The sequence below is a fragment of the Primulina huaijiensis genome, chromosome 5 (genome assembly GCF_012295235.1).
Source record: "Primulina huaijiensis isolate GDHJ02 chromosome 5, ASM1229523v2, whole genome shotgun sequence".
NCBI lineage: Eukaryota > Viridiplantae > Streptophyta > Magnoliopsida > Lamiales > Gesneriaceae > Primulina > Primulina huaijiensis.
Window position 1 is genome coordinate 5,849,516 of NC_133310.1, and position 72,089 is coordinate 5,921,604.

General features: G+C 33.8%; 3 protein-coding genes across 5 annotated transcripts in view; 2 read left to right on the top strand and 1 right to left on the bottom strand.

Moving 5' to 3' along the window:
* Nucleotides 1-21,132: 21,132 nt before the first annotated feature.
* LOC140976542 (nuclear pore complex protein NUP50A-like) lies at nt 21,133-24,531 on the bottom strand. Of its 3 annotated transcripts, none has more exons than XM_073440770.1 (2): nt 24,395-24,531; nt 21,133-22,876 (listed from the first exon to the last, which is right to left on the bottom strand). In XM_073440770.1, the coding sequence occupies exon 2, from the start codon at nt 22,833-22,835 to the stop codon at nt 21,468-21,470; it is 1,368 nt and encodes a 455-aa protein (XP_073296871.1). In that variant the 5' UTR covers nt 22,836-22,876; nt 24,395-24,531; the 3' UTR covers nt 21,133-21,467. The 3 variants fall into 3 exon arrangements, with proteins under 3 accessions (XP_073296871.1, XP_073296872.1, XP_073296873.1); XM_073440771.1 differs by lacking the exon at nt 24,395-24,531 and adding an exon at nt 23,727-24,097; XM_073440772.1 differs by lacking the exon at nt 24,395-24,531 and adding an exon at nt 22,968-23,681.
* A 9,084-nt stretch (nt 24,532-33,615) lies between these two features.
* LOC140977486 (uncharacterized) lies at nt 33,616-56,295 on the top strand. Its single transcript, XM_073442224.1, has 11 exons — nt 33,616-33,704; nt 34,836-36,982; nt 48,567-48,642; nt 50,551-50,715; nt 50,759-50,934; nt 51,028-51,426; nt 51,569-51,713; nt 53,130-53,392; nt 53,519-53,585; nt 54,099-54,311; nt 55,847-56,295. The coding sequence occupies exons 2-11, from the start codon at nt 34,838-34,840 to the stop codon at nt 56,293-56,295; spliced, it is 4,098 nt and encodes a 1,365-aa protein (XP_073298325.1). The 5' UTR covers nt 33,616-33,704; nt 34,836-34,837.
* Nucleotides 56,296-71,339: 15,044 nt separating this feature from the next.
* LOC140977490 (probable sulfate transporter 3.4) overlaps nt 71,340-72,089 on the top strand; it is a 5,107-nt gene continuing 4,357 nt past the window's right edge. The window contains exon 1 of the mRNA XM_073442226.1: nt 71,340-71,695. Within this exon, the coding sequence (XP_073298327.1) occupies nt 71,348-71,695 (348 nt within the window). The 5' untranslated portion in view covers nt 71,340-71,347. The remainder of the gene's footprint in view (nt 71,696-72,089) is intronic.

Sequence of the window (72,089 nt, forward strand, 5' to 3'; positions counted from 1 at the left end):
GGGTCAACATTTTCGATCACGAAGTTGAGCAACCTTTGTTCGAGAATATCTTGAGGGATGGCTCGAAAATAAATTATGAGATGATTGTGAGTCTTGGTGTGACTTTCTTCATTCATGATAAGGTGTTTATATGGATACTTTAGAGAAGATATATGTTAACTTTTTTTAAGGCCATTAATTCAATTTTAATTGTTATAATTAGTACTTAATTGAGTGCTAAATTTTGGGTCAATGAATGTTTTTACATTTCTAAAATAAGAAGCATTTAATCACATGTCAATTATGAGATGGAATTTTCGAAAATAGGGCTAAGGTGGATTCAAATTTAAATTTGGGTGAATGTGAAGGCTAAATTGTAGTGTTTAAGGTAGTTTTCAAAATTTATAGATCGATAATGACGTTACAAAAATTGAAGGTAGGTAAATGATGATGCTTGATTAAAAGAGAAATCATTGAATGAAGAATTTTCGAACAATATATGAAAAATATTCTAAAATATGGGTATGATTGTATAGGAACAAGCAGATGAAAAAATAAAATTCTGGAAAAAGACACGATATATAATCCACTCAAGAAATGTATTATATATTTAGTTCTTAATAGATAATTGACAGCTTACAAATGAGGACATAAAAAATTTTGACATGTGAATTGTTCCTTTGTTCAAGAAGAATTTAGTTGAATAAAATTAGAGATTGAAGACACAAAGATGAAACGGTCCAATCAATTGCATTAATATTTATTATGTTGTTATGAATTTTATCAAACAAGAATTTAATAATAGTTTAAGACCATTCTTAAACAAGTGAAAATTTTGTTATTTGACATTAAAAATAGAATTGGGAATGATGTTTCAAATCAAGAACATATATTTTCAAGTTAAGAACATATATTTATATGTGTACTTATATTTGCTTAAAATCTTAAATATAATTTGTTAACTCTATTAAAAATTAGTCATGAGTATCATCTTATCACTTAAATGTCAATCTAACTTAAACCCGAAAAATCAGGATTTAAAATTTTCTATCGATAATTTAATACAGATACAAGTCCAAAAATTAATCTAACTTAAATCCGAAAATAAAAATCTCGAATTTTCTATTGACCATTTAATATAAAGACTAGTCTTAAAATCGATTTCATATAAATCTCAAAAATCATATCTTAATTTTTTTTCGACCATGTGATGTAAACACTAATTGTCAATCATTATTATTATTTTGTATTCAGACACTTGCACTAATATAAAATTCTTAAAAGTCAAACTACGACCCAATACTGTTAAACTATCTTAAATCTAAAATATATTATCCTAGAAGGTGGAAATTCGAATCGAGCGATTCACATAAACACTAATTCCCAAATTTTTTATTTTTCAAACTAAATCCTACTTCCCATCAAATACCATGAGAATTTTTTTTTTAAACATGCCTATGCATATGGATAACAAATTTTCGGTGAAAATCAATGGAATATTCAAAAGAAAAGTCAGAATATTTTCATATGAATTAAAAATAATTCATGAGGATCAAGGAACAATTGGCAGAAATGGATTTCGATTTTCTTATGCGGAGTTATAAGTTCTACGAGAATTATTTCCAAAAATGGCAAAAATGAGCGTGGTTACGAAGGACGTATGAAGCCATTTCTCGAAAACAATGAAGGCATACAAAATTATAAGCTCGTGAATAAACATCAAACAGTAATTTTCAGAGTCATCTCAATCGAGATTTGATTCAGAAAGGGTTCAAAGATTGAAAATTCGAGAATTGACTAATAATTTTATGTATTTTGTTTAAAAACAATTAATCAAAATTTTATATACCCTAATAAAACTTGGGATAACATTTTGTTATTTTATATTTTATTTGTGTATGGTGAAAGAAATTATGGAAATAATTTAAATATTAAATTTTTATTTGTTGATGTAAAACATTTTTTCATTTAGATTTTTTAAGATAAATCCAAATTCTACAAATAAGTAAAATTAAGGTAAGGGTAAATTTGTCTAATAATTGACTAATTAGATAAGGTGGAGTGTTATTAACATTTTTTGGAGTGTAAATAATACTCTCTTGAGATTATATCTTTCTTCTCTAGAATTTAACTATTTTTTCTTGTAATATGGGATTTTATACATATATATACTAGGGATGACAATTCCTCCGTACGCGACGGAAAATTCAATACATGACTTGAATAGAGAAAGGAATGAATTATATTTTTTACCTATTAAATGAGTAACCGGATATGGAGATTGTCGGGTATCAGGATGAAGGCATTGTTAAGATATTGTTATTACCCTTAAGTTTTGGTGATTAACAAAATCAAAACAGCACCCAACTGTTTCAGGAAACAGCCGCAATCTATTTTGTACAACAGAAACGCTTCAACCGCTTGATCTCAACCGCTGGCAACATCTCAGCAGCTTGAAGAGTTTCAACCGTTAGAAGTTTTTCAACCGAATACTTAAAGACTTCAACTGCTTCATTTAAAAGAGCTATTTATTGGACTCTTAATGAAGAACATTTTCTGACCGGCTCAGAACATTCAATGGTTTAGCACCGCTACAAGTCAATCATGTCTTGCTCCAGTTCCGATAAAAATCTCTATTTATGTCACTATCCCAAAATGGAAAGATTATGCAAATATCTTAAAAGTTCTGATGGAGCTAACAGATATTTTAAAAACGATATCTAGCAGCAATTCTTCAGAGAAATGGGATTCAAAGTTGCGTAAGCAAAGAGAACATTAAATGTTTACTGAGAACATTAAATGTTTTTGCAGCTAATAGTGACACATCATTTCAACGATACAGGTTTACGTTACACATCCTTTGTCGATCGTTGGAATGATAGCCTATATAAATGAAGAGTTGAAGAATGCAAGTGAAGAGAAGCCCGTTAACTTTTGCATACGACATACAAGTTTTTCAACCGCTACATTGCCACATAATTGAGCTTGCAGATCTGAAGATTTTGAGCGCACTTAAAGTTTCTTTCTTTATCGCTCATTCAAGCACGCACTCATCAGAAATCTATTTGATCATTCAAGGATCAATCTCGTGCTACTCAAACATAATGTTTCTCTACTGTTTGGATTCCATCAAGGCTAGCTAGAATGACTTCTTCATCTGACCTCTTCAAACCAGAGGAAAAATTTGTTGAGGAAGACAGCCAGAAGTTAATTTTGGACTGCCCGGAGCTTAAGGATAAATCGATTATTGCCCTCAACCGGAAGCAATTTAATCTTAAGGAAGTTTTAAAGATTACGAAATCTGACCTCTCCAAGGAATTTCTCGCGATGAATAGCAGTATTTCCCTTCGACAAGAACGAAACAATTCCTCGCATATCAACATGTGCATCGAGCTTTCAGGCTAGATGTCCATATTACAAGCACACGTTGATCAGCGGATGGATGCCCAAGGAGCTCAACTTACTGAAATCATGCAATTTCTTATGCATGGTGATGCCAAAAAGGGGGAATGAGAGAGGCAGAAGGAAGTTCAAAGAGCTAAAGAGGCTATAAGGAAAAGGGTTACAGATCGTATCAAAGCTAATGAAGCTTTGGTACAAAAACAGCTTGAAAAAGAGAAGAAGAGACGAGCAGAAAAAAAAAGGTTAATGCACTGAGTTTATGTAATTGTTTGTACCCTTAATATTCATAATATCTTATAATATGATTGTTTAGTGATTAAAAGTAAGTAATCAGTGATATGGCCAATTTTTCTAAGTGTAAAAATTGTTGGGTTCAGGTTAGATTTTACATAAGGTGAATAAACTCTTCTAAAATTTTTTATTTAAATGTTCTTAACAGTTTTAGGATGTTAACAAAAATAATCTTGAAGGCTAGACTTGTTGAACCACTAAAAAGTATAAGTGCGGAAACCGTCTGTTTTGACTAGTAATATATTATATTTGACAGTTTAAAATAAATTGCTTGAAATGATATTTGCAGGAATGTAACTGCGTAACATAACAACATAGGTTTTTTATGAATGTTGGGAGATAAAACTCTTATGTCACCCCTTCTTCTATGAAAAGACTTTGGTTTTATAACGTTTTGTAACAATTCACTTCAGTTATGACTTATCAATGTCTAACTGAAATTTTCAATTATAACTTTACAATTCTGAATATTTAAGAATCATCGGTCCATCGAACAACAAACACAAAACCCAACGGTCACACCTGGCAGTTTTAGTTGTTGGTGAGACACAAGTTAATTGTTGATGATCTGATATTATTTTGTCAATCACCAAAATGAAGGTAACAAAAATATTCTAACAAAAATATAAAATAATAAATTTTGTTAGATTTAATTTATATTCTATTTTGTATTGCAATCATACTTGCGCCCGGTAGCAGTTAAATAATTCACTATTCTTCTATATGAATAAAAAATAGAGGATTTACACTAATAAAATCTAAAAACAATAAGATAAAATAGATTCTTCTAATTATGAAAAAATATTTTCCTAAATAATAAGTAGTATATCAATATAACTATAATAAATTTTGTTTAATTATTATATATTTTATTTGTTAGTCAAAGAAAAATATTCTAGGTGCCAACTGTAAATAAATTATCCTATATATGATTACTAAAATATAAATAAATAAAAAATATAACCTTTAACAAATTTTATCACACAATTATGTCAATCTTAATCAAATTTATCCGAATCTGTGTTCCTCAACTAAATGCGCACAAAATCTTTGACCATGTTTTAAACTTTTGGAAATGAAATTAAAATAATATGAAATATTGTCGATTGAAATTAAAATAATATGGAATATCATCACTTAGTGCATACTAAATTTAACCTTTTTCTTCACACTCACAATAATCAAACTGACATATAATATGATGAGATTTTTTAAAATTTGTGAACATACTAAGACTTTCATTTAGGAAGTAGTAAGTCCTGGTGAAGTGAAAATTTAAAAATTGTTGTAATTGTCAAAGTCTTTTAGTGAAAATAATTCCACGAAGAAGAAAGAGTGATGTATGAATTATTCAAGTCTTCGAATATCTAAAAACAAACATTAGCATTTACATTTCAGTTACATTGTTTTTAGCTTCAATTTGATAACCAAATTAACTTAACTTTAGTCATTTCTGTGTTCGAACCGTTTTAGTGAGCTTCTTTTCTTGCAGTGCTCAACTATTAGATTATCGATACTCAACTAATGAGAATTTCATTTCAGTGTTGCTAACCCAACTAAAATATTTTAAAAATTTTTTGAGGTTGTTTTTTTACTCCTCATCTAAATCAATCTTCAATCCTATTAAGTGGTATCAGAGCGGGTTAATTATTATCTCTAATCACTAAAATTAAATGGCTTTCTTCTGTAAAATTCTCATGTTATCTAAAGTGAAATTCAACGATTGGAAAATAAGTATGAATGCTCATTTAGCTGCACTGATATGTCTTCACAGTCGGACTGATGAAGATTATGGAGGCCAATACAACTGTGAAGCCCCGAGATCGAGACGTAGATGATATCTGACATTGTTTAACCATTTCATTGAACATTGTCTTTATATATGCGAAATGCGAATAATGCGGAAAATGTTCTTACAATTAAAAGTGCGGAATGTGGAAGCTAGTAAACCATAAACTTTATGGTTTACATCACATGTTCAGTGTATCATCAAATAATCACTTATCTGTATGAGTAGATATCAGCATGTCCTTACCAATGAAACATTGCGTTTACATCACAAATATTAATCTCAAGCTCGAGCGACCTTTATCCTTATTTTAGGATGTTGAATCGACTAGGAACCAGTTTAGGATATACAATTCGCTTTCTAATGAGTTTCATTATCTTATGTTGAAAAGCGAATCTCGTGGTACCTATTATATATTCAAAGATTTTATCTATGCAGTTTGCATAAGTATACAAATAAAATAAATGTCATAATTGGATAAAACCGTAAAATATTTCTAATTATGATATTGTTTTGACATAAAAATCAGTAAAGCTCAAACCACAAGTTAGATCGCTGGACAACTACTCCAACACTTTAACTATAGAATAATTGCAATATTTTGTTCTCTTTCGTTAAGCGAGTTTGTGTAATTCCATAGATAGAATAAATAATATTGGTAACAGAAATATTCATTATTTCGAAAATCACAACATGCATAATGAAATATCGAATGGACATGAATATATTAATTTACGAAAACTCGTCGAGATTATTATTTTAACACAAAATGTGTCCTTCCACCACTTATCAGGCGCAGCCCTCACCGCCGCAGAGGTGGTGCATGCTGGCTGGTTTCGCCGACACCAAAACACTTATTATAGCATGAGTTACGGCATGGTTCATTGGATGAACCCTGAGGACATTTCATACAACACCGGCGAAGGCATTCCATTCGTGGGCGGATAGGATCTTCTATCTTTTCTGCACTTGTTAAACATACAAGCAATATAATCATGGCCACTGTAAATCCCATTCTTGGACCCTTCATTTTCTTGAAATTTTGTGTTAAATTTGCAAGAAAATTCCTAATTTATAGTTTTGAATTGTAGGTATGGAACGATTTACGGGCCTTTAATTTTTCCTCATTTATTAGTTGGATTATTCGAGAGTGATTAGTACATAATGCTCAAGAATTTTAAGATTTTCGGAGAATTACTATACAATTTTTTTGAATTTGTATTGCCTGTTAGAATGTGAGTCCGAAAAGGTTAAATATTTTATGCACTTAATGATAATAATCCTAATTTATTTTCATTAATTACCAATATTTTTTTAAAAAAATAAAGGTCAAGGATTTTGTATACATGCATTTAGTAAGAAATATCACAGATTCAAGCAATATAATTTTGGGTGAAACATTCCATTTATACAAATATTTTTTTGTGATCTTGAGTGGCAAGATAGTGATATTGTGTAATATGATCTATTAATGGTTACTCTTTTGATTTATTTACATTTTAGCATTCATATATGTTAAAGAATTTCAGAAAAATAATATAAAGGATTTTGATTGGCTCCAAGGCACGTTTTGTAAACGCTATCTTTTAAGAGATGTTTCTCGATCTCTTTCAGGATACAATGGAGACAACAAGTTAATTCAAGACCCTTTGAATCTGATGATGCACTTCTATTTATAGATAACGTGTAGACGATTCTGAACAGACATGACTCTTAGCCAAACAACGCTTCTTTTCTGAACTGACACATGCATCCGTTCATGAACCAAAGCGTCCACTTGCGAATAGCCATGAGGTTTCTGAAGATTATGAAAATATGAAAATAAATTTCTGAAAATATTCTAACAATTCCCCCCATTTTCAAAATTTTAGATAGTAAAATAAAGTTAAATAAATAGGATAAAACGTTGAATTGGCTGCACCACCAAAATGATTGCCTACGTACCCATTCAGGATCAAGCCATCGTAGTTCAAAATAATGCATCATCAAGAATAAATAGCACATAAATGAAAGTAGCTTTTGACTTTGAACTTCCACTTAGTGTAAACAACTCAAGGTTTAGTTAAGGTACTATGGTGAACGAGTCTTGAACCAAGGACCCTTATAAAACCAACCGGAGTCATCACACATACTATTATTCATTCAAAATATTTGTCTTATTTTGTTCCAACGCATTACTGGCCATGCGTAATATCCCGATTTCGTGAATGCTCTAGAGATGGTCTATAAGATCTCATAGAAAACGGCCTGATTTCCACACTCATATAGGTAAATTCCCTCAAAGTGATTCTGCGAGTCACTTACTCTCATAGTTGAATTTATTAAGGAACTAAATCCAGCCTCTTACATGCAGAATTTCAACATTAGAGATTTTGAGAAAGGGGTTTAAATGAATACTCTAATGTCTCTTCTAAGTTATTCTCTAACTTGTTAGTACCCTTTGAACTTTGTTTGTATTTTCAAAACATAAGTTGGGTTCCTGTTAAGTAACTATAATCACATAGACCTTAACCCCATTCCTTTTGATGTTTTTGTTATCAAATCTCTAGCGAGTCCTTTCGTCAAAGGAACTGCTAAATTGTTTTTCGACTCTACATAGTCAATTGTAATTACTCCTTGCTTGAGTAAACTACGTATAGACTGATGTCTAAGACTGAGATGTCGCTGCTTACCATTGTAAGTCTTGTTTGCTACCTTATACAAAGTAGCTTTGCTGTCACAATAAATCATCACAGCTGGAGATGGCTTGTCCCAAATGGGAACATCTATCAATAGATTTCTCAACCAGTCAGCCTCTTTGCTTGCATCAGCTAAAGCAATAAATTCTGCCAACATGGTTGAATCTGATATACATGATTGTTTCTTAGAACACCATGATATAGCCGCACCTCCCAATGTAAAAATCCAACCAGTAGTAGATTTTGAATTTGATTCAATGTTATTCCAACTTGCATCACTGTAACCTTCAAGTACAGTTGGATATCCTTGATAATGCAATCCGTAGTTAATAGTTCCCTTCAGATATTTAAGAGTTCTTGAAATTGCATTCCAATGTTCTTTACCTGGATTACTAGTAAAACGACATAACAAACCAACTGCATATGCTATATCCGGTCTTGTGCAGTGCATGGCATACATAAGACTTCCAATCACACTGGCATATTGCATTTGATCATAACATCGACCAGTATTCTTCATCAACTTAATACTAGGATCTATAGGGGTAGAAACTGCATTATGTTCTAAATGACCATATCTTTTAAGGATTTCTTTGATATAGTGAGATTGAGACAATAATACATTTCCATCTTTTCTCATTAGCTTGATTCCTAAAATCACATTAGCTTCTCCCAAATCCTTCATATCAAAATTAGATTCTAGAAATTGTTTCGTTTCATTTACACATTCCATATTAGAACCAAATATGAGCATATCATCAACGTATAAGCAAACCAAAATGCACATGTTATTCGTATATTTTGAATAAATACATTTATCTGCTTCATTAACCTTGAAACCATTAGATAACATTACTCCATTGAACTTTTCATGCTACTGCATGGGTGCTTGTTTTAGTCCATACAACGACTTTACTAATTTACAGACTTTCTTTTCTTGCCCTGGTAAAACAAAACCGTCCGGTTGCTCCATATATATCTCTTCTTCTAAATCACCATTTAGGAAAGCCGTTTTTACGTCCATTTGATGAACAACTAATTTGTGAATTGAAGCAAGAGATAATAACACACGGATAGATGATATCCTTGCCACGGGAGCATATGTGTCAAAGTAGTCTATACCATGGCGTTGTTTGAAACCTTTAGCTACTAATCTAGCTTTGTATTTATTTATAGATCCGTCTGTGTTAAGTTTTCGTTTGAAAATCCATTTGCATCCAATTGGTTTGGAACCACGAGGTAGATCAACCAATTTCCATGTTTGATTTATTATAATGGATCTCATTTCATCATTAACTGCTTCTTTCCAAAAAACAGCATCTCTTGAAGTCATAGCTTCTGAAAAAGTTACAGGCTCACTATCATCATTATGAGAAAACTTAGTTTGGTGTGTAATGTTATTTACATCACCTTCCACTAAGTATGTTACAAAATCAGAACCAAATGATTTTTCTTTCCTTTGCCTTTTATTTTTTCTAACAGCAGTACTATCCAAGGATTCTTCATGAGCTCTCTTGGATGAGTTATGAGTAGGGTTATTTTCAATTTGAGGTAAAGATGAAGACTTGTATAAATGTTCAAAAAATTCAGCATCAACGGATTCAAATATGTCATTTGATTCTAGTTTCAGAAATCTATATGCAGTACTATTTCTAGAGAATCCAATAAAGACACATTTATAGGTTTTATTTCCTAACTTAGTAATCTCAGGGTTTGGTTTTCTAACATATGCAAGACATCCCCATACCTTGAGACGACTGAGATTTGGTTTTCGATTGAACCATGATTCATATGGAGTTTTGCTAATTCTTTTCATAGGAATTCTGTTTAAAATATAGCAGGCACTTAGAAGTGCCTCACCCCACCAATAATCAGGTAATCCGGAACTGATCAACATGCAATTTACCATTTCAATTAAAGTCCTATTTTTTCTTTCAGCAACACCATTCGATTCGGGCGAATATGGTGGTGTGAACTCGTGAATTATACCATTTCTTTCACAAAATTTTGCAAGCTCGGTAACTTGATATTCACCTCCTCTATCGGAACGTAGGACTTTAATTTTACGATTCAATTGATTCTCAACTTCTGCTTTGTATATTAGAAATTTGCTCAGAACTTCATCTTTGTTCTTAAGTAAATAAACATAAGCATATTTCGAATAATCATCTATAAAGGTGACGAAATACTTGTTTCCACCACGAGATACTTTACTATGTAAATCAGACACATCAGAATGTATAAGTCCTAGTAATTCTGTTGTTCTTAATGAAACAGATTTATGTGGTTTGCAAGTGATTTTTCCTTGAACACAAATATCACATTTTTGAATATTATCCATTTTGCATTTCGATAATATTCCTAAGTTATGCATGTTCTTAACAGATTTATAATTTACATGTCCTAATCTAGCATGCCACAAAGATAAAGAATCAACAATATAAGCAGAATTATCTTTTATTATATTCATCTTAAACATGCCATTACAAGAGTAGCCCTTTCCTACAAACACATTATTCTTGGATATTACAAGGCTGTCAGACTCAATGACCAACTTAAATCCTCCTTTGTTAAGACGATCTCCAGAAATCAGATTCTTTGTCATTTCGGGCACATGATACACTTCATTCAATGTCAGTGGTTTGCCTGATGTGAACTTCAGAAGTACTGTTCCAATTCCAGTAACTTTGGCACGAACATTGTTGCCCATTTTCACCTCTCTTCCATCAGTGCATTCTTTGTAAGTTTTGAAAATTGACATATCATAACTTACATGAACAGTGGCCCCTGTGTCCAACCACCATCCTTCTTCAAAACCAATTGAGTTGGCTTCCTCTACTATAGCGGTGAAATTCAAATAATCATTTCCAGCAGTCATATTAATCTGTTTTGCTTTGAAGTTTTCATCCTTGATGCGCTTCCTGCAATCTTTGGCAAAATGACCAGGTTTCTGACAATAGTAACAATTGCCTTTCTGTTTTTTCTTAGGAGGAAATCCATTGGGTTCTTCCTCTTTTTCCAGTTTTTATGGTTTGTAGATGTTTCTCCTTGAACCATATTAGCTTTTCCAGCCTCCTGATCAAAATTCTCTCGCTTACGAGAGTCCTCCTCAATACGCAGATGACGCATGAGGGATTCCAAAGTATGTTTACTTTCGTCATGTTTCAGTTTCTTTTTATAGCCATTCCAGGAATGAGGCAATTTTGTAATTATTGCTCCAACTTGAAAAAGCTCAGGCAGAGTAATCTCAGCATTCTTAAGATTGCTAACAATTAACTGTAACTCATGAACTTGATCAAGAACAGGTTTACTTTCAGACATTTTGAAATCGAAATAGTTACCTATCAGGAACTTCTGATTACTTGCCTCTTCGATACGGTATTTGTTTTCCAGTGCCAACCACAACTCCTTCGCTGTTTCAATTGTTCTGTGCGCGCTGTAAACAGAGTCTGATAATGCATTCAATATATGGCCTCGGCACAAAAAATCATCATCTTTCCGCTTCTGCCTCTGTGCTTGTAGTTCCTCTTTGCGTTTTGCATCATCTTCTGGAGCGTCGTTTGGAATTGGAGCAAGATCATCACTTAGGATGTATGACAGTTTGATTGCTGTCAAGAAGAACAGAACCTTTTCCTGCCAACGCATGAAATTATGACCATTGAAGCGGTCGAGACGAACTAGATCCTGATTCATTACTTGAATGGACTGTGCCACGGAATCATTCAGAGTTAAATCCTTGAATGAAGACATCTCTTAAAACTGTTGAAGAATTTCAGAAAAATAATATAAAGGATTTTGATTGACTCCAAGGCACGTTTTGTAAACGCTATCTTTTAAGAGATGTTTCTCGATCTCTTTCAGGATACAATGGAGAAAACAAGTTAATTCAAGACCCTTTGAATCTGATGATGCACTTCTATTTATAGATAACGTGTAGACGATTCTGAACGGACATGACTCTTAGCCAAACAACACTTCTTTTCTGAACTGACACATGCATTCGTTCATGAACCAAAGCGTCCACTCGCGAATAGCCATGAGGTTTCTGAAGATTATGAAAATATGAAAATAAATTTCTGAAAATATTCTAACAATATATAGCTTAATTTTTTTACGATTGGCGCCTAAATATATTTTATTGACTAAATAAAATTGATTTGATTCACATAAATTTCCTTTTTAACATTTAATTTTTTTTTCTAATTATAAAAGTTTAGTTGAGCTAAAAAATATAATATTTATGATTCGACCCAAGTATTTTTTCCTTATTATGAATATCATTTTGAGATATATTATATTCAATATTTAATAAAAACTAGTATTTCGTTGTAAATTATATTTAATTTGATTTAAATTATATTAATTCTTTTTTATATAAAGGGTGGTGGGCATATTTTTCAGAAAAATTAGGTATAATTTATAGACTAGACTATCATTATTATTCCAGTCTTTCAATTTTAGTATAAACATTCCACGTGATAATAAAAATTATAAAAAAAATATTTAATTAAATAAGTAATCGATCATCCGTATACACAAATTAATTGATAAAAAAAAAAAAAAAAACTTTTATTTTATAACCAAATATTCAGAATACAACAAAGACGAGCATGTCAATTTATTTGTAAAACATTATCAATAAAAAACTCTTTCGTAGGTACCACATATAACTAGATAGATTCACAGGTTACTACATATTTATAACATCTAGATCAATTAGTTCATCAATCAATTGTTCCCGCCTACATGTCTGGTACCCGTCCACGAGCCGCTGCCTTCACCACCACGAAGTTGGTGGTCAGAGTTCGGGGACGCCTGAGGATATTAATTAATTAATTATAATACTGAAACCGTAGGAAGAAAAGAAAGCTTTTGTAGTCAAAGGCAGCCAACAAGTCGGATAATTAAGTAATAAAAAATATTAATAAATAATAATACTTAAAGTGTTGGAATATTAATACTTAATAATACTTAAAGAGTTGGAAGAGAAGAAGGGTTTGAGGTAAAAACACAATTAAAACTGGTATATTTATAAGGAATATAGAATATTAATAATTAATAATACTTAAAGAGTTGGAAGAGAAGAAGGGCGACGAGATAAAAACACAATTAAAACTGTTTTAATTGTTTTAAATTATATTTATAGAGAATATAGATATAGATATAGATATCGATATAGATATATATATTAAATTATATTTTTGACTTCAAATATATGCCAATGAATTTTTGTAAATAATTTTTCCCATTAAACAATAAATGAGAATTGTTGAAAATTAATATTTTAATATTGAATATTTGAATATTGATTATTGAATATTTGAATGTTGAAAATTAGGTAAACTTAGGTGTTGAATATTGAAATTTGTGTGTGATGATGAAGGTAATGATGTAATTTATTTTTGGATTATTTGTAAAGATTTTCTATAAATAGATATCTCATTTGTGAAGAAAATCACAATTGAGTTTAGAGAAAAATATTATAAAGTGTGTAGTGTGATAATTTTGAGATTTTTACTTTTTACCGTAAATTTTTACTTTTTCACAACACGTTATCAGCACGAAGCTCTAAAAGTCTTCCATATTTTTCCAAGCTCCAAAACAGAAGAAAAATGTAACAAAAGTAATAATATTTATTTTATTATTTATTTATTTATTGTGTATATATTTAATATATAATATAATGTTATTATAAATAATAAAAATAAATTTTTCAAAAAACTTGTTATAAATCCTGGGAGGATGTTAAGACGACATCCCACACTCCCGGTAAGGGATACGACAAGTATAAAAGTCTATAAGGTTTTTAAACAAAATATCTTATGACACCTCATTATAATATTGTGATATGATATACATAATTATTTAAAACATTACTAATATTATATACACCATATTATTACCATAAAATTATACAAATACATACATTTATTTTCTTGTACACCAACGGTCATAAACGGTAACAAAACGGCTAGTTTTTGCCCTATAAATATGATCTCACAAACACATTCAATCACTCCAACTTTCTCTTCTTCTCTAAAATTATTCTTCATCAAATTTTTGAAGAAAAAAGAAGATGGCTTTCACAAAGTTATTTTTAATTATTTTGGTTATAATACTCACGAATCTTGTACTTATCGGAGAATATCCTCCTCATGTGTTTTCTTTATTTTTACGAATGCTTGTATTTGTTGTTTATCCATTACTTTGTATTGCAATATTCATTAACTAATAAAATGCATCATAATTTTTTTTAGTACCACCATGTCAAACTTGACAAAGCTCGAATTTGTTGCACTCGACATTACGGGGAAAAATTATATGCCATGGACTCTCGATGTAGAAATGCATCTTGAGTCATTGGGTCTAAGCGAGACCATTAAAGAAAATGGTATATCTTCATCACAAGAAAAAGCAAAAGCTATAATATTTTTGCGTCGACATCTCGATGAAGGTTTAAAATGTGAATATCTCATCGAAAAAGATCTCATGGCTCTGTGGAAAGGATTGAAAGAAAGATTTGAACATATAAGGGAAGTTATACTTCCGACCGCCCGTGATGAATGGAATATGTTAAGATTCCAAGATTTTAAGAAAGTCAGTGATTACAATTCAGCGATGTATCGAATAATCTCGCAGCTAAAATTTTGTGGACATGAGGTCACAGAATCGGAAATGCTTGAAAAAACATTTTCCACGTTTCACGCATCAAATATAACTTTACAGCAACAATATAGAGTGCGTGGATTTGCGAGATATTCTGAGCTCATCGCCTGTCTTCTTGTGGCGGAAAAAAACAACGAGCTACTAATGAGAAATCATCAGTCCCGACCCACTGGATCATCAGCATTTCCAGAAGTAAATGCTGTAAGTAAAAATGAATTTAAACCTGGAAACCAAAATCAAATTCAAAGACAAGGTTTTGGTCGAGGTCGAGGTCGAGGTCGTGGTCGTGGACGTGGACGTGGAATTGGTCGTGGTCGTGGTCGAGGCCGTGGTTTTGAAAACAATAGAGATAGTTATTTTTATAACTCATCTCAAAAGGGCGTCACGAACCACCCACAGAAAAGGCATCATGAGAACATGAGTGTTAATGAAAATCACTCGAAAAGATTTGAAAGTTCTTGTTTCAGATGCGGCACTCCAGGACATTGGTCTCGTATTTGTCGAGCCCCTGAGCACCTTTGCAAGCTCTATAAAGAATCGATAAAGGGGAAAGAAAAAGAGACCAACTTCACTGAGCGAAGTGACCGTTTGAGTGATTCAACTCATTTTGATGCTGCTGATTTTATGAATGATTTCTCTGGAAATGATCAATATGTTGGTGGGATAGAAATGAACAATATTGATGCTGCAGATTTTCTCAATGATTTCTCTGAAAATGAACAATATAGTGGTAGAATATAAATGTACAATAATTTATTTTTCATGTATTTATATGATAATGTTTTATTGTACAATTATGATATGTGTTATATTTAAATATGTATTGTCATTAATTTTTTTTCATTGCATATTTTTTGAAGTTCAAATATGGAAAATGCTATGAGCAAAGCTGAAGTTTGCATACCCGATAGTGGTACAACGCACACTATCCTCCGAGATAAAAGATATTTCTTGGAACTAAAACCAACAAAAACAACGGTGAATACAATATCAGGTCCTGTAGACTTGATTAAAGGATGTGGTAAAGCACAATTTTTGTTACCTAATGGTACAAAATTTTTGATCAATGATGCTTTATATTCACCACAATCGAAAAGAAATTTGTTGAGTTTTAATGATATATATTCCCATGGGTATGATACTCAAACAATGAATGAAGGGAATGAGAAATATATGTGTCTTACCACATATAAATCAGGAAAGAAATATGTGATTGAAAAACTACCAATGCTCCCTACTGGATTGCATTATACACATATACGTCCCATTGAATCAAACATGGTAATTGATAATTCTTCAATATTAACCAATTGGCATGATCGATTAGGACATCCTGGTTCAACAATGATGCGAAGAATTATAGAAAATACACATGGTCATCCATTGAAAGACCAGAAGATCTTTCAGAATAATAAGTTTCAATGTAAAGCATGTTCTCTTGGAAAACTTATTATAAGACCATCACCAGCCAAAATCCAAACTGAATCACCAATGTTTCTTGAACGTATTCAGGGTGATATTTGTGGACCAATCCATCCACCATGTGGACCATTCAGATACTTTATGGTATTGATTGATGCCTCCAGCAGATGGTCACATGTATGTTTATTGTCAACTCGAAATGTTGCATTTGCAAGATTACTTGCTCAAATAATAAAATTGAGGAATCAATTTCCCGATTATACAATCAAGAAAATTAGACTTGATAATGCTGGTGAATTTACTTCCCAGACTTTCAATGATTATTGTATGTCTATGGGAATCATTGTTGAGCATCCTGTTGCTCATGTACATACTCAAAATGGATTGGCTGAATCATTGATTAAACGTCTGCAAATGATTGCTAGACCAATGATTATGAAAACAAAGCTCCCTATTTCTATATGGGGACATGCAATTTTACATGCTGCTTCATTAATTCGCATCAGACCAAGTGCATATCATAAATACTCCCCATTGCAGCTTGCATTTGGTAAAGAACCAGACATTTCTCATCTGAGAATTTTTGGATGTATGGTGTATGTGCCTATTGCACCACCTCAACGAAAGAAAATGGGACCTCAAAGAAAGATTGGAATTTATATTGGTTATGATAGTCCATCGATCATTCGATATCTTGAACCACAGACAGGCGACGTGTTCACAGCACGTTTTGCTGATTGTCATTTTAATGAGGAAATCTTCCCAATGTTAGGGGGAGAACAGAAACATACCGAAAAAGAAATTACATGGTATGTATCATCATTGTTACATCTGGATCCAAGAACAAAACAATGTGAAAAAGATGTACAGCAAATTGTGCACTTGCAAAGAATAGCAAATCAAATACCAGATGCATTTGCAGACACAAAAGGGGTAACTAAATCATATATACATGCTGCAAATGCCCCTGCTCGAATTGAAATTCCGAAGAAACAAATTGAAGATAGTCATGATGTCATTAAACGCCTGAAGCGTGGAAGGCCAGTTGGTTCCAAGGATAAAAATCCTCGAAAAAGAAAATTCATAGAGAAACACAATGATCACAAAATAGAGAATGATGTTCCTGAAGAAACACATAATGATCACAAAATAGAGAATGATGTTCCTGAAGAAACACATGATGATGAAAATGTTTTGTCAGAACCACAAACTGACGAGAATCATGAAATCTCTATCAATTATATTAATACTGGAAAAATATGGAACCGAAAAGATATAGAAGAAATTGATGATATATTTTCTTATAATGTGGCAATCGACATCATAAATGATAATGAAGATCATGAACCAAAATCTTTTGGTGAATGTAAAAATCGGCAGGATTGGATAAAATGGAAAGATGCCATCCAGGTTGAATTGGATTCGCTAAATAAACGTAATGTTTTTGGACCTATAGTCCTTACACCTGAAGGTGTAAAACCTGTTGGATACAAATGGGTTTTTATTCGAAAGCGAAATGAGAAAAATGAAATAGTAAGATATAAAGCTCGACTTGTTGCACAAGGTTTTTCTCAAAGGCCTGGAATTGATTATGAAGAAACGTATTCTCCTGTGATGGATGCAATTACGTTTCGGTATTTGATTAGCTTGGCAGTATCTGAAAATTTAGAAATGCGTCTTATGGATGTTGTTACAGCCTACTTATATGGATCACTTGATAATAATATATATATGAAAATCCCTGAAGGATTTAAGATGCCTGAAGCGCAAAGTTCAAAACCCAGAGAATGTTATTCTGCGAAATTACAAAGGTCATTATATGGGTTAAAGCAATCCGGTCGAATGTGGTATATTAGGCTAAGTGATCACTTGATGAAAAAGGGATATGTAAATAATTCAATATGCCCTTGTGTTTTCATTAAGAAAACAACATCCGGATGCGTAATTATTGCTGTATATGTTGATGATTTAAACATCATTGGAACAAATAAGGAAATTCAAGAAGTTGTGTCATACTTGAAAGAAGAATTTGAAATGAAGGATCTTGGAAAAACCAAGTATTGTCTGGGTTTACAAATTGAACAAAAAGAATGTGGAATATTTGTTCACCAGACAAATTATACAGAAAAGATCCTTAAACGTTTTAATATGGACAAATCAAATCCTTTAAGTACTCCAATGGTTGTTAGATCATTAAACATAGAAAAGGATCCATTCCGTCCATGTGAAGATGATGAAGATATTCTTGGTCCAGAAGTACCATATCTAAGTGCTATCGGTGCCCTTATGTATCTTACAAATTGTACAAGGCCTGATATATCTTTTGCCGTAAATTTATTGGCAAGATTTAGCACATATCCAACAAAGAGACATTGGAACGGAATTAAACATATATTCCGTTATCTACGAGGAACGACAGACTTGGGACTTTTGTATTCAAAAGATGCTAATCCAAGTATAATTGGTTATGCCGATGCTGGATACTTATCTGATCCACACAAAGCACGTTCTCAAACTGGATATGTATTTACTCGTGGAGGCACTGCAATTTCTTGGCGTTCACAGAAACAAACACTCGTAACAACTTCATCAAATCATGCCGAGATTATTGCACTACATGAAGCAAGCCGTGAATGTGTGTGGTTAAAATCAATGACCCAACATATCCAAATCTCATGCGGATTATCATTTGACGAGAAGCCTGTAATACTATATGAAGATAATGCTGCATGTGTTGCTCAAATGAAATAAGGATACATAAAAAGCGACAGAACTAAACATATTCCTCCTAAGTTCTTCGCATTCACCAAGGAGCTTGAGAAGAATAAATGTATTGATGTTCGTCACATTCAATCAAGTGAAAACTCATCAGATCTCTTCACAAAGGCACTTCGTACAACAATATTCAGAAAGCACATATATAATATTGGGATGTGCAATCTACGAAATTTGTGAAGAATTGTTCGTGTCAACATGAGGGGGAGTTTACGTGACTGCACTCTTTTTCCCTTACTATGGTTTTTATCCCCATGGGTTTTTCCTAGTAAGGTTTTTAACGAGGCAGTATAAAAACACGTAATGAAGACAATCATTATGATCATCATCACAAGGGGGAATGTTGAAAATTAATATTTTAATATTGAATATTTGAATATTGAATGTTGAATATTTGAATGTTGAAAATTAGGTAAAATTAGGTGTTGAATATTGAAATTTGTGTGTGATGATGAAGGTAATGATGTAATTTATTTTTAGATTATTTGTAAAGATTTTCTATAAATAGATCTCTCATTTGTGAAGAAAAGCACAATTGAGTTGAGAGAAAAATATTATAAAGTGTGTAGTGTGATAATTTTGAGAGTTTGAGATTTTTACTTTTTACCGTAAATTTTTATTTTTTCACAACAAGAATTATGTTTTACAAAAGATGGAGAATCTATTCTGACTTTTTCTTTACAAAAGTATCCTTTGAAGATATACATGACAATCCAAAAAAAACTATAGGACTAATATAAATAAATCAAGATAAACATACAGAGAGGAAAAATCTAAAATATCTTTAATGGGTAAAAATAGCAAGAATTCAATTTTTTGGAGAAATATCGTGACATTATTGATACTATTTTTGTTCGCAAGGGCTGAAGGTTTCCCAATTTCATGCATAACAAAATGTAATATCGAGTGCAATTTATTTAAGCAGAAAACCACATGTTTGAATGAATGTTTAAAGCATCGCGATGATTCATAAGCCTCACGACGACCCATCTTCAGATGTGAAAATTCACATTGCAAAAAATTTGCCTCCGATAATTTTTGTGTTGTTGGTAAGAGAGCAAGAATTCGATTCCGACTCATATCCGAGACCGAAAATTAAAAAATTTTGAACTTTATTGATTAAATGTATCTCATACATTTGATAAGTTTTTACTTATAGATTATGAAAGGTATTGATGATTTATAAGCTCGAAAAAAAATAGCTAAAGAGAATGAATTTGGATAGGAGGATGAAAATTGATTTTGGTTATCTTTAATAAAGTTTATATGATTTTAGAATTTCTAAGATAATATTTGATTGATGCACATATGATCCTAGTTTAGTGGAATGTGTGGATTTGTGCTCCAAGAAATGCATCAAGAGGCGTGCGTAAGTTTCCGTATGTAGACTCAGGTAAGAGAAACGTGAGTGCGTTTTATCAGGAAAATCCAATTCTACTACTTGAATGAGGATGATTTTAATATGATATCAATATTGTATATAAAAGTTTAGCTATATAGTTGTTCGATTTTATGACACCAATTATTTTTTACGAAATATTTTATGCATTGAAATAAATAATATTTTTAATATAATTTGTTCTTAACTACAATAAATAATTCACTCTAAAAATCCATATATAATTTCATTAATATTATTCAAACAATAATTTAACACTAGAATAAAATTTTACGAATAAGCTCAATCAATTAATTATCATGATTCATATATAATAATCATTATTTTACATATGTGTATGTCATTCATTAGTAAAAAAATATAAGTTTAATGAAATGTCAGAACCAAATTGAATGTAAAAATATTTAATTTTTGGGGAAAAAAAAACATGATCTTATATATGGATTGACGACTACAAAAACTTGTTTAAAGGAAAAATAAATTAAAAGCTTAATACTCGTATATTTTAACCGTAGATTTTCTTTTTTTAAGTAGTTTTGAAAATAAAATTTTTTTAATAAGAAAAAAACCTTAGGATAAGAACCAAGCTGTAAAAAGCTTTTTGAATAAATATCGACAGCACGGGAGCCTCAGAAATTTGAATGCATTCACAACAATAAGAACGACCAAAGATCTCTAAAATAATTAGATCAGATAGAAATTCTTTCGCTCTAGTTGTATCAAAATAAATTACAACAATACAAACATATCACAAACTCATTCATCACATATCCAAGAAAACAAGAGGATCTTTTGTGCCATATCACAAACTAAAGATTTTGTACTAATAAAGATTCAAGTCTCCAAAACAAGATATATTTTGCCCATAGAAAATAAGAGAATTTCACATGGTTAAGGTTTATAAGAGACAACAAAATGGAGATGGTGGCGGTGGTAAGGAGGGGGAGTTTGACAAGTGCTATGACTCAAAACCCCAAACTCTCTTTTCAAAGCTTCCCTCTACAGCAAGAAGAGAATTCAGGCTAAGGCACTGCCCAGAATAAGCATCCAACTAGTTATCCGGCGTCTAGGGAGAATTTTCCGGGGTTTTCGGGGAAACACTTGTGCTATCTTTATGAAATGTGACAGCTGTATGAAAATCTTCGACTGAAGAAGCATCCTTGAACTTCAAGGCAATTGTAGAAAGACCATCTTTCCCTTCACCAGCACTATTCACACAGGTAAAAGTGATGCCTTTTTTGTCCATATTTGTTAGCTTCAAGTCTGGGAAAAGATTAGCATTCAAAATTAATCTGTAATTTCCCCGAGACCGCATAACGAGCCGGGATTTACCAGTCCCTGTTGTTGGAACATTGACCTTTAGATCTCCCTTTCCCCGCTCCTTCCACGCTCCACCAACATACTCAAACAGCACAGAATAAGCCATGAAAACAGTTTTCTCATTCTCTTCTCCTGTCTGGACAGGAACCTCCGGCATGGAAGAGGACTTGCTACTCTCACTCTTGTCCACGGTATTAGAACCAAAAGTACCAAACAAGGAGGAGTTTCCATTGTCAGAAACACCAAAACCAAGAGAAGAGTGATCATTCTTCAGTCCAAAAAGGGAACCAGTGGTTTGACCCAATAGAGAACCATCTGTAGGAGTTGATCCAAATGAGAATGTGGTACTAGCAAACCCTCTTCCGGCGAATCCAGAAAAAGCATTTTGGCCACTTGAAAGTTTTTGAAATGAGCTAAAAGAAGCAGCACCGGAATTCTTTTCAACAATACCCTCCCCATTTGCTTTTTCCTCGTTGTTTATCTCACCTTTTGTATCCTTGTTAACTTCATTCTCAGTATTATGATTTTCAGCAGTGTTTTTGGCTCCATCCCCAGAATTTTCACTTTTTGCCACCTCCGATTGCTGGAAGTTGTTAGCAACATTGACACTGGTTTTCTCCTCCTCTAGATTAGATTCAACCTTCAGCCCATCAGACTCACTTGCATTGTTACCATCAGTCTTGACATTTTCATCGGCTTTCTCACTCGTGATATTACACTCGTCTAGATTAGATTCAACCTTCGGCTCATCAGACTCATTTGCATTGTTACTATCAATCTTGACAATTTTCTCAGCTTTCTCCATCGGAACATTACACTCCTCTACCTCCACTGGTGGAGCAAAAGAAGCAGGAGGAACCAAATGGATTGCAGCGAATGGGTTAGAAGCAAGAGCCGGAGTTGGGTCTGGGTCTGATGGGGTTGAAGATGTTTGATGGCGACGCACTTTCACTATCCTTCTAGTAGCCAATACCTCATTGCTTGCTCGTTTAAATGTTCCTTCCTCATTTTCACAAGTTCCCTCGTAATCATCAAGACCAGGATTCTCTCGAGACAGTTGTACCCCTGCAGCCCTTTTTTTAGTGGGTTGGAAATTGTTTTCAGCATCCCCCATGGTTCATATAGTTTCCTCAGCAAAATGGAAAAGAGTTGTATCTGCATAAAACCAAAACAAAACTCATGGAATCCTAGATCACAGCAAAGAAATGGAATGCAGCCCACATACAGTACAATGGCATAAACTAACCACATCTAAGTCCCGAACTAGGCAAGAACAATGATGTGAAAGCTCTAGAACTTCTCCCTCAGTCGACCAAGCAAAGTGAGTGCAAAATGTAAATGGACTATTTCGCAGAAGAGCAGAAACAAAATGGTTTCAGATACTTTTTAAATGTTTTGGCAACTGCTAATCACATTTCTAATGAGTATACTCATTAATCAAACCCGAAAATCCTTGGATGTCTACATTTATTTGCAACAAAGCTAATAGGCACTCGATGGCAACAGTGTGGCTGAACCACTTGAGACCGCTACAAGAAACATGGAAGCAAGAACAGCATGGTTTACATTTTTACCAATTGATTCTCTGTAGTTTTAGTAAGTCAGAACCACATCACAGTTGGATAAAATCCCAGAAAAATCCAAAGCTGTGATTTGAATCAAACTGTCAGTGAGTATAACTTCCCATCAAAACAAGGATAAAATGACCAATGGACAGATTATCTCTCTTATTTTGCTTTTCAAAGTATAACTAGAGATGAATGATCATGCATGGCATCTTATAATTTTCGCCAAACACCTTGATGATGGCTGATAACAGTGTAACAAAAATACCTAACTAAAGGTATCATCATCAAGATAATACTTCGAAAAAGGACATGTTTACATTAAAAGAAATTTTCTCGCATAACAAGAATATTTGAATTTTGTCTAGAAGTGCCAAAATAAAATAACAAACTACAGGGAAATGGATGAACCTAGAACAACAGAACATTTATCTTCATACTTGATAAAACGACATCCACTGCAAAATATTTGGTAAGGATCAAGATTGAAACCTCAGTCCATCACAAAATTCATAATAAAATCTTTCCCAAAAAAACACCCATAAGCTTGGACTGTCAGATTTGCACTTTCATGAATGAAATTGATATAATGATTTCAATTTGGAAGGTTGAAATCCATTAAAATGACAGATATACAAGTTTAAAATAACAGTGAAAGAACTTAAGATTCAAACGAATCTATGGTATCCAAGAAAATGAATTGAATATGCCGATGAAGTTGAAATGATTTAATTTAAACACAAACAGACTTGGGGGAAACTATATCCTCGCGAATTTAAAAAAGAAATAAAATTTATATTTAAAGAATTGGGAAAATTCATATCCATAAACGCCCCATCACTTTTTTCACTGGCATCCAAAAAGTAGCCCGACCCGTCATTCCTCTCAATTAACAAACACGAGAACACTCAAATTAAGATGTCAAATTAGCATCGCAACAAAATCGAAGTAAATTTAAAACCAACAAATAGAAAAATTGGTTTCAACATCAAAATATATGACGGTAACAATCATTTTCGACCATTTTTTTACCACAAACAAACACACAATTGCAAGAAAAATACAATATATTGAAGCATCCCGGGAAGAAAGAGGTAAGAACGATTACCTCGGAGGATTTGAAGGGACTTCGTTGGCTTAAATTTTAAGCCTTCCGATTTTGAAAATATGTATTGTGGTGGCATCTACTAAAACCCTAGGCCGTTGAGTGAAGAAAATGTGACAAATTTGGAAAGCCAACTTTTTTTTAATCACTTTATATCCAACTCTGAACAGTAATTTTAAATTGGATATATTTAATTTTCTGTAAATAAATTGAAAATTTGACAACCCTGAAAAATCAAAAAATTTATAAATATCAGTAATTATATGATATTTTGACTAATATGATGGTTATTTTAATATATATTTTGTGAATTATCAGTAGGTTAAATAATAATTTTAACACAAATTTTTTTGGTATTTAAAAATAGAGTAAGTCTCTTGTGAAACGGTTTCATGAATTTTTATTTGTGTGACGGGTCAACTCGATTCATACCTAAAATAAAAAGTAATACTTTTGATATATAAAATAATAATTTTTCATGAATCGGATCGGGTTGAAAATCCGTCACACAAAATTAACTCATAGGCAGTTCCATAAGAATTTTTGTGTTGAAAGTTTGATAGTTGAGGAAATCATAATTAGTTCTTCTAACACTTAACCTTGAGTAAGACAGTCTCACGGATTTATATGTGTGAGATGGGTCGATCCAATCGATAATTATCATGAAAAATAATATTTTTCATGAGTTGTGTCCGATCGAAGATCCGTCATATAAAAATTAATTCGTGTGACGATCTCATTGTACTTTTGTGTAACAATATAGTAAAGATATTTAATACCTATATATCCACATGCATAAAACTATCAATTAACTTATTTATTTTATATTAAGTTAGATATTTTTATTATATTAATTAATTAATTAATCAAAATTACATTATACAATGGATCTAATTGCATGAACTCCACGCTCCAATTTTTGATAATTCCACTTTTATTTCTTGGACGAAACAGATGATCTCTCGATCAGGGAAGAGAACGGGGAAATCCCATATGACCCCATATTTCTGACAAGTCGCACTATACGTCAACCTAATATGCATCTTCCTCTCCAGGAATTCGGAAAGGTACTTTTGGAACACCAATAGGCATGGATTAAATGAAAAAAAGAACTAAATACTCTATTTCACTTTATCATATATAAAATTTGTTACATTTGTAAATTTAATTGATAAAAAAAGCCTAAACTGATAATATATTTTATTTTTTAAATTACCTAGCAAAAAATAGTTTTCGAAATATGGACAAATCGTCGTAAAATTCAATTAAACGAGTAAATTGAATACTATACAATCAAGTAAAGGTTAAGTTAGAAAATTGGTCCAGAAAATGAAAATTAATTGAGTAAATGAAGTAATTTACAAATCGAGAAAACTTAATTTTTTTTCCTTAAAAAATACAAAATATAAATTCTCAAATTTATTTTCCCAGTATTTGTCCTCTAAGTCCGCTCATACATCCAACCTCGTTAGTATAAAAATAACCAGCCCGGTTGAAACTTGAAAAAGGTCAGGGCCCAACTGGAAAGCCCATCTATCCATTGTTGTGTTGTGTGTGTGTGTGTGTGTGAAATTTTATTATAATTGAAATTAAATGAGAACTTAAACTTAAAAAAACACAAAAACTATGTGAGACAGTTTCACGAATCAATTTGTGATATTGATATTCTATTTGAGTCACATAAAAAAAATATTATTTTTTATGCCAAAAATATTAGTTTTTTTGTAAATATGAGCATGGTCGATCCGTCTCATGAATAAAGATATGTGAGATCATATAACAAAAAAACTAAAAAAAATTGAATTTTATTATACCCAATCATGGATTTTTAAATTTTATAGAGGAAGGCGTAAATTTATGTGTTAGATATAAATTTTGATCAAACATATTCAAAGATTATCTTGTATTGCAATGTGAAATTAAATGCCAGACGGGATTCCAGAAAACAATTATCACCATTTTGATCGTGATATAAGTTTTAAAAAAAAATTATGTATAATATATGAAAGATAAATCAATAGATATTAATAATATAATAATTTATAACTTTAATTATTTTTAGAATTTGAGTCAAATGTTAGATGAAATAAAAATATATAATCAAACTATTGTTTCATCATTTGTATGAAATAGCTATAACATTTTATTGAATTACGTAAAAAAACCAATCGTTGTCGAGCACAATAGTTTTGTAGAAATTTTTTTGTAAAAGAATATAATAAAATAATTGTTCAAAAACTCATATTATCACGAGGAGAAGAGACATGAATTCGAAACCATATATGTTAAATAAAAAAAAATCATCGAATTGTTACATAGCTCAAGATCAGAAAACATGATGTTCATCACACACACACAAAAAAACAAGTGGTGTATCAAGTTTTGGAGAGAGCATATCCCACTATATGTTGAATACTGCAGTTGGAATCAGTTTTTTCATAACCAAACTGGATCATTCGGTTCGACAGGTAAACCTGCCATGGTCCGGTCCGGACTACTCCCAAAAACCGTTTGACCGATCAAACCGGTCAAAATAGGTCAAAACTGATAAAAATTAGTCGGACTGATATTGAAACGATAACTGATCAAAAACCGGTTGGACCGATCCACATTTTTAAAATTTTATTTTTCGTTATATATATGATTATCTGGATTTTGAACTTTGCTAAAAATATTATTTTAGTAGGATTATAGTTTATTTGATTTTTTAAACCCTGATAAATATATTTTTTTATTATTTATACACACATTTAAGATCTTTAGAATTTAAAAATATTATTTATTATATTATATTATTATTTTATATAATAAAACAGTGTTCCAATTATTGGATTGAACCGCTATTATTTTAATGTAGCGTACACATGTGGACAACACACATGATGTAGAACCGAGTGCTTACCGCTTTACAAAAAGCTATAGCTTGTGGTAATGGTGCAACTCAAATCTTTTAAACCGTACAACAACTCAAGCACCACGATTCGATCGCTTTACCAAGTAGAGACAATTATTGCACCCAACAATCTCCTTCCCAATAATTGCACTCCTTGCAATCAATGGGAATCGAACCCGTGACCTTGACTCTGATACCAATTGTAGGACCGAGCGCTTGCCGCTTTACCAAAAGCTATAGTATACCAAGGAGCTTCTGAAAAGGTTTGGTATGCTCCAATGAGCTCATCTACCAAGCGTGATAAGGATGAAAGTGGATTTCCAGTAGAGGTAACTCAGTATAATGGTCTTATTGGCTCACTATTGTATCTTACTGCCAGTAGACCTGATATTTTATTTGTTGTTTGCATTTGTGCAAGATATCAATCTAACCCCAAGCAATCTCATTATATTACTGTGAAACGTATACTGAAGTACTTAAAGGAACTCAAAATGTCGGCTTATGGTATCCCAATGATTCATCTTTCAATCTTATTGGATACTCAGATGCTGATTATGCAGGTTGCAAACTAGATAGGAAAAGCACTAGTGGTTTTTGTCAATTCCTTGGTGATAAGCTGATCTCCTGGTTTAGTAAAAAGCAGACTTCCATAGCTACATCTACTGCAGAAGCAGAATATCTCGCTGCTGGAAGCTGCTGTTCTCAAATACTATGGATGCAACAACAATTTAAAGACTATGGAGTTCAAGCTTCTGAATCACCTATCTTCTGTGACAATACCAGTGCCATTGCAATAACGCAAAATCCAGTACTTCATTCCAGAACAAAACACATCGACATCAGACATCATTTCATTAGAGATCATGTGCAAAAGAAGGACATTCGTCTGGAATACGTTTCTACTAATCAACAAACAGCAGACATCTTTACAAAGCCTCTGCCTGAGAATAAGTTTTCTTATTTCCGAAATGTTCTTGGCTTAATTGACTTAACTTGATTATTATTATTATTTTGTTATATGTTACTCAACTAATAATCATCTTGCTTGCAGAAAAAGAAAGAGACAATAATGAATTGAAATTAATACTTCATTTAGAATAAAATCGATGCCATGTTACAGCAACCATTTCCGAACCTACAGAATCCTGCCACTCAGTTATCCAATTATTCAGTTCATGGATTCGAAGACTAGTAAAGGATTCAGCAGTGGAGATCTTCTCTAGCTGATGCCACTCCTTCCACAGCATCGCATGCAGCAGAACTTGTTCAGTGGCTAGCTCTGTAACATGATTGACATCAAATTGCTGTTTGTACTTCCTTGCTACTATTCTTTGTGAGGGAGTAAAAGCCAAACCATTTTGATACAAATCCCGGAGATCTTGAATCTTGAACCATGAAGACATAACCTTTACCCAGACATATTCCTCAATAGTCTTCTTCAGATTTTCCAGATAAGGCAACATTTCTTCTGTGACAATAACATGCGTACTGCTACAAGCATCAGAATTGCTTAAACTAGACATATCGAACTGTTATTATCTAACATTTTTTTTGCTTTGTTGTCTTACTTATAGACAGGTATTTATAGAAACTGAAGAGACGACTCTCTGTTTATATGAATACCAAGAAAGATCTTCTCTTACCTCAGATTTCGTATCTTCGCATTTATTAATTGCATTGATTTAGGGGGAACATTATCTTTTTCAGACTTATATTTTCGTACTTTGTCAGAAGCAGAAAGGATGTTTGTCTTTTCGATAAAACAGATTGTCTGCTGGTTTTTATCAAGTGCTGGAAATATTTCAGTACCTTATAACTTCCAGTAGATATTATCATAAAACGACAAATCCTCTTCTGGTTATTTTTAGTAACCCTTTGGGGACAGCCCGCTCTTTTCATTGATTTTGAAAATTAGCTTTTCTGACACTCTGTTTAACTTTTCAAATACTCAACCGTAAATATATTGACACGTGTCCTTGTGTTTACATTGACGGCTGTACATTTTGAATATTAACCGCCTCTTATTTCTCTTCACCTTTACGATTCTAAACTTTTGCTCTCTAGCTACTGCTTTCTCTTGTTTAACATAATCTACTTCGAAATTATCTTATTTACAGAAGAAGAAATGGCTGGAGCTTACAATCTCAATGCCTATCAAGTTATCTTTGCATCAGTGCTTACCATCAAAGATGAAGGACTTGTTCAAATGTTTAAATATGTTGAGAAATCAGGCCTTAGAAAGTTTTTGGAAGCACCTGCTATTATTTATAAAACAGCACTTTTGGATTTCTTCGTCAAAGCAACTATTCAAGAAGGGAATATAACTCATTCCCATGGAGATGCATCTATTTCAATTGATGCTGTACTACTTGGATCAACCTTCCTTCTCCCATTCTCAGGTACCTCTGAACTGTCAGCCATTACGAAGGAAGAAATGTCAATTGCTCTTTTTGCATTCTCAGCTTCTGGAGAGGAACTCTATCCTTCTTGTTTCAAGAAACTTCTGAAAATGGAGTATCAAGTGCTCGCTGACATTGTAGCGAAGGCACTTCTTGTCAAAGTCGGTACTTTTGACCGATTAACCAAGGAGAAGGTTCAAGTGATGGTGGCAATCATCTCGGATATTAAAGTGGATTGGAGTCGGTTTCTGTTCAAGGTCATGAAGGAAATGATTTCACGAAAGAGTACTGGTTTTGCCGTTCAGATCAGCACAATGCTCAAGGATGCTGGTTTTGCCTTTACTACTGAACAGGACGCCTCTTACGTCACAATGGCGGATGCTAACAATGTGCTTGCGCTAAGGCCTAAGCCATCTGTGGCTGAATTCATTTCTCTGAAGAAAGAAGTGGGAGATACGCAAACTGAGGCCCTAGGACCTCATAAGAAGATTAAGAGAAAAAGAGTGGTTATCTCCACGGACTCTGATAAAACAGTGTCTGAAGAATCTGTTGCTCCTATTCAACCATCTCTGCCACCTACTCCTAGTAAGAAGAAAGCTCGCACTCTGCTTCAAATCAAGAAAACAGCAGCAATTGCTGATTTAGACAATGTCCCATTGAGACAAGTGTTTCCAGAAAGCGTTTTTTCTGTACCAAAAGTCACTTCTGTCTCTAAACCAGCTGCTGCCCCTACTGCTACCATGTCTATTGCCTCAACTTTCAGACCCTTGTCTGGAGTTGTTATTCGTGAACCTACTGCAGGGTCTTCTGCTTTTAGACCTGTGATACCTGCTTTATCTTCGGATAAAGGTAAGGGAAAACTCATTTATGAACCACCATTCAACGCCGCCAAATCATCTGTTCTATCTGGTATTAATCTTCATTTGGAATAAATTGAGAATTCTGCAAATGAAGCAATGACTTTTTTTGATGAATGGCACAAGGCTCGCGTATTCCATCCTATCACATTCTTCAGAATTCTAGGCGTTTTTGGAAAAATGGTGAAAAATGAGAGAAAGGTTTTTCATCTTGCCAAGACAGAAAATGTGATTGAAGTTATGAAACGCCGAAGCTTCATTTTTGAGCAGCTTAAATGTCAGAAGCTGGAATCAGTGTTGAATACTCTTCAGTTAAATTTTGATGCTTTGATTCCCACTGCTGCCCAAGATCAGAATGTGATCCTTATTCTCACTGACCATTTGAGGATGATGAATGAGCAACTTCTTGCTCGGGAATAGACATTTGGAGACCCTGAACAATATTCAGTAGGCTTCATTCCAGAAATTGATCAAGCTAAGCCAGTTGAGGAAAGAACTAAAGCTCCTCCAAATTCTAAGGTTTCTAGTACTCCTGCCTCTCCCCAGTTGTCTACTCAATCCTCTCCTCTCATCTCTGTTCGTGAACTGGCTTCAGTAGATGAAGTAGTTCAATCTATTACTGTTGATATCTCTGCTGCACCAGACACAGCCACAATTGTTGAATCAGTCCATCCAGCAGACCAACCAATGGAAGAATCCAATGCTGCCCAATCTCCATCACTGCCGAATTTTGAGATTTTCTCAACTGAACATCAAGCAGTAATGAGAGCTATCCAAAATGATCCAACTTCAGCGGTTGAACAATTGGAGGCAATGGAAGCCACGTAACTAGAAGAGAAAACCTTTTTTGAACCTTCTGCTACTGATGAACCTTCTGCTGCTGATAGACCTTCTGCTAAACTGTCTACTGCTATCATTACCGCTCCAGCAGACTTTGTCTCTTCTACTGCCTTAGTTGTTCTTCCTACTGAATCACCCGCTCAAATGGCTCATATTGCGCATGTTGCTGAAATCAAAGGACGAATACTGGCCAGAAGCCCATCCCCAGAAGAAGAAAAATTCAATCTTGAATCTGAGATTGATATACTGAAACGAACTATTGACAGAATTTCCGAAATCGTCAAGCAGTTATCTTTTAATCATGCTAGTGAAGTCAATGCCACCGAATTCTTCAGAAAGCGTGAATTGAATTATATCCTTAACACGGCAGAATCATTGACAAAACTTGATGTTAAATTTGGCATCTTCAGGAAAAATGTCTTGGCTAGTTATTCTAACCTCGCGCTCGGTTAGACTGATGTTATTCGTACTATCTCTGTTTAAGACTCGTCTCTTCAATCAATCTCCACTCAAATTGCGGCTACTGACTTCAAAATCGGAACTATCAACAATCAGATTGAGTCTCAATCTCAATCGATTCAGGCTCTGAATGAACAAGTTTCAAGTCAAACCCCGATTCTGGAGATATTGCAAAATGGCCTTCTTACCCTTACTGGACGAGTGGATCTCTTACTTACTCAAGTTCAGGCGCTTGATGCCAAAAAAAGGGAAACCGAAGGCAGACCGTTAACAGATGGAAGAACTGAAGGGCATGCTGCAGAATCATCTTACAGAAATCAAGATCCTCAGGATGAGGAACCTTTGTTCCGAGATATTGGAACAGATGACTAAGATTTCTTACTGCCTTAAACCATGTTTAACTGTTTATTTACTTATTAATCATTTTCGTGATAATTGCTATCTGCTTTATTATTCATCGTTACTAACTTCTAGGTTTTGGCATCACCGCAAAGGAGGAAATTGCTAGACTTAATTTAGTTAAGGTGATTAGAACCAAAACCAGTAGGAATAGAAATTACCAGTAGTCAATAAAAAGCAGAAGCTGTCGATTCGCTTAAATCAAAAGCAGTACTTAGTACTCAAAGGCTTAGAAATCAGAAGCAGAACTTGACTTCACTAGATCAGTACTTAACTGCCTTTACTCGATTGTTTCTATCTTAAATGCTACCATTACTGTAATACCTGAATTAAAAAAAAAAATTGAAAAAAAAATTACTGTTCACGAGTTACTATTCACGCACTGCGGCGCTTGAATAGTGGCGCCTAGGCGCTGACAGTTCGGGAATTTGGCGCTGAGGCGCTAGAAAATGGCGCTGCGGCGCTACAGACGCGAAAAACAATATTTAAGTCAACTTTCACCTCTTCCAATCATTTTTCCTTCTTTTCCTCCGTCGAAACCTTCTTCCCTTCCATTTTCGAAATTTCTTCATTATTTTATGGGAGATTGCTCGAGTAAAAATATGAAATGAAGCTAGATTTGTGATCCTCTCATCATGGGCTTCACGTGGATGTAAGTATTTCTCATTTTTTATTCAAGTTTGGAAATGGGTTGAAGTTTAGAATTGATATTTGAGTTGATATTTGAGATATTGAGATGTTGGAGATGTTTTATTTGTGTTGGTTTGAATTTAAAATGGATATGAGCATGGTTTCTTGTTTTTGTGCAAGATCAGTTTTTATGCCTACTGTATTTCGGGTATATGGGACGATTATAGTTGGATTTTGATGTTATGGTCTTCATCAAACTTGTATAGCATTGAGCTAGCTTTGATTTGGTTCTTGAATCACTCAATTCCATGAAGAAATGAGAGAGATATGTGATTTTTACTAAAACTGGTCTTGAAATCCGAGTTAGTGCAGATTTGTTTATATGTCTGCTGTTTATTCGAATTCTGGTCTTAATTGGTTAGGATTCTGGATTTGATGCTCAAATAAAAGTTATAGAACATTGTCTTTTCTTCGAAATGATATAAAATGGGCTTGATTCCATTGAGTATTGAGGGTGTTATGCTCCAAATACTAAACTATGCCAGATTTGTACTGATGCAGAATTCGTGTGAATTATGTTGTATGTTTCAGATTATGAACGACATAGTAAATGACTTTATTTGACAAACGTTTATGAAGAAGAATTGTTGGGATTTGATTTTCTTGCATATCCAATTAGCGGATCTTGATTTGAAGCCGTATTGAATTAATTATGAATTTTGTACAGAAATTGCTCTGTTTTGATGAATGATCCAAGTTCTTGAGTTATAGTAGAATTCAGAGGTTCAAGACTTCTCAACTACTCATTTCGATCTTTTTGTGGTAATATTTGAAAGGTATGTTACGGTCGGTAACATACGAGGTAAAAGTATCATTTTTATTTTAAATTGAAAATTCTATGGCTCGATGAAATACTTGTGATTTGATGATGATTGTTGTCTTGAGATGAGTTTATTATGATATCGAGATGATGATATTGATTTGCATCATTACATTGCATATTGAGCCACTTGTCGATTCAGATTTGATATGGCGGAGGTCGCCATGATTGATTGATTTGTTGGACGTATGGGGCTATAGTTGAGTTGGCATAGTGTATGCGGAGGTCGCTGCTATGGCCTGAACACTCTCTATAGGCGCACCATAGTCCTGGGATTGTAGAACACAGCAACCCACCCCGAGCGGATGAGTCGGTGGATGTTGCTGGGGGATTCTCTTCCCTTGGGTACCCTATGACCAGATGATTCACTTGATCTTGAGATTTATTGATAGCCCACAGCTTCTGATCATGCATTGCATTATATTGCATCTTTATGAAATTATATGAACTATTTGTCATTTTAAATCTCATATGTTATTGATTGTATCATACTGGGTTTATACTCACCGGCACGTCGGCTACCTCTTGTTTTCATGTGCTTGACGGTAGGTGAGGCGAGGCTTGGGATGCCAGAGTCCAGCTCCAGGCGAGGAGATACGAGTTAGAGTGGGATTCTCGGGTCTTAGGAGCTATGTGATGATGTTGGATTTCTTTGGTTCACTACTTTATTTTGGCATGTTAAAATTTATATTTCAAGTATTTGAGATCTTTAAATTATTTTAACGATATTTATGTCGGTTGGTGAACCACTGATTATGTATTTTACTCAATCATTTGATTTGTTACATTTATAATTATTAATATTAGATGTCGGACCCGGGGCCCCACATTAGGTGGTATCAGAGCATATGATATTTGGGAACATGGTAAATCGAGTCAGTTCGAATTGCTTGATCATGTGATATATTTGCTAGCATTTTCATTGTGCCATACTGTGAAATACATGATTATAATTGAGATATTATATTGTTGAGCTTTATTCGAGATTTTTGAGATTATTGAGTCTCGAGAGCCAGAGATGATTGATACAAGATTGAGATGATTATGATATTGTGATTTTATATGTGTTTGATCTATTGTATATCAGACATGGCTACTCGAGGTAGAGGTCGTGGTAGACCTAGACAGAACATACCAGTGGCACAAGATCAGGGCAGTGCTACTCATACTCAGATGGATATAACTCCGACTCCGATGGAGATACTGTTAGCCAGATTTCAGTCTTTGCACCCACCGATGTTGAAGGGTACGGAGAATGCATTAGAGTGTGAGAACTGGTTGGAGAATATGGACCAATTATTTGAATCTCTTGAGTATCCAGATGATCGTAGAATCAAGTTAGTTGTTCATCAGTTATTGGATGTTGCTAAAAGTTGGTGGATCATGACCAAGAAAGCTTTAGAGAGTCGAGGTACGATTGTTACCTGGGATATCTTTAAATCTGAATTTTATCAGCGTTTCTTTCCTACCTCTTACAGGAAAGATAGGGGAGCCGAGTTTGCAAATTTAAAGCAGGGAAATTTGAATATTGAGGACTATGTTGCTAAGTTCTCGAATTTACTGAGATTTGCTCCTCATGTAGCATCCGATGAAGAAGCTAAGGCCGATCACTTCATAAATGGTCTTAACCCTGATATCTTTACCTTGGTTAATACCGGAAGGCCTAACACTTTTGCTGAGGCTCTTGATCGAGCCAAGGGAGCTGAAACCGGAATCATTAGGCAGAGAGGTTCTCAGATGCAACGACCCCAACAGCCACAGTATAGACAGCAGTTCAGACAGGGTAATAATGGCGGTAACAGTGGCAACATAAGAGAGCAGTTTCGGGCTAGAGGCAAGCAATTTAAGAGGCATGGCAGTAATTTTTCGAGTTTTAGTGGATCGAGACAGTCTGGTTCAGTTCAGAGCACTGGTTATTCAAGTCCGACTTGTGGTCAGTGTGGTGGTAGACATTATACCGATCAGTGTAGAGGAATCTCGGGAGCTTGCCACTTGTGTAACCAGGTGGGACACTATGCTCGAGTGTGTCCTAACCGTGGCAGTGATATGTCTCAGAGTGGGGGATCATCGAGACAGACACCTCACCAGAATCGTCAGAACCCTACAGTTCATTCCTATCAGCAGTCAAACCGATCAGATCAGAACAAACAGAGTGGTAGCCACAGGGTAGGACAGCCACCTAGACAACAGGGTCGAGTTTTTGCACTCACGGAGGATGAGGCACATAATGCTCCAGATAATGTCATTGCAGGTAATTGTTTTCTCTCAGGTTATCCTGCTTATGTTTTGATGGATACTGGTGCATCACATACTTTCATAGCTGAGCACTTTGTCTCATTGCATTCACTGCATTCTATGCCATTATCATCTACATTATCTATTTCTACTCCACTGGGCAAAGTGATGAGGTCAGCAGAAATGATAAGTGGTTGTGAATTTCGTTATGAGGATAATGTCATTGAGCTTGATTGTATTGTGTTGGAGATGTCTGATTTTGACTGCATACTTGGTATTGACATGTTGACAAGATACAGGGCTACTGTAGACTGTTTTCAGAAGATTGTTAAGTTTAGGCCTGATATGACAGATCACTGGACATTCTATGGTAAGGGTTCTCGAGCTAAGATTCCTTTGATATCTGTTTTGTCCATGACTCGTTTGTTGCAGAAAGGAGCAGAATGTTTCTTGGTTTATGCAATTGATATTTCAAGGTCAGTACCTAAATTGGCAGATATTCCAATTGTTAGTGAATTTTCAGATGTATTTCCAGATGAAATTCCAGGATTTCCTCCAGTCCGAGAGATTGAGTTCAACATTGAGTTGATGCCAGGTACACAGCCTATTTCTAGAGCTCCTTATAGGATGGCGCCAATTGAACTGAAGGAACTAAAGGAACAACTTGAGGATCTATTGGCTAAAGGATATATAAGACCAAGTGTTTCACCTTGGGGTGCTCCGGTTTTATTCGTAAAGAAGAAAGATGGGTCTATGAGGCTTTGTGTCGATTATAGACAGTTGAATAAAGCCACAGTAAAGAATAAGTATCCTTTGCCAAGGATTGATGATCTCTTTGACCAGTTGCAGGGTTCTTCAGTATATTCTAAGATTGATTTAAGATCTGGATATCATCAGTTAAGAGTTAGAGAGGTAGATGTGCCTAAGACTGCTTTTCGTACCACGTATGGGCATTTTGAATTTTTGGTAATGCCTTTTGGGTTGACCAATGCACCTGCGGTATTTATGGATTTGATGAACCGTGTGTTTCAACGGTATATAGATCAATTTGTTGTGATCTTCATTGATGATATTCTTATTTATTCAAAATCTGAATTTGAGCATGCCGAGCACTTGAAAGCTGTTTTGCAGATTTTGAGAACTGAAAAGTTGTATGTTAAATTATCCAAATGCGAGTTTTGGTTGGATAGAGTGGTTTTTCTTGGACATGTGATTTCGAGTGCTGGTATATCAGTTGATCCGAGTAAAGTTGAGGCAGTCATCAATTGGTATAGACCGACATCAGTTCCTGAGGTGCGTAGTTTTATGGGTTTGGCAAGATATTATCGTAGATTTATTGAAGGATTCTCACAGATTGCGAGGCCAATTACCTAGTTGACACAAAAGAATGCACCATTTATTTGGTCTCAGGCATGTGAGGCTAGTTTTGTTGAACTTAAAAAGAGATTGACTAGTGCTCCAGTTCTGACTATTCCATCAGGTGTAGGAGGATTTACNAAGTCTAATGCAGCAGTCGATGCTTTGAGCAGAAAAGTATGCAGTATGTCCTTGATCACTAGCAGTGTATCTGATCTAANAAGTTTGCTATTGTACATAACAACCACATTAAATAAGGACAACCTCCGATAGATATTACAAACAAAATGGATAACAACAGTCTCTTATTAAATATTATATGATTTNGTCACTACTTGTATGGGGAGACATTTGAGATATTCACTAATCATAATAGTTTGAAATACCTCTTTTCACAAGCGGAGCTGAACATGAGACAGAGACGTTGGTTAGACTTGTTAAAAGACTATGATTGCGAAATAAAATATTATTCAGGCAAGTCTAATGCAGCAGCCGATGTNTAAACTAAAAATTAAAATATAATTTATTAATTTTAAATTAATTTATAGTCAACTTTAAAATATAAATTTTAAATGAACTAAATAAATCACAATCAATTAAAAATTAACAAAAGTATTCTTAATTAATTCACCAAATATCATCTCATAACATACATAATCTAAATAAAATCATCGATTTAAATAGAATTTGATTTTTTTGATCAGTTCATTTCGGACAAATAAAATCTGAAACCAAACCATATTAACTTCGGTTTTAATATTTATAACAGACTAAATTATTGAACTAAACCAAAATTTGGTCGATTAGATGGCAAAAAATAAATATCGATAGCCCCCCTTTTTTTTTTTAAACAATTAAAAAACGGTCATGTTTACCAAATTATATACTCAACGAGTCGATACATGTGCACTTTTGTTTTAGTCAACGTGAGGGAACTATTGTTTTAACACGAATTAATTGAATTTCCATGTTTACTTTTGTTGCAACTGAAAGGACAATCGTGCCTTCTCCATTCAGATATAAAAACAATATAATTTCGTATAAAAACACAAACCGAACTCGTCTCCCACTTTCTAAATTCGATTGTTTAATTTTCTGTTTTTAATTTTAAGAATTAATTTCTATTTATATTCCGAAATATGTAATCTCGCATTATATTTTTACTTTATATGTAATCTCGCATTATATTTTTACTTTTTTATATAATCGAATTTATTATTATTTTTATATGAATACAAAAGACCAATTTTATTTTGGCACGTGGCCTTCAAAGTCTCGGACCGACCCTGTCTGTGCCCATTGGATATGGTCTATCTTAGCTAGGGGTGTAAGCAGATCAGTCACCTCCACTACGAGCCGGTCCGATCAAGCTATGGTTCTTCTCGGCTTAAGCTCAATGATCTTTACTTCATTCAATCACGAGCTCATGACCCAGATTAATTTTAAATAATTTTATATGTTAACATAAGATTTAAACATTATATATGAAATTGGATAATATGAGATAATCGAACGATGTGAATGTGTAACCTCTGTGATAAAAAATTTGATAAATGTTAGTACTTTATTGTAGTTTTATTAATTATATAGTGTTTGATTTGTACGTTGACAAAACCAATAACATAGATATTTCATGATCAATCACGTGTCAAACAATAATTTATTATATGAAGTCACGTTGTCAATTTAAACCCGATGTTCATATATACGTCTACAAAATCAAGCTCGTGAGTCAGACTCACACGCGGTACAAGCTCACGAAAATTTTTACGAACTCAAGCTAAGCTCGTGAGCCTCCAGCTCGAGCTCCAGCTCCAGTTCAAAAACTAAACTCATGAAGTGGACTCATTTTACACATGTGATAATGTTGGCACAACCTTGTTGATTTGCCCGAGAGCTTGTTTCAATCTTGTCAAAATGGTAGGCAACATGTGTTGGAGGATTAGGTCAACCCCCTATTAACATATGTGCATGATAACATCATTGTCACAATCAATTTCTTAAAAAAAAAAACATTACTATTATCCAAAGATGCATAAAAAGAATTCAAAATTCTACGTGCAATGGCTATGAATATACATGATCACAAGTTTGACAAAATGTGTTACAACAAGTTTTGATAGTGGAGACAAATTGATGAATGTTCTATGTTAACACTTGTCCCACATGATAAAAATTACAGATTTAAACTGAGTTTATAATTAGCTACAATGAACTTCTATAGCAACTTGTTTTAATCATTTTCGTAAAACAAAGACGAATGCAAAATAGTTGCTATAAGAATCCATTGTACAGTCACGCAGACATGGACCGAGGATCGGGACGTAACATATTCCTAAGCCATATTCAAGTTGACTTAATTTTGACAAAACTATTCAAGATGAAAACAACTGAATTTGAGTCCATGTTAGAATGATTGCTAATCAGCACTAACAAGTTAAAGATGATCACTATTTACTACTCATGCCATGAATAGAATGGTATATTCCTCGAATAAACTTGCCCACTACAGGCACACCAAAAAAGGAGAGTACAAATAAATATTTCCAAGATTCTTGACCTTTTGTAAATTTGTAAATATTGGCATAATGAAAATCTTTTCCTCCACTTTTTATTAATACTTTATACTATACAAATGCATATTATATATGACCATTGGTCGTTATTCTTCAATCTTTGGGAAAACAAATCTTGTGCATATTAAAACTGTATTCTCATATGTATTTGTATAGCATGTAATGGTGCACAAAATGTAGCAGATGATTTACCGATTTCCAGAAGAAAAAAATATAGTCCTTCTATTTTTAATTTTTTTTTGAAAAATTATCTATAAATTTTAAAAAATTATTTGACATGACGCGGTTACTTGTTTTTGGATTAGCCCCTACCAAGAAGAACATAAATAACCTCTTGCATTTTAAGTCAACCCTTTCTCGTTTGGCAAAAACTCACGTGAGACGGTCTCACATGTCGTATTTTGTGATACTGATATCTTATTTGGGTCATTCATGAAAAATATGACTTTTTATGCTAAGAGTATTATTTTTTATTGTGAATATCGGTAGGGTTGAACCGTCTCACAGATAAAGATTCGTGAGATCGTCTCACAAGAGATCTACTCTTGTTTTTTTTTTTTGAAATTTGAAGCCATTCAAGTTTTGAGTGGTCAATTTCGGAAGATTAACGAAACTATATATGTTGAATATAAATAATAAACACATAATTTATGTATATACATATATATAAAAAATTAAATTCAATCTTGACAACTCCTTTTATTAAAAAGTACCATAAAACTCATTCTACAAAATTTCATGTCTAAAAAAATTCTTCATGTAAGAGTTTCTATCTAAAGTTTCGTTTGAGTAAATTTTCATTCTATTCAGTCAAAATAAAACATTTTCTCCCTAAATTACGTTTTCAAAAGTAATATAATAATTATTGTATTTTAAAACGAAATTTTAACATAGTGTTGGGGTGCATTAACTGCACGTTTTAGGATAACGATCAACCTATGATATTTGAGTTGTTGTACAGTTTAAAAAACTTGAGTTGAATTGATATCACTAAATACAAATTTTAGTGCGTAAGACAATAAACGGACGATTCTAAAATCGGTATCAGAGCCAATATCATTTGTTCTATTCTCATAGCTTGTAGGTAAAGTAATTATTGAGAGAGATTGTTAATTTGCCTATGCTTGGAGATCAAAGCACTACGGTTGTTGTATGATATGAAATATTTTATTTTCATCGTTGTCACTAACCACAATTTTTGGTAAAAAAAAAAAACAATATTTGATTTTACACATAGAGACTATACGATTTTATATATATTTTTAAGATGAAATTTATCTTACACATTTATTTACAACTGATTTATCTTACTTAAGTTATCATGGCATAATCATGCGTGGCACACTTTTATTTTGTTTAACCAGTTTACTTCCAATGATTAAACAACACTTAACACATTCCAAATTCTTCAACAACAATTAAAAATTATTTGAATTCGAAAAAGAGAAAGTTGAAAGGGATATTTAAGTCTTGGTTCTTAAGTTTTGATCCATCAATAGTGGGTGATAATATTTTAGTTCAGATTTCAGACAATCAAAATTGTTTTCATGCATCCAAAAAGCATCCACCACCCGCCGCGTATAAAGGAATTTGGTATTTCGATTTTGTCTCCAGATTTTTTTTCCCCTTTGGGTATAACTTTGAAAGTTGAGAGTTTTTAATGTCGTTTTCTGTCGTATAAAAAGAATGTTTTAGAGAGTTTTTGCTTTTTTTAAAGTGATTATTCTAGAGATTATTTTGAAGTTGGTGAGAAGCTAAAGCAGAGATGGGAAGTAGAAGTCTAAAGCTAATACAAACTAAAGTTTGAGTGTTTTGAGAATAATTGATTTCAATATTAATTTATGTTAAATAACAATCATATCTTTAAACTATATAATATCGATCTATTTTAATTATTTAAAATTTGATACTACATCATCAACAATGTGTTTATATAATTATTATTACATTATGAATATTGTACCAAAATTAATTTATTTTTTTATAACATGAATAATTGAAAAAATATATAAGATTAATAAAAATAAAAATAAAATATAAAAAATGACAAAAATTGTATAAATACACAAAATAAGTATAAAAAAATTTTGGAAATTCAAATTATATAAAAATGCAAAATATTATTTAAAAAAAATTATAATATCTTAAATATTTTAAGGATATAAATGTCAACTTGTAATTCTAAACTTTAAACAAAAAACAGAAATAAGAAAAAACATCCCTCTTTCTTCTAGCTTTTGGATAAAAGTTATAGAAACTGAATATGACATTCAAAAACATTTTCATTGAGCTAAAATCTAATAAGTGCTTCCTACAAGCTCTCTCAAACACTGCTAAACTCGGGCCTACGCCAAAATCATTGATTAATTATTTTTTTGATTAATTATTTTTTAAAAATGTTTGAGACTGAAACCGTTTCAATCCTTGGTTTTTATGCATCAAGAAATTCAGTCCAAAATGTAAATGTGACTCTTGCCTTGATGGGACAAAATTTAACTTATAAATATTATATGCTTTTAGTCTCTGATATTGATTTATTGTTAAAAAATAATATAAGATATATCAAAACTATTTTGATCCCAAACAACTGGGACCAATTTTCATAATCGGACCAGTAATCGAACTGGTTTAGTTTAAAAATTGGTTTTGTTGAAATATTTTATGTTTTGGTGATTGAATAAGTTTCAAAACCTAAACGAATTGAATTCAAGGAAGAAAACCGAATTTGCATAATAAGAAGTTTCCTAGGAAGCCTAAATGATTACAAAGTCAGATTGAGAAAACATAAGAAGGGTATTGATAGTCAAGCTGATTCAAGGTTTACATATGAAATCCAACTGACAGTCTATCTAGTTGATCAGTCAGTCCAAATCTATACATTCATTGAAGAATCGACATAATCAATGATTTAGGATCAGAGTCCAACTGAAATTGCCGATAAATCTTTTCATACTAACAATCACTGAACCTTAACAGAATGTGAGGTTTTTGGCACACGACATGACAACAAGGACATCTGCATTTGGAAACGGATACAGTTTGAAAATATTACTGATGCAGATCAAATTATAAATAGATTAGTTGAACAAGCTCTGAGGTTACACAGTTACACAATCTATCTTTGGATTATAATAAAAACCGATCTTCTCTAAAGAAGCTTTTCATGAGCCAAACTGAAATAATCAGCACATGCTAATAAATCATATTTGATCATTTTGAGGATCAAATTTATGTTCAAAATTTCTTTGTGAAATCTGTGTAATTGAGAGTAAGAAATCTTAATGCTCAAAGTGTTTAGATTGAATTTTTACTAAGAGTTTCAGTTAGATGGTATTAAGTCTCACTGAAGTGGGTGATAAAACTTATAAAATTGATTAGAATAGTAATTATTTAGTCTCATCAACCTATTTTGCTGCTATTAATAATGATAAACAATTGCTATGACATAAAAGACTTAATCATCTCAATTTCAGATCCATTAATAATTTGCGAAATTGAACCTAGCTAATGGATTACCTATAATTGAATTTGTTAAAAATCATGTGTGCCTAGCATGTCAGTTAGGTAAGCAGATTCGATCGAGTTTTAATAATAAAGATAGCAAACTGACTAATAAATGCTTATAATTGTTTCATATGGACTTGTTTGGACCAATACCTATAATCATTTTGTGAGGAATGAGATATACACTTGTGAGTGTTGATGATTTTTCTCGAACTAGTTGGGTGATATTTCTTTGTGGTAAAAATCATACTAGTGCCCAATTGACAAAATTTCTTAAGGGTGTTCAAAATGACAAACTAACTTCAATAATCAGGATCACGAGTGATTGATGCATTGAGTTCACTAACAAATATCTAGATGAGTACTTATCAGATCAAATAAATCAAAATGAATACTCAATAGCAAAAACATGTTGATGGATCGGCTCGGGCACCCTTGAAGATGCTTCAAACACAATATTCTCCATGAGCTTCAATAGCTCGTCTTCTAACAATGTATACATCGATGAATTAGATTGAGTTTGGTTACAAACCAAGGGAAAAATACTCTAAATAATCATTCGTTAAGAAAGCTGACTAATTTGAAAGATTTTTAACTTGTGTAAACTAAATAACTGAAATGAAGGGAATCCGTTCTTGCATATATCAGTTCAGTTATGGTGAGAACTGAACTGATAACTGCTCGAACTGATCAAATCAGTTTTAAAACAATGTTAAGCAGTTAAGTACATAAGGTATTATTATGGATGTTCGGAGACTTCAACTGATCTTACGTCACCCCTTCTACTATCTCGGGTAGGATCCACTAGAAAACTTTGATCTATACAACACCTTGTACAAACCTTCTCAGCTTAGGACTTACTCTACTGTCTAACTGAACTCCTAGTCTAGACTGAAGGCAACACCTTCCAGCCAATATTTGTTTTACGTCTATTTGTCAAAGACTACATACACAAGTTTAATGTCTTTGTGCAAGACTCACTCAGCTTATCTATAAGCTCAATTCTCTGATATATGTGAGTGATAGTGTGCGTGTGTGAGAACTGAACAATGAATACAACGGGAAGATGTTCTCACACACCGAGGAAAATAAGCTTCTAAACTAAGCTGATATAACTTTGGTGTATTCCCTCGACTAGGCTGATCGCTTTCTTGTAAGTTGATCTCCAATATGTGTGCCCTTCTTTTCTCTCTTGTTTTTCCCACTTTCTTCTCACTGAACTTCATCTTCTATCTATAGGCGGGAAGCTTGATCGTACTGTGAGACTCAATAATTGTATCCGTTGCAGCCTGAATGCGTTCCTTGAAATTTGTTTCTCGACTTTTCCGACAGCCATTCTGGAACATTTTGGCTTTAAGCTTTTCTACAACGTCCATTATTGTATTATTGATAGTACAAATACTTTTGTATCGTTGTGCGTAGCTGGATTACATTAGATAAGTTTGTCGTGTTCTGCAAACTGATTGATTCGTAACTGATGCTTTGAACTGGTCTTGAACTGGTACGGTGAAATCAGTTGACTCGTCAGCTGGACTGATTTCACTGATTCAGTTGAACTGGTCAGTTTGACTCTCCATCAGTTGAGCTCTTCATCAGCTGGCCGGGCTTCTGAAGATCTTCTGCTGAATCACCTATCAACTGAACAATTAGTTGAACTGTTATTGATGCTTCAGTTGGACTGGTTTAACTGGGCAATCAGTTGGCACTTTCAGTTTGCTTCTCGAAAGCTTCAGTTTCGGCTCGATTAACTGATTAGTTCGAAGCCTGATCAGTTTCAGCTTCCTGCGCACTTTGATAAATAATTAGAAACAAAATAACAATTTTTGTTTACATCAAAATCAAGATTGCGAACATAAAATGTTCCAACACATCTCAACAAAATGGAGTCGGTGAAAGAAGGAATAGGACTCTGATGGAAGCTGAACAGACGATGTTTGCTGATTCGGGTGTATCACAAAGATTTTGGACAGAAGTAATCAACATAGCATGTTATATACAGAACATATCTATGATCAACAAAAGAGTTGGTATAACTCCATATGAAATATGGAATGGAATTAAGTCTAACTTATCATCTTTTCACGTCTTTGGCTATATATGTTACATTCATAATAATGAAAAAACTCATCTTTCTGCATTTGATGTTAAATATAATGTTGGAATATTTCTTGGTTGTTCAGCTGTCAGTAAGACTTTCCGCGTATTTAATAAGAAAACTTGAAATGTTAAAGAAACTGTTCATGTGGTTTTTGATGAAATCTAGTTCGATGATAAAACTGATCTAGCTGATTTGAGCAATCAGATGAAAGTTATTGATTTGGCAAATGACAGCGAGGAAGATCATCGGAACTAGAAATCTCAGATCAGTCAGCTATGCAAAAAGAATGAAGAACTGACGAACCAGACTGATCTAAACCAAGTTGATGTGAATCAGACGAATGTTATCTAAGATGATTATAGTCAAACCATTGAGAACTTAGCTAAAGGGAACCAAACTAAAGAGAATTTAACTTATTCTACTCCATTCATTACTGACAATAATTCACTTGGATCAAGTTACAAATGGAGTAAGACTCATCCACTTTCACTGGTGATCAGTAACACTTCTGCACCTCCCAGAATTAGACAACAAATGATTAATGAATTCTTGCATACTTATTTTATTTCACAATTAGAACCTAACAAAATTGATGAAATTTTATTAGATAACAGTTGGATTGAAGCTATTCAGGATGTGTTCAAATCAGTTTGACAAGAACAAGGTTTGGTACTTGATACTCAAACCATCTCATTAGACAATAATAAGATTCCTGTGGGTTTACATTAACAAACTTTATGAAAATGATATTGTAATCATGAACAAAGCTAGACTGGTTGCACAAGATTTTAGACAGAAAGAGAGAATTGATTATAACGATACATTTGCTTTAGTGGCCATATTAGAGGCTATTCAAATGCTTTTTAAAATTTTAAAATATTTCAGATGGATGCGAATAGTGACTTCTTGAATGGACTATTGCAGGAGAAATTATACGTAAAACAACATGAAGTTTTTATTAACTATATTTTACCTAATCACGTGTTTAAATTAAACAAAACTATGTATGGATTAAAACAAGCACAACGTAATTGGTATGACACTCTTTTACAATTCTTACTTGATCATGATTTTACAATAAGCTCAGTTAATGAGACTTTATTCACATTTATTAAAAATGATCAAATTTGTTAGTCAAGATTTATTTCGATGATATTATATTTGGATCCACTAACTCAAAGCTCTTTGAGAAATTTGCTAAACTAATGTTAGATAAGTTCGAAATGAGCATGACAGGTGAACTAAACTTATTTATAGGATTGAAATTTAAGCAGTTGGATACTGGAATCTTTGTCAGTTAGACAAATTACACCAGAGAACTACTTAAAAAATTTGACATGGAGTCGTGTTTTGCAGCAACAACCCCCATGAGTTCATCAGTTAAGTTTGATAAAAATGAAGGTATAATATCAGTCAAGCTAACATTGTATCTAAGTTTGATAGGTTCGCTATTGTCCTTAACTATCAATCGACCTGATATCATGTTTGCAGTTTGTATGTGTGCATGTTTTAAGTCTGATCCAAAACAATCTCATTACTCAGCCACAAAAAGAATTCTTAAATATCTTAAAGAAACTCAAAATGTTGGATTATGGTATGTTAAAGACTCATCATTCAATCTAGTTGGATATTCTTATGCAAACTATGTAGGGTGTAACCTTGATAGGAAGAGTACAAGCGGATCATGTCAGTTTCTTGGAGACCGAATGATTTTTTGGTTCAGTAAAAAGCAAACATTAATTTCCACTTCTGCTGCAGAAGATGAATACCTAGCTGTTGAGAGCTGTTGTGCTCAACTGCTGTGGATTCAACAACAATAGTAAGACTATGGAATTGATGCCAATGAGTAACCAATTTTTGCGACAATACTAGTGCAATAGCCATCATATACTATCCAATTTTGCATTCTTGGACTAAGCATATTGACATTCATCATCACTTCATTCGAGATCATATATTGAAGAAGGATATTAGATTGGAATAAGTCTCAACTGAACAACAAGCAGCAAATATTTTATGTAACGTCCCAAAAATTTGCAGGTTCACTTGAACCACATGCAAGCAAGTTATCAAATTTTTTATGCATTTTAATCAATTTATTTTGATTGCATTAAATGCATGTTCAAGTCATGATTTCATGTTTATTTGAATATATTACTGGAATGCATGAAATATGACTTTATAAAAGCAATCGATGCTCGAACGTGGAACGAGGACGTGGACAATTTAAGAAAAACAATTTTATTAAATAATTATTTTTAATTATTTAAAAATAATTATTTTTAGTTATTTAATGTATGATGCATTTAATAGATATTTTTGAAAATTTTGTATTTTTATATTGATTTACATGTCGAGTCTTATTTTTAACCGGTAATTGATTTTTATCAAATCGGGTAACTTTTTAATGGTTCATGCATTATTTTTACGAAATTTTCTAAACGGGAATTTTTACTTTAGCACTAATGGGCCTAGTGGACCTATTATACTTGATTTATTGGGCCTAGACTCCTAGTAGTGTTTATATTAAGATCCTAGCCATTCTAGAATCATTTTTTTTAAATCAAAAAATTAAGTCAAACCTAGCCCCCAATCCCTCTCTTCTCATGGCAGCACACACACACACTCAGAAGGTTTTCCACAGTTTTTCAAGAAAAAATCAATAGGGAAAGTGTCTCGTCCCTCCAGTGTCCATTCTACTTCTCGTTTGTGTGATTTTCCGTGCGTTTAGACGCAAAGACATGCCTAGCTATTACCTTTCTTTTCTCATAATGCACATCATATTAAATATTTTGAATGATATTTCATGAAAAATATGTTATTTATTGGTTTATTCACGTTTTTATGGGTTTGGCATGAGAAATATTGATGTTCTTGAGGTAATTCACGTGTTCTTGAATGTTTAAAGGAGCTGCCAAGTTCCAGGCTTGAAAAGGCTCGATCCATGAGTGTATATGTGTCCTAGGAGTGGTTCGAACAGGTCTGGTGTGACAACACAAAGGGGCCGAACGAATTCTTAATTATTTATTTGGGTTGTTTGCGATTTTAGGGTGCGTATGACTTAAGTGATCGAGGGACTTTGCATGCAGCTTATGGGATGTATCCAGAGGGTTTACGAGACTCATGTCAGGGCCTTAGATGGGTTAAATGTCATCTGGTATGGTGCAGTAAGGGGTGGCCGATGAGTTGGTCACGTTTGGGTATATTTAGAGCTCGATCTATAGGGTGCAAGGACATGGGATGTGCATGGGCTGGTTGGCAATGGTTAGGACCGTCCAGGAGGGTCTGGTTAGGGTCCTAAGAGGTTTGGTTTGAGTCTGGGCTGGTCTGGTTTGTGCTAAGGCCGAGCCAAAAGCTTAGATGTGGATAAAGTTTAGGTACGTTTCAGTAATATTTTCACCAAACCACTCTTAGAGAATAAGTTTTCTTATTTTAGAAATATTTTAGGACTTCTTAATTTATCATGAATGTCACGCCCTGAGGTCGGGGTTAGTCGACATCAAAGTTGTTTCACAATCACACAATTTGTAAACAACAAGCATCGTATTAATCAAATATCCAAACAGTCTATTACATAAATCATATAAATGTTTTTACAAAACTTGGATGAAATGCGAAAACGAAAAATAATAAAAACGAAATAACATGACTGATCTCGTTAGGAATTGACATCTTCACCATCCTCAAAAATATTCTTGTTATTCTTTCTCAATTTGTTCCTTGTTCTTATATAAAATGATGAAATAAAAGGTGAGTATTTGGGTAAATACTCAGCAAGTAGGGGCTGATCGATCATAGTTGATAACAAATGGCACTGTTAGACTTAATTTTGTTGTGGAGATGCTAGTACAAAACCAGTAGATGTAAATAAGCAAATAACCAGAAGCACTTGTACCGCGCTAAAACCAGTAGCAGCACTTATCAAGTACTGCTTACTCTAATTAACAAATGACTTCTTAGCTAAAACCAGAACTAGAAGAAGTACAAACCCGAAATAGAAATTAGCAGATTGTTGCGTATCTCAAGTCTTTAAATATTACCGTTAACATTTAATGCCATTAAATGTTGTACGAGAACATTTAAGACGGCTTACCATTTTTAGTATGAACTGAGACTGATTGCTTTAATATATTTTGCAGGGTCCATTTTCAGCAATAAATCTGAATCACTGAAAAGTCAAAAAGAGCCGTTCAGATTTTAACGTTGGTTTAAGCCTATATATGAAGACGGAGCACTTTTCAAGAAACAAGGAGTGAACGAATCTCAATCAAAGAATATCATTCGAGCATCGCTAGAACTCTCAGTTATCTCAAAAGCTCAACACTGAAAAAGCAGCACACGCTTCATTGCATACACTTGATCATTTGAGATCATCTTGTGCTGCTATTTCTCATACTCTTCATAAACAGTTCACACTATTCATATCATTGTTGAGAAGAGTTTGTAATATGGAAAAGAGTCTTTTCCAGAACTTTGATTATATATTATTTTATCGTGTTGATACACTAAGAGTTTCAGTAGGCAGATGGTAAGTCCTGTTGAAGTGGGTGTGTACAATTGTTGTACTGTATTCACCAAAGTCTTTTAGTGATACCTTCTGGAAACCGAAGAAGGAGAGACGTAGAAGATTCATCTTCGAACTTCCAGAAACAAACCTTGTGCCATCTACTGCTTTTCTGTTTCACTATTTTTCACTCACTAACCAACAGATCGTTTCTGCACATTATCTTGTGATCTGCTGGTCTTTAAACTTGAACAAGAATCTGCTAGTATCTCTAACAGGACTCTAGCACATCATTCCGAAAAATCGATTAAGTTTGCCATTGAGTTTATTCAACCCCCCCTTCTAAACTCAATCCGATCCTCAATAAGTGGTATCAGAGTAGGTTATTCTTGTTCTGAAAAATATTTAACAGACATGGCTCACTTCAGCAAAATTCCAATGTTCTCAAAAGAAGACTTTGACGACTGGAAAATCAGAATGCAAGCCCATCTTGCAGCTCAAGATGATGACATGTGGTATGTCATCACAGATGGTCCATTAAAGATCTTAAAGCCAAATTCAGCTGTTGCTATTACTGAAGGCGCACCTCAGATGCTGGAAAAACCAAGATATGAATGGACCAGTGAGGACAAGAAGAAAGCCAATCTTGAGAGGTATTTGACTTTGACTCTAATCAACCTCGACATCTGGAGAGGTATTTGACTTTGACTCTGATTAATTTACACGCACTGATTTAGTCAAAGCATTACACGACATGGTAGAAGAGTATTCGAGACTTTCTCAATCATTCGAGGAAGTTAAGATTGAAAATAAGAACTTAAGAAATCATAACAGTAAGTTAACTTGCTTGCAAGTAGACAGATGTAATGATTTACAAGTTGAGATGAGTAAATTAAAAACTGAGAATGAAAGAGTAAAAGCAGATTACCAGACGATGCTTTCTGAAAACCAGTAGTTATCGCTACTGGTGAATGTTTGGAATAAGTCCTCTATTTCACTCGAAAAGATGCAAGAGTTACAAAAACAATCTGGAGACAGAAGTGGTCTCGGATTTTGTAATGATGAAAGCACTTCTGAAACGAATACTAAGCCAAAACTGGATATGTGCAAAGGAAAGCACATTCATTTTGTGAAATCCAGTGTGGTACAGAAACTAGAAGTACCTACTGCTTCAATTGAAAGGAATGTAAATCAGATGAGCAGAAGGATGCATTATGGTTTGGGTTATGTTAAACCTAAAGAAAGAGTTGACCAGAGTTCTGGATCCAGTAGAGGATTCAACTCAGGAAGACAACCTCATATGAAGGTTAAAAACTATCAGTACTACAATTCTAGACCTGTTCAGAAGAGATACAGGCCAGACAACAGAAACAGAAGGGAAGAACAACATGCTAAGATGCATAATGTTAGAAATAACATACTCTATGTTGCACACACCTCCATGGATACCCGAAGTATAAAAATTGTACAAATGTGGGTTCCAAAAGGACTAATAAGGCTTGGACCCAAATAGATTGGGTACCAGATACTAAAATTTGTGTTTGCAGGTACAAGTGAAGAAAACCAAGATCAGTAACTCAACATGGTATTTGGACAGTGGATGTTCCAGACATATGACTGGACAGAAGAGTCTACTATCAGAAATAGTGAGTTGTGCTGGACCAGAGATAACCTTTGGGGACAACTCAAAAGGTAAAACCGTGGGTAAGGGTAAGATTATCCATGGTAACATCACTATTAAGGATGTGCTCTTAGTTGAAAATCTTTGTTATAACTTGATCAGTATTAGTCAATTATGTGATAATGGATTTTCAGTAGCATTCCAGAAGCACACTTGCACAGTTAAAAATGCTGGTGACTCTACTGTTTTAACCGGAGTTAGAAAAGGCAACACCTACAAAATTTCATGGAACATAGATCATATCACTGCTCCTACATGTTTAGTTGCAGCTCTAAGTGATAAACACTGGCTGTGGCACAAGAGATTGAATCATCTGAATTTCAAGTCTATCAACAATCTCAAAAAGCAGAACTTAGTCGATGGATTGCCAGACATAAATTTTGTTAAGAATCATGTATGTTCTGCATGTCAACTTAGTAAGCAAGTAAGATCTAGTTTCAAAAATAAAGGCAGCAAATCATCCTCAAGGTGTTTAGAATTATTGCATATGGACTTATTTGGTCCAATCCCTATCATGAGCTTAGGGGGAATGAGGTTCACCCTTGTTGTTGTTGATGATTTTTCTAAATTTACTTGGGTAATCTTTCTTGCTGGAAAAGATCAAACCAGTAGCCTCCTGATCAAACTTCTGAAAAAGATTCAAAATGAAAAATGAGTTTCTGTCATTAGAATCAGAAGTGATCGAGGTACTGAATTTACTAAAAAGACTCTTGAGGTTTATCTAGATGAACATGGCATTCATCATGAATATTCAGCTGCAAAGACGCCTCAACAAAATGGAGTAGCTGAGAGGAGAAACAGAACACTTAAAGAAGCTGCTAGAACAATGCTAGCAGATGCAGACATCTCTCAGCGCTTCTGGGCAGAAGCTATTAATACTGCTTGCTACACACAAAACAGAACAATGATCAACAAGAGGAATAATCAGACTCCTTACGAAATCTGGAAATGAATTAAACCGAATGTATCTTACTTTCATGTTTCTGGTTGTAGATGCTTTGTGCATAATAATGGTAAAAATCATTTAGCTGCGTTCGATTCAAAATCTGACGCAGGATTATTTCTTGGATATTCAGTAGTTAGTAAGGCATTTAGAATTTTCAATAATAAAACACTCAATGTTGAAGAATCTATTCATGATGTCTTTGATGAAGACAGCAGTGCTCCCGAGATTACTAACATATCTAATATAAGTAACAGGTTAGACAAGGTTCATCTGGAACTAGACAGTGAAGATGATGCAGAAGCAAGTGTCAAGGACATTCAAAATCCAGAACCAGACATTCATATTCCAGAACCAGCAGCTGGCATTCCAGAACCAGCAGCTGACATTCCAGAACAATCTACTGCTTTACATAAAGATTATCTAAATCCTTTTATTTGGAGAAAATCTCATCCTCCATCTTTGGTGATTGGAAATCCAATAGCTCCGCTAAGGACCAGAAGACAGATGATGAACGAATACATGCATGCTGCTTTCATTTCTCAAGATGAACCAAAGAAGATTGAAGAAGCTCTTCTGGATCCCAACTGGATAGATGCTATGCAAGAAGAGCTGAATCAATTTGAGAGGAATAAAGTTTGGTTTCTAGTACCTAGACCATCTCACCAAGCTGTCATTGGAACCCGGTGGCTATTTAGAAACAAACTAAATGAAGAAGGAACAGTTGTCAGAAACAAAGCAAGACTGGTTGCACAAGGATTCAGACAAGAAGAAGGAATAGACTATGATGAAACCTTTGCACCAGTAGCTAGGCTCGAAGCTATCAGAATATTCTTATCCTTTGCTGCTTTAAAAAATTTTAAAGTTTATCAGATGGATGTGAAGAGTGCCTTCCTAAATGGTTTACTGCATGAAGAAGTTTACGTCGAACAACCTCCAGGTTTCATCGATCATTTTCTACCACATCGTGTTTTCAAATTACACAAAGCTTTGTATGGTCTAAAACAGGCACCTAGAGCATGGTATGACACTCTATCACAATTCCTTGTTAATCAGGATTTCACCATTGGCACAGTAGATAAGACTTTATTCACGTTTGTTAAGAATAAGCACATTTTGTTAGTACAAATTTATGTTGATGACATTATCTTTGGGTCAACTAACCCCAAACTATGTGAAAAGTTTGCTAAGATGATGCATGATAAATTTGAGATGAGTTTGATGGGAGAATTAACATTCTTCCTAGGACTGCAAGTCAAGCAACTGAAAACAGGAATCTTCATAAATCAGGCTAAGTATACGAAAGAATTACTGAAAAAGTATGGTATGGAAACATGCTCAGCTGCTTCCACTCCAATGAGCTCATCTACTAAACTTGACAAAGATGAAAATGGAAACTCAGTAGAGGTAACTCAGTATCGTGGTCTTATTGGCTCATTGTTATATCTCACAGCCAGCAGACCTGATATCATGTTTGCTGTTTGTATTTGCGCAAGATTTCAGACTAACCCTAAGCAATCTCATTTTATTGCTGCTAAGCGTATTCTAAAATACATAAAGGGTACTCAGAATGTCGGCCTATGGTATCCCAAGGATTCATCATTCAATCTTATTGGATATTCAGATGCTGACTATGCAGGATGCAAATTGGATAGGAAAAGCACTGGTGGTTTTTGTCAATTTCTTGGTGACAGGTTGATCTCCTAGTTCAGTAAAAAGCAGACTTCCATAGCCACGTCTACTGCAGAAGCAGAGTATCTTGCTGCTGGAAGTTGCTGCTCTCAAATACTGTGGATACAGCAACAACTCAAAGATTATGGAGTTCAAGCCTCTGAATCACCCATCTTCTGTGACAATACCAGTGCCATTGCAATAACGCAAAATCAAGTACTTCATTCCAAAACGAAGCACATAGATATCAGACATCCTTTTATCAGAGATCATGTACAGAAGAAGGATATTCGTCTGGAATACGTTCCGACTGATCAACAAGCAGCAGATATCTTTACAAAACCTCTGCCTGAAAATAAGTTTTCTTACTTTCGAAATGTACTTGGTTTAATTGATTTAACTTAATTGTTATTTATCAAAAATTTAACAGTAGAATGTTTGCAGAAGAATAAGAAGACAAAATTACATCTACTAAAATTTTATTGAGGAAATAATCTATGCCATGTTACAGCAGCCAGTTCAGAACCTACAAAATCCTGCCACTCAACTATCCAATTATTCAGTTCATGGATTCTTAAACTAATGAAGGATTCAGCAGAAGAGATCTTCTCTAGCTGATGCCACTCCTTCCACAGCATCGCATGCAAAAGAACTTGATCAGTTGCTAGCTCTGTAACATGATTGACATCAAATTGTTGTTTGTATCTTCTCGCTACTGCTCTCTGTGAACGAGTAAATGCCAAACTATTTTGATAAGAATTCTAGAGATCTTGAATCTTGAACCATGAAGACATGACCTTTACCAAGACATATTCTTCAATAGTCTTCTTCAAGTCTTCCAGATAAGGAAACATTTCATCTGTGACAATGACATGCGTACTGCTACAAGCACCAGAATTGCTTGAACTAGACATATCGAACTGTCATTATCTAACATTCTTGTTGTATTACTTATAGACATGTGACATTTAATGATTCAAGAAGTTGAAGAGTCTCAAGTATTTATAGAAGCTGAAGCGACGGCTCACTGTCTGCACGGATACCAAGAATCATTTATTATTCCTTCAAACTTCGTATCTTTGTATTTATTGCATAGATTCAGGGGGAACAGTAATCTTTCATATTTTCGTGATTTGTCAGAAGTAGAAGAGAGTTTTGTCTGTTCGATAAGTCAAAGTATCTACTGAACTTTGTCAAGAATGCTGACAATACTTCAGCACCTTATAACTTCCGGTAGATATTATCATAATACGACAAATCCTCTTCTGAATATTTTCAGTAACTCATTGGACAGCCCGCCATTTCTTTTAAAATTTTGAAATGAGTAGAGTAACTGACACTCCTGTTTTCTCTCTCTACCATCCATAAACATATCGACACGTGTCTCTATGTTTACTGACGGCTGTACATTTCATTTAACCGTTCATTTTTTTGCACTTTAAGAATTCAGATCATTATTTTGCATCTACTGCTTTCTCGCATCTACTGCTAATTTATATCTAATTTCTTTCAACTCGGAAATGGTCGCAGCTTATACCTTGAATGCTTATCAGGTGAACTTCGCATCTGTTCTCACCATTAAGGATGAGAATCTCGTTAAGATATTCAAATCTTTGGAAAATTCTGGACTTCGCAAATTCTTGGAATCACCTGCTATTATCTACAAGTCTGCTCTTCTAGATTTCTATGCCAAAGCAGAAGTTGTTGAAGGAAAGATTAACTATACACAGGGAGATGCATCAATCTCCATTGATGCTGCACTTCTCGGCTCAACTTTCTTTCTACCTTTTTCTGGACTCTCCGAGCTTTCGGATATCACAAAGGAAGAGATGTCTATTGTTTTGACAAACTTTTCTGCCACTGGAGAAGAACTTTCACCTTCCTGCTTCAAGAAGTTATTGAAGATCGAGTACCAGGTACTCGCTGATATCGTGGCCTTGCTGGTCAAGGCTTCAAGGCTGGAACATTCGACAAACTGACCAAAGAGAAGGTTCAAGTGATGGTGGCCATCACTTCAGAAAAGAAAGTGGATTGGGGTCGTTTTCTGTTTCGAATTATGAAATAAATGATTGTAAGGAAAGGTACTGGATTTGCTGTGCAAATCAGTAAAATGTTGCAAGATGCTGATTTTTCCAGAACGACAGACGAGGATGGCTCTTCAGTCACCATGACTGATGCTGATAATGTGCTTGCCTTAAGGCCAAAGCCAACAGTTGGTGAGTTTGTGGCTATAAAGAAGGAGATTGGGGAATCTCAGGCTGAGGGGCAAAAGAAAATCAAAAGAAAAAGAGGTGTAGTTTTGTCTGATTCTGAGAAAACGGAATATGAAGAATAATCAGCACCCACTCAACAAGCTTCACTGCCTCCCACCCCATCCAAGAAGAAGTCTCGCACCACCATCCGCATCAAGAAAACAACAGCTCTTGCTGAATTAGAGGATGTTCCTCTTCGACAGGTTTTTCCACCAGCTGTTCCATCCACCAAAGCTAAAGTCATTGAATCAGCACCTTCATCTGCTCAGTCTTTCAGACCAACTTCTGGAGGGGTCATTAGAGAATCTGCTACTGGTTCTTCTGCTTTTAAACCAGTAGTCCCTGCTACTTCTGAAAAAAGGAAAGAAAAGATTACCGAGTTGTCTCAGTCACCGGTAGCCAAATCAACCATTCAAACAGCAATCGATCTTCATCTGGAAGAAATTAATAATTCAACCAGAGAAGACATGAAATTCTTTGATGATTGGCTCAAGGTAAGAATCTACCATCCAATCACTTTTTTAAGGACTTTCGGCGCTTTTGCTCAAACTGTGAAAACTGAGAAAAATGTTTTTGCTGCTGCCAAGACACAAAATGTGATAGAAGCCATCAATCGCCGAAATTAAATTCTCGATAAATTCAAACAGCAGAAGATGGACACTATTCTGAAAACGTTGAAGTCAAATTTTGACTCTACTGGTCCTACTGCTTTTCTTGATCAGAATGTCATTCAAATGTTGTCGGAGCAGCTGACAATTCTGTCTGAGCAAATTGTCACCAAGGAGAAGACTTTTTCTCAGCCTCCAAAATTTTGTGTCAGCACTGTCCCCGCCATATTGAAGACGCAGTCAGTTGAGGAACCGGCCAAAGCTTCTTCTGAAGGCAAGGTCTCTAGTACTCCTGCACCCGAAGAAGCTCCTACCCAATCTTCATCACTCATCTCTGTTCATGATCTGGCATCGGTTGATGAAGTGATTGAATCGATTGTACAAACTCAAGCAGCACAGGATGACACACTGCCAGTTATTACTACTTCTGCTGATCCTCCCCAAGTCCAATCCATTCCAGAAGCTACTGCTATTGCTACTGTTATTGCTACTGCTGTTATTACTGCTTCTTCATCTGTTCCAGAGCTTGAGAATTTCTCAGAAGCTCATCAAGCTGAAATGGCAAATCTGTTGCCTATTTCAGCTTCTGCTGTTGAGCCGCAAGCTACCACTGAACCTGCTGCTGCTTTACAACAACCAGAAGCTAGGCCAACAGATCAATCTACTGCTTCAGAAGGTCCTTCTGCTGAACCAGAACCAGCTTTTATCACTCAAGCAGAAGACGCACCTTCTACTGCTCTTACTATCCCTTCTCAGCTTTCTCCTGAGCGCATCGCCAGAATGACAGATATTAAACAACGCTTGCTTGCACGAACTGCTTCACAAGTATCGGAACCATTTGATTTAGAATTTCAGATTGATACTCTACAAAAGGAGCTACAGAATCTTTTGGATATATTCAGGCGGTTATCTCGTGAAAATGCCGCAGAAATCAGTGGTGCTCAGTTCTTCCGAGACCGTATGTCCAAGGAAATAAATAAATCGGCGGAATCTATGCATAAAATGTATGCTGAAACCATTGTTTTTCGACAAGCTATATCCAGAAGTTCCAGTCAGCTCACGATTGCTCAATCTGACATACTTACCCGACTCACCGAGCATGATGGCCTTTTTCGCTCAATCTCCACCCCCATGGACTTAATGGATGCCAAGATTGATTCTCAATCTCAATCTCTCACCGTTCTTAATGATCGAGTTTCTAATCAGGCTCCATATCTGGAGATGTTGACTAATGGCATCTACAACTTATCTAGGAGAATGAATGACTTAATTGCCAGGGTCATTGCCGATGATGCCAAAAAGGGGAAAGACGATAGAATTGCTGAAGATAGAACTGGAGCGAGTAGCAGCAGACCTCATTCTTCTGGAAGAGATCAAAATCCAGATGAAGCCATTTTTAGAGATATTGGAACAAACTAATTTTACTGTTTTGTCTTGATTTTCTGGATACTAATTGCTTCGTAATATGTTTTCTCAATTCTACTAACGTTCTAAGGGACATCTAGGTTTTGGCATCACCACAAAGGGGGAAATTGTTAGACTTAATTTTGTTGTGGAGATGCTAGTACAAAAGCAGTAGATGTAAATAAGCAGAGAACCAGAAGCACTTGTACAACGCTAAAACCAGTAGCAGCACTTATCAAGTACTGCTTAATCTAATTAACAAATGACTTCTTAGCAAAAACCAGAACTAGAAGAAATACAAACCCGAAATAGACATTAGCAGATTGTTGCGTATCTCAAGTCTTTAAATATTACCGTTAACATTTAATGCCATTAAATTTTGTACGAGAACATTTAAGACGGCTTACCATTTTTAGTATGAACTGAGACTGATTGCTTTAATATATTTTGCAGGGTCCATTTTCAGCAATAAAGCTGAATCATTGAAAAGTCAAAAAAAGCTGTTCAGATTTTAACGTTGGTTTAAGCCTATTTATGAAGACGGAGCACTTTTCAAGAAACAAGGAGTGAACGAATCTCAATCAAAGAATATCATTCGAGCATCGCTAGAACTCTCAGTTATCTCAAAAGCTCAACACTGAAAAAGCAGCACACGCTTCATTGCATACACTTGATCATTTGAGATCATCTTGTGCTGCTATTTCTCATACTCTTCATATACAGTTCACACTATTCATATCATTGTTGAGAAGAGTGTGTAATATGGAAAAGAGTCTTTTCCAGAACTTTGATTATATATTATTTTATCGTATTGATGCACTAAGAGTTTCAGTAGGCAGAGGGTAAGTCCTGTTGAAGTGGGTGTGTACAATTGTTGTACTGTATTCACCAAAGTCTTTTAGTGATACCTTCTTGAAACAGAAGAATGGGAGACGTAGAAGATTCATCTTCGAACTTTCAGAAACAAACCTTGTGCCATCTACTGCTTTTCTGTTTCACTATTTTTCACTCACTAACCAACAGATCGTTTTCGCACATTATCTTGTGATCTGCTGATCTTTAAAATTGAACAAGAATCTGCTAGTATCTCTATCAGGACTCTAGCACATCATTCTGAAAAATCGATTAAGTTTGCCATTGAGTTTATTCAACCTCCCCGTCTAAACTCAATCCGATCCTCAACAGGCACTGAAAATCATCTTATTTTACATGGATAACTAATCAGTTTCCTAAATCATATCCTCTAAGGGCGCGAAGCCATAGTATCGGTTATTATATCCCATCGCATCAAAGGCAAATCAAATCAAATCAAATGTCGGAATTTCCCGACCATTTCAAATACAAATCATTATAGTGCATTCAAAAATATTTTTCTCAAACATGCTTTCAAATATTATTTAGCAAATCAAAAAATAACATATGCTGATCGAATTTCAGGAAACGTATATAATTTGTTTTTGTGCAAAAGTGGACATACTTGTTCTAATACACTTATGAAGAACAAGTATGTCACCACACACACACACACAAACACATATATCAAATAGTACATTTATGAAATGCAAGTGTACATAAAAGTATAACAAAAACCCACTTACTTAAAAAAATTTTCAAAAAATCTTGGAATGAACAAGCTGGAGTTTGATACCGAAAAACCAGTCACTTAGCAAAAATATTTGCGTCTAATTGAACCGTCGGATCAATCTGAATTTTGGATATGTTTCTCAAAACACGTGTAGGTGTATTCTGAATGGTGGAGACCGGATTTGAACGTGTAAAAAAATGAGAAAAACTTTCTGAAATTTGGCAGAATTTTCGGTACTCGACTTTTGATGTTGTTTTAGTGTGATTTCACTCATCCCTTTGCCACTATTTATAGACCAATATATTCACCTGAAAAGTTTGTCATTTATAGGCCATTAACCACACTTTAAACTCCATAATAGCACCTTAATGTGGCTGTTACAAGTCTCATAGATTCAGCTGAAATGTGTCTTCCTCTCGCCCCTTCAATTTTCGAAAATGTGGCTTGTTCTTGTAAAATTGCCAAAAGAATATTTGCACAATGTATCTATTTCTAATTCTTGGCTTGGTGCATGGGTGTACACATTTTTATATATAAAGGTTACCATGAATGCATGTAATTAATCCTCTGAAATAATTTCTTTTCAATTCCAAAACTGAAATGAAATTGCATTTTGTCCCTTGGTATAGTAAAATTTTTGGTCTTCACAATGAATGCATAAATTTAAGGGGAATACTGATTCACAAAGCCCTACTAATAAGACAGCTGTCAATTAGTCTTTGAGTGTTAAACTAATTGTTAGCCTCACAACCTAACTGATAGAAAGTGCTCTCAATCTGACTGATATTATCATTTAGTAGTGTCTTTAATAATTAATTAAAATTTTTTTATTAACCATTATGAAAGACTTAATTACTCAGTGTTTTTTTTAAAAAAAAGTTTTTCGTACAATGTATTATCATTTTTTTAAAAAATTTCAAATTAAAATTCATCAATAGCGTGAAACATGTCTCATCTCTTATAAGATCAAAAGTCACACGTGTTAAATATTTGAAATCCCTAAATCTTTAAGTTTACCTTTGCATTTTATCATTCAAAATATATAGGCTCTCAAACTTCTTGCTCCCTTTCACCACGAAAGCATCTAATTTCTATCTTTAAGAACTTATTTCAGAGATGGCCACTCCAACAACTCCTACCTATATCATGAACGCTCTTGCAGTAGTTTTTGAATCAATTTATTCTATGGAAGATGCTGTTGTCACTCAATTCTTCAAATATGTGGAGTTATCTGGACTCTGGATTTTTATCAGTTCATCTTTGGACATCTACTTGGATGAGCTGAAAATTTTCAACACAAGAGGGACAATAACCGAAGACGGAAAGATACTGACACCTCAGGAGATGACAGTATGTTAATCAAGCAAGATTATTTATCTGCCTTCTTTCAATTACCCATTGAAGGGCTAAGTGGCTTCTCTCTAGTACCTCAGCAAGCAGTTGAGGATATGAAGCTGAATTTTACTGAATCTAGTGAGATTATCAAGACTTTAGGAAAGAAGAAAGAAAAGAAGTTAAAATATCAACTTCTGGCTGGTGTTGTGGCCAAGCCAATTCTACGAAGGCAAACTCTTCTGATGCCCACACTACAATTTTTTTTTGGTCATAAGAATCAAGATTAACTGGTCAGTCATTCTGTTCTAGATTCGAAAGGCAATGATTCAAAATGAGAAGCAATCAGTTGGATTTGCCATCTATTTAAGCATATTATTTGAAAATGCAGGAGATTTATTGAGCGACGGTAACTTTTCAAAAGTTCAAGGCTCTCATTGGACCGAATGTACTCTTTCAGGCCTAAAAGATAGTCACTGAATATCTCTACTGCTGGGATGTTGGTTATCAAGAAAGATATTGGAAAAGAACATGCAACTATAAAGAAGCTCATTACAAAGAAGGGAAGAAAGGTAATTGGACCCAAGCCAAAGAGGAAACTGATTCTGCAATTCAATGACTATGTGGTAACAACTTCTTCTACTCTTCCGAAAAAGGCCAGAACAACAAAAACCAGACCATTGTCTATGCAAATCAAGGTAGTACTTATCTCTCAAGTACAAGTTTCTGAGGATACGAAAACAAAGCTACTGACCAACTAGTGAAAAAATTGAAACTGATAGCGGCAACATCTCCACACAGAAAAATCAGTATGCCAATGATTCTCCTTCCTCCAAAACCAACAAAAAAAATTAATCATCCGAGATCTCATCCAATCCACTAGGTCAGGACTGGTCTCTACCTTCTCTCCACCTATGGGGAAAGGAAAATATAAGGTGACTAAAGCTCAAGTCTCGGAACCAATATCAACAATCCAAACTCAAATAGAATTGTTCATGGATGAAGTAAAATAATTTACTGCATAAAACATCAAATTTTTTGATGAATGAGTGTAATTCAAAACAATCATATTTGCAACAAAATTGAAGAAAATGGATGTGTTGAAATGTACATGCACTAGAAAAGACTGTTCTACATCAATTCAAAACTGTGGTTATAGCTGAAGCTTTTCAATGATTAGATTATCTTCTAGATCTTCTAAATATTCAAAAGATGACAACAGTTTGTGCCGAACAAAGAACCAACTATGATCCTTCATGCCCAACCGCATTTGATGTTATAGATCTGATAAACAATTGGACGTGGACCTGGTCTCCCTATAGATGAAGGTCAAATTCTAGAAGAATGATCACATAATGTTTGAGCCAGAGGAATCCAAGGAGCAGAGATTGGGCGGTTCTTCATCACAGTTTGTCTTTGAGAAGCCGACTGATACTGACTCTAAGGAAGTCAAATTGTCTACTCGGTTAGATCGTATCACCTCTCCACCTCTGAGACAGATTACTCTAGAAAATTTTGAGGAATTTGTGCAATCCATTTCCCAACAACAAGAAGATGATGATGAAGATGAATTGTTACTAAGAGAACTACTTTCCACATCTCCTTTGACCAAGAAAACTAATATAGTGATCTCTAGTGCAGAAGTCGTCCTATTTGAGGATGTCCTTATGATTGAATCTGACGAAGCTGCTTTTGTTCGAGGAATTAAACATGCAATAGTTGAGATAGCAATGACTGAGCAATATGATCCAGAACTTTTTGAACAAATCAGTCAAACTATAGAGGAATAGGTTGAGGTACCTATCAGTCAAACTGAATCAAGAGTCCTCATGATCGAACAAGCAGATCCTTCTAGCAGTCAGGCTCTTGGAATCACAGTTACTGCATCCAAAGAACTACCAAGAATATAACAATCATCTTCTGATTTGGACTTAACTGATGAAACAACTCTGGATTAGATAAGCTCAAGTCTCACTTTCATGTCCTATTCTATAACAGCTCTGAAAATAAGCAATCTGAATACTGATGAAGCCTTAGAATCTTTCAAAGATAAAATGCTCAAAAAAAATGTCAGATCTATCTGGGGGCATGATCGATATAATTAATCGGCTGGAGTAGATAAAAAAAGGCCCAGACAACCACTGCTACTCATCTTTGTGGCAGATTCAAGCTAGCAACTTTCAAATATGCAGCAGATAGAGGAAGTTCAAGAAAATTATAATGACAAGATTGACGGTGTAAGGCCCATTGCCTACCTTTTTGGGTCTTGCAATCACAGTCTTCATGATAGTCCACGCGACACTTACTCACAGAACTCCCCAAACCTGGCTGTGGAGTACGTGCCTCCTCCGGTTTCGAACTCAAGACCTTGTTCAAGCCCAAAACTTGAGTTTGTTTGATCTTAAAAAAATTTAAGAGTACTAGGTGCACCAATTTTCCTCTAGTTCTCATGTTGCTTCTCGTTCGATGTGGTTAGACCATTGTACTTTGACGTATGGAATGGAGAGTCGTCGCTGTACTTGGTCTTTGATGTCCACTATACAGATATTGACTTATTCTTATTTTAGTTCTTCGTTCAAGTTTCTTTCCAATAGTAATGGTGTGACTTCGAGGATCTGGTTCGGGTCAGAAATGTATCTTTTTAGTTGTGAAATGTGAAAGACGTTGTGAAATCTCGACATATCTGGTGGCAAGGCCAGTCAGTAAGTTAGGGTCCCGAATATTCCTAGAATATCGAAGGGTCCGACATATCTTAGATTCAATTTTTTGGATTTGCTGAATCAGACTACTACCTTCATAGGTGAAACATTCACATATGATTTCTCTCTGACCTTGAATTCTAACGATCTTTTTTTCAAGTCAGCCAATATCTTTTGTTGGTCTTGTGCAGCTTCTTTGTTTTTCTCTTTGATGCTAACTACTTTATCTATGGTTATTTGCACAATTTCAGGTCATATATGATAGCTTTTTCCCCGATTTCATCTCAATTTAGGGGTGACGACCTACACGTTGGTTCATACAGATCCTCATATGAAGCCATTTTGATTCTATTGTGATAGTTGTTATTATAAGCGAACTATATCAGGGATAGATGTTAATTCCAATTTCCGCGGAAGTTTAGGGTACATGCCCTCAACATGTTTTTGAGAGTTTGTATTGTTCTCTCAGTTTGGACATCTGTTTGAAGGTGATAGGTTGTGCTGAGAGTGACTTTGATCTCTATGGCTTCTTGAAAACTCTTCCAAAACCAAGACACAAATCTTGGATCTGTATTAAATAAAATGCTTTCCAGGAAATCTTGTAATTACACTATATTGTCCATATACAGGGTTGATAGGTTATCTAAATTATAGTTAATTTACACGTGTAGAAATGTGCAGATTTTTTTAACTACCCACGATTAAGCAAATCTCGTCATAACTTTGCTTTGATTTTGGTAATCATACTACAAATTTTTAGGTGATAGGTTTGTGCCATCTACTGTACAATCTCTATGGCTTCTTGAAAACTCTTCCAAAACCAAGACACAAATCTTGGATCTGTATTAAATAAAATGCTTTCCAGGAAATCTTGTAATTACACTATATTGTCCATATACAGGGTTGATAGGTTATCTAAATTGGGTTGATAGGTTATCTAAATTATAGTTAATTTACACGGGTAGAAATGTGCAGATTTTTTTAACTACCCACGATTAAGCAAATCTCGTCATAACTTTGCTTTGATTTTGGTAATCATACTACAAATTCCATAAAAATGTGCTCTCATTTTCACTCTAGTATTTCCAATGGTCGTAGAAGTCCTCCACGTTATTGATGTTTAGCTTTGAAATGTTGACAGATTTGGCACTTAGTGACAAAGTCAGACACATCTGTCTTCATTTCATTCACCATGGTATTTCTTTTTTTGGTATTTCCGGGTGAACTGAAAATTTCGACTTGTGTTCCTCGAACATCACCTCCTTTTTTGCATCCACGAGTTATTTCATCTCGGTCCTTGCGAGTTGGAAATGCTTCGAACTCCAACAAGCTGAATTTGAATACCTTTGAGCTGAAAATTCGAGTTCTTACACTTAGATTTCGATTGATAAGCTTTGAATTAATATTTTTAAATTTATTGCTTACGTGATTCGTGCTTTAAAAATCCCGAGTCCTCACAATATATATGCTAGTGACCTCTGCACACATTGCATGCAGACTATTAAATAAAAAATTCTGATTTTTTTAATTATTAATTAGTGGATGGTATAGTAGTAATATTAATTTGGTGTAATTTCTCATACCTATAAGGGATTGTTGCTTAATATATATATATGTGTATATACATATACATATACATATACATATATATATATATACGTGTATAGATATTAAATTTCTTTGGTTACTATTTGACATATATATAATTCACTAAATATTTATTCGAGTAGTTGTCGACAACAGAAATTTTGGTTGTAATTTGCGTGCGATCTAACCAAATTAATTAACCATTCAAAATTTGGCTAACTCCTAAAATTTTTAGAGATAGGCCTATATCCATGTAATAATTTATCATATATATATCATGAGGTGTGTCTCTATCTATCCTTATCTCATGGTGTTCCTAGTAACGATCAACTCCGATGCCATATGTAGTGCACTGCATATCAATTTTATATAAACTCAAGAGAGTAGGTCTCTTGTGAGGCGGTCTCACGAATTTTTATCTGTCATGAGACGGGTTAACCCTACCGATATTCATAATAAAAAGTAATACTTTTAGCATAAAAAGTAATACTTTTTCATGGATGACCCAAATAAGAGGCCCTTCTCATAAAATATGACCCGTGAGACCGTCTCGTACAAGTTTTTGCAAACTCAAGAAGTGGGAAAACCTGTCTTGAAAATGGTTATTGGATAAATATTACCAATTCGTTCAATGGTATTTCAGTTTCAAACTAGTTGGCTGCGGGTACTGAAAAACTAGGGTGGAAGGGCATATCTTTCTTAAAAACTACGTCGGATTTAACTTTGCATGTCTCAAGGGTGAGCGTCCACCATTGTTCTTATATTATGGTGGAGTCAAGATCCCGAGGTTAGGGGACAAATTTTTTAACTAGTATTATTTTAATAATAACAATAATATATAGCGGAGTGTAAATAATATTTCCTTAAATGTTTTCATTGATCGTGTCATTTCATTTAATTTTGGTTACGGTTATGGTTTTTATGTTATTTTATATATTTAGTTGTTCATACTAACTAAAATATAAAAAAAACTATAAATTTTATATATAATATTACTTTTTAAACTTTTTATTGAAGAATATAATTGTGAATTTTTGGTATATTATTATTTAATTAGAACTTTATTTAAAATATTTTTAAAATTTTCAAAAAATAATTAAAATTTTTAATCAAAATTTGCATCTAATAATTTTTTTGTAAAATATTTATTTATTTTAAAAATTTTGAGAGATAAATAATATATGATTTTTAATTTCTTTTTATTAGTAACAGTTCAAATCAATCAATATATCGAATGAAATGATAAATAATTCAATTTGATGACATGATTTTTTTTATCTAATATTATTTTAAATGGTGTAAATTTTTTTATATAATAATTAAATATATTCATTATATCAATAATTTTAAGTAATTATTTAAAAGTCAATATTTATTAATTTTAATACTTCATGAATATAAAACAGAAACTCGAGATATAACAAGGAAATTAAAATATTAATAAATCTTTTTCTTCGAAGACACGTATTAATATTAATAATTATAAATATTGACTGAGTGGATCTATTATTGATTGTGATAATTATTAGTGCTCATTTTGAAATTTTAATAAAGGGGAAGACTTCATTAAATAAGTCGGTCTATTTTAGTTTTTCATTCTATGATTAATCAAATTTCGATTTTAGTTCGTTAATCTGAATTTTTTTAAATCATCTTTAACTATTTTTACAATTTTTCCGAAAAATAATACCATATGAAAAGTCACATGTAAGGTAATAATTATTCCTCTATCGTAGAAAATACGAGGCCTATATATTCCACCACCTCTAATGAACGACGCGTCGCACTTCAAAATATATTCAAGTACTTGTAATTTATTTGAAACCATAAAAAGACAGTGTAGAGTGTTAGAGGTAGGCAGTCTTATTTTGATCTACTTGGGAAAATTGGATTATAAGAATTTATTTATAAATTAGACATCATATAAATTGTAATTTTAGTCCTATTTTTACCAAGTCCATATATAAAAATGATATCGCTTAAGAGTCCGTTTGCACTTGATTATCAAGAAATTTTAAACTATCCGTATGATACTGCTGTAATGATGTATCTACAGATTTATATCGAATAATACATCAATGTCTCTTTGCATACGTTGCATGTGATATATACCGTTCGAGTATTTATTTAAACATTATTATTTTTTGTTATTTTATAATTATTGATTTTTTTTTTAAATTAGGAGTATATAATATCTAAAAATTTAAAAATCTAGATAGATATGAGATTGTAGATTTAAAAGTTATATGATGAGAGTATTATTGTAATTCTAAATAAAGCTGCATTAAATCAATTAAAAGTTCGTTAGTATAAGAACGAGCCTCAACTTTAATTAAACAGCAAGAAATTAAGACGTGAGATACATAGAAAAATCAATAAACTCTCATATATACAGTGGCGGAGCCACATTATTTGGCATCCGAGCTTTAATCAGGGTGGTCCAATTTTTTTTAAAAAAATTATATGTAAAATTTGAATTAATTTGATATTAGTCCGGATATATCAATTTAAAATATTAAAAGATTCTATAGTTTAAAATTATTGTTCGGGTAAAGTTATATTCCTAACTAACAATATTTTTGAATTTAAGAAAACTATCAAATACATGTTTTTTTTCCCTAGTTTGCTTAATTTTAAAAAATAATTTAATAAATTAAAGGAGATCCATTTTATAACTGATCATTATGTTATGTAATTTAAGGGAACTGTTTTAAAATGTATTCGTATTTGAACAAATACAAGCAATTTTTCCCCGGCCCCAACTTCCCTTGTAAGTATTGAAGTGATTTAAAAAGAATTCAGTAAATCAAAACAAAAAAGAGTAGGTCTCTTGTTAGACAGTCTCACAAATCTTTATCTGTGAGACGAGTTAACCCTACCGATATTCACAATAAAAAGTAACACTCTTAGCATAAAAAGTAATACTTTTTCATGGATGACCCCAGGGGCAGAGCTACATAGTAATATACCCGGGCTAAAGCCCGAGTGGCCCAAATTTTTTTTAAAAATTTATATGTAAATTTTGTATAATTTTGAAATAATATGATATTAGCCCGAATTTATCAATTTAAAATATTAAAAGATTTTAGAGTTTAAAATTCTAGCCCAGGCAGAGCCATATTTCTGGCTCCGCCACTGGATGACCCAAATAAGAGATCTGTCTCACAAAATACGACACGTGACACCGTCTCACACAAGTTTTTGCCAACAAGAAATATCTAAAACATTAGTTTTATATAAAACGATATAAACTAATTACATAAAAAAAAATAAGAATTAAATATTTAAATATCTTATTCCAAAAATAAAATTCATATAAATTGAAACTTATGAAATTAATTTGTTTCCTTGATGCAATTAGTTAGTTGATATTAGTTTATAAATTTTCAATTGAATCGTGCATCATATTATTCACTTTCTTACAACAAGAAAAATAAACTTTTTTTGTATTATCAAAAATATATTACACGCTTGCATGCATGCATGAGTGTAATAAATTTTTTATTTTTTTTATCTGGTGGGTAAAATTTGTTTGAAATACATTTATGGATAATTTAGTTATCTTCCTAATTTATCATTTCTTTTACGCAAAAAAATATTTAAAAAAATCATATAATTTTTCATTGTATTCAAAATAGAATTCCCTTGAATTAAACGAATAATATAAAAGTCTCATGCACGGTTTTGAATAAGAGAAAAATTGATCATGAATCATCTTTTCGACTCTGACTCTCCGACTCCAGTCCTCTTCAAGGCATTATATCGAGAATGTCCGTCGCGAATTGACTTAGGGTTACATAAGTGGTTCTGACTGCTCTTCAATTCTTTTATAAGGGAGGGGATCCTCTATTTGCATGACAAATGCAAGATTTTAGATTTACATAAATCAAATTCAATATAAAAAATCATTATCAAAGTATTTGTTTTGTTAGATATTGACAACAATATTTCTCAATGGATATTAAAGAATAACAAATTCAAACATAATTAGATAATTCTAGCGAAAAATACCTAAATTTCGAGACATTTTTTAGCCACAATATCACCCAAATTTTAGATATTTTGTAAACATGAGATTGCTTAATTTAAATAGCTGTTAATTAATGACTAAAATTTCGTAGAATGTCTCTGAACAGTTTTAAGTTGATGTGGTGTTGTAGTCTTTTTTCTCCCACGGAAAAGATATATTTTATCTCGATTAATCGGGGTTTCTATTAATACTTGTGAATAAACAATATCTCTACACATTTCATCGCTCCACCGGAAATTCCCACTTGCCCCTACCGTACTCCAGCTTGGTAGTTTCCACCGCCTGTCCAGGGTTGAGCCCTGGGATTTGACGGCAAGAGTTCAAGCCATTCAAACAACCACAAAGAAGAATCGCACCCGCGTTGGTAGTGGATCTTGATTATTGGGATAACAACTAGTTGGATATGCCTCGTCCCGTAGAACTCTTTGTTTCCGTGTTACCTAGCTCCCGTGGACAAGAAAAGAGAACTCGAGAACCTCATGCCGAGCAATTGCCCAGCTTTGCCCCCACTATCTTCCGCCCCTTCATGCATGTGAGCACATCGTGCACACACATATATATGTTGTGTTTATATGTAATAATATTGACTGAAAATCGATTCTGGCAACGATTTTTAAAAAAGTTTGATTCATGTTTACATCTTATAAAATCATGAGATAATTAATAATTTAATAATCAAATAAGTTAAATGTATTTCAGAGAAAAATTTTCAAATCTAACGAATTTTTTTTAGATTTAAAGTACAGGATAGGTTTTCTTAAGAAGAAAATTCGATTGTTTTTAGATACCGTACCGAATTACGGTACCGTAAATATCGGTATGGAAAAATCCATACCGATACCGATACCGGAAATTCGGTATACCGAATTTTCGATATGAAAAAGCTCATACCGGATACCGTACCGACACATTTTTTCGGTATACCGAACTTAAATTTTAAAAAAAAATAAAAAAAATTTATTTTCTGTATTTCGGTATATACCGAAATACCGAAAAAAAAATATTTACTTACCGATACCGATATCGAAAATTTCGGAACAGTATCATATCGTACCGAAATTTTCGGTATATTGATTTTTTCGGTATGCTATTTCGGTATTTCGATATTTCGGTATATTTTCCCAGCCCTATTTGGATGTGTACAATATTATTTTTTTTTATTATTGAAGTATATATAAATAAATGTGATGATAATTATTTCATTGGTACTCACGTAAACATACTATATATATATATATATATATTGCAAAACTTAAAATATGTGCTTGGTACGAGACTTCAAGTGAGTACTACACCATTCGAAAAGGCTTATCACAATCAACACGCGTGCACTTATAGAGTGTTGGCAACCAAAATTGTTTTCTTAAATATATTTATTACTGTTTTCCTTCCATTTGTTTTAATAATAATGATCCCCCAATTTAAATTAATTAAATTAAATTAAAAGAAAAGGAAAAAAAATAGAGTCCATGCAACTATAAAAAGGTTCCAAGATTGTTCGTAAAATCCATCAAAGTTCGAAATCCCCACAAAAATGGGCTTAAATTCAAACAGAATCGAACATTTTTGTGACCTCGAAGCCCCACCACCGTTGGTGCAAGAAACCACCAGCACCAGCGTCCGTTCGAAGCCACCACCACAGCTGGAAGTGCGCCTGCCACCGCCCAGAACCACCGTCCAGAAACTCCGGCACCGCCTGTCGGAGATCTTATTCCCGGACGACCCACTTCATAAGTTCAAGGATCAAGCGTGGCACAGGAAGTTGCTTCTGGGGCTGCAGTTTCTGTTTCCCATCTTCAAGTGGGCACCCAGCTATAGTTTCCAACTGCTCAAATCGGATGTTGTTTCTGGCCTCACTATCGGAAGCCTTGCGATTCCACAGGTACTAAATTTTTTATCAAATGAAATTTTTTTTAAAAAAAAAAAATTTATTTGATAAGTTTTTCTGATTTATCAGAAGAATATCATATTTTTATGAGTTTTGTATATATTCATAAAAAAATAATTATATCCCTTTAAAACATTAGTTTTAGTCTCTTTTGTGCAAAAGTTATAGCTAATTGCACCACCATTGTTATGCTCATAATAATTCAGAGTTGGCCTAATAATAATATATATTAGTGTTTACACAAAAACTCTAGTGAAACGGTCTCACAGATCAATTTCGTGAGTCAAATATCTTATTTGGGTCATCTATGAAAATATATTATTTTTTATGTTAAGAGTATTACTTTTTATTGTGAATATCGGTAGGGTTGACTCGTCTCACAGATAAA

Coding starts and splice junctions, on each gene's coding strand:
- LOC140976542 (XM_073440770.1), bottom strand. CDS start 22,835: ATGGGGGATGCTGAAAACAATTTCCAACCCACTAAAAAAAGGGCTGCA.
- LOC140977486 (XM_073442224.1), top strand. CDS start 34,838: ATGGCTACTCGAGGTAGAGGTCGTGGTAGACCTAGACAGAACATACCA. Junction 50,716..50,758: donor CAACCTCGACATCTGGAGAG/GTATTTGACTTT, acceptor GCACTGATTTAG/TCAAAGCATTACACGACATG. Junction 53,586..54,098: donor TTACGTCGAACAACCTCCAG/GTTTCATCGATC, acceptor TATATCTCACAG/CCAGCAGACCTGATATCATG.